At 40.7% G+C, this 72089-nt stretch overlaps 2 protein-coding genes and 1 non-coding gene across 7 annotated transcripts; 1 reads left to right on the top strand and 2 right to left on the bottom strand.

The window, feature by feature from the left end:
* Positions 1–1706: 1706 nt before the first annotated feature.
* LOC103696861 (protein DJ-1 homolog C) lies at positions 1707–60060 on the bottom strand. 5 transcript variants are annotated; one of them, XR_005509821.1, is made up of 9 exons: positions 59859–60060; positions 59572–59772; positions 52223–52372; positions 51972–52151; positions 37955–38032; positions 32278–32478; positions 23730–23867; positions 23219–23546; positions 1707–1943 (listed from the first exon to the last, which is right to left on the bottom strand). XR_005509821.1 is itself a non-coding variant. In XM_026801040.2 (8 exons), exons 1-8 carry the CDS (start codon positions 60012–60014, stop codon positions 23451–23453), a joined length of 1200 nt encoding a protein of 399 aa, XP_026656841.1. In that variant the 5' UTR covers positions 60015–60060; the 3' UTR covers positions 23078–23450. The 5 variants fall into 5 exon arrangements, 2 of the variants coding, with proteins under 2 accessions (XP_026656841.1, XP_008776805.1); XR_005509820.1 differs by having other exon boundaries at positions 23219–23647; XR_005509822.1 differs by lacking the exon at positions 51972–52151 and having other exon boundaries at positions 23219–23647.
* Positions 6008–6113, bottom strand: LOC120108487. The gene has a single exon (XR_005509823.1). It is a non-coding gene; the product is annotated as a small nucleolar RNA R71 (small nucleolar RNA).
* Positions 44811–47243, top strand: LOC120108486. Its single transcript, XM_039122084.1, has 2 exons — positions 44811–46970; positions 47049–47243. The coding sequence occupies exon 1, from the start codon at positions 45251–45253 to the stop codon at positions 46133–46135; it is 885 nt and encodes a 294-aa protein (XP_038978012.1). The 5' UTR covers positions 44811–45250; the 3' UTR covers positions 46136–46970; positions 47049–47243.
* Positions 60061–72089: the final 12029 nt, after the last annotated feature.

Below are 72089 nucleotides of genomic sequence, written 5' to 3' on the forward strand. Positions count from 1 at the left end.
CAAAACCGATTCTCCAAATCTTCATCAACTTGGCAAGAAAAATCATGCAAATCCTCTATAATTACGTGACTGCTATAACAACTCCACTCTTCCTTTTATATTGACGAGATTCTTTATATTGAAGAGATTCTTTCCGTTATTTCTAATTTAAGATTTGAACATAGTATTCTCTGTAATTTTAAATGATATACAAATTATGTACTCTTATTATAAATACAATAACATAAATGCTCAATTCTCATGTTGAAATTAAGCCACCAAAAGACTATTATCTTCCGCTTTCATGTGTGAAATGCAGGAGAGGAACTAGGCAAAAGAGCAACTCTGAATAAGAGAGTTGGCTGACTTCGGATCAGAGAGGACAGATCGAGCATAAGCATAATGAGAGAGAGAGAGAGAGAGAGAGAGAGAGAGAGAGAGAGACCAAAAATGGTAAAAAAACTATCCTCAACATATGCACCCACCAATTCTCCCATGGCATGAAGCAAGTTCATACGGATGTCTAAATGTTATCTGCTTACCTCATATTTACCTCATACATGGGGAAAAAAGTGTCTTGAAAAATATCTAAAAAAATGTATGGATGTTGAAAAAAATTCAACCTTTTTTTACAAAATTGTATAATGATTTTTTATGCAAAATTATCTAAAAAGAATGAAAGTACGCTTAAAGTACATTATAAAGATTGGTAGAAGAATTAATAAGACACTATCTTGCACGATTACCCTAACACCTGATAAAGTGTGTGTATATATATATATATATATATATATATATATATATATATATATATATATATATATATATATATATATATATATATATATATATATATATATATATATATCCTCAAATGTCGAAAATGATAATTTATATAAATTTAGGAATAGGAACATGGAACACATGCATATGGATATAGATACCATATTACACTTGATCTATATGGGTATGCGTCTAAGGCAAAAGGTGTAATCATATTACTCTTGATCTATTTGTGTATGCTTCAAAAACAAAAGGTGTAAAATACTATCTTTACACCCACTAATATCTCCACACAAAAAAATAAATAAAAAATAGAACATGACATCCACTATAAAAGTCAAAGATTAGAGTGGTTAAGTGAAAATATAAACAATTAAATGTGAATTAGAAAATCTAAAATGCCTCTAGCAAATTATACGTTTTGGATCTCTTGCCTATGCATCAAAATATCCTAAATTAGTAATTATGACAGTGCCATATAACGTATTAATTTTTGAACAACCTGATGCATAAACAAGAATCTTGATAACACTTAAACTTGTCTCCAAACATTTTATATCATGTAGATCACATCATTAGTTTGAATCCTCATTTTGCAATCATGATCATTGAATTTCATGTAGTATATGACACCATCTTTACAACTTGCATGCATTATAACCTTGTGCACGCAACTACATATAGGCCATTGCTATGATACTTGTCTGAAAAAAGAGAACCTAAAAAGGGGAGGGGAAGAGAGAGAAACATGTGCAAAGATAATGCAAGTTGTTCCTTGAGCACATCTAAGGTCACTGAAAATTTGTTAAGGTATTTAAATTGATAAATGTCGGTGATAGCTTAATATTAAAAATGTATATAATGATATTCGTCAAGCAATTAAAACTAGAAGTCCCTTCATGACAGATGAGAGAGAGAGAGAGAGAGAGAGAGAGAGAGCCAAGTATCAACAAATTTTGCAGACATCAATAGGGAACCTCAAAGTGGAGTGCCCATTTACATTGTGGCTTGCAATGTCCAATTATACAAAAGTGCTGACCCTTCTAGAACTCCTAAAAATGAAACGTCCGGGTAAAATAGCTATCTTGTTGCTGTTTTTTTATACCTAAATATGATGATCCAAAGTTGGTCAAACCTGTTGATTTCCAAATAGATGGACAAAAAGGTCATGGTTTGAACACCTGCAGACACACACAGAAGAAAAAAATATATATCAGAAGATCAGCAAGACAGTATCATTTTTGGTACACATGAGTTCAGCCTTGAGATGGTAAACGTAACAAGCGCATTCTGTGGCTACAACATGATAGTCTCTTCTGCTAAAAAGCATTCAAAAAGATGTCTGCCAAGAAATGATCTTATGTATTAAAACTCTTCCCATAGGTTAGAAAACAGGATGCAAATCAAACAAGCACATCATCATATTAATTATATAAGTTCTTTTTCTACTATTGGATAGACAAGTTAAATTCTTGTTTATCAAAATTGATAACAAGCAAGAAAATTGTGAGAACCCAGAAGAAAAAAAAAAAAAAAAAAAAAGAGAGTTGACGGGCCGGCCCGAAAAGACCGGGCCCATCCACCTATTACAATCGTGCCCTAGGCACGATCGTGGAAGAGGGGAGTTGAGGGGGGGCGGCGGCGTTAGAGGGGATCGATCGCCAGAGGAGACCGAGCGCCGGGGAGGGAGCGGTTCCGAGAACCGGCCGGCCGTGGAGAGGCCCCCCACAAATCGGGTGAAGAACCTTGGATCCGTGGGCTTTGATCCGAGCTTACTCAAGGATTCCTGATAAGTGCTTAATAATTTATAATTTAGTTATCTTTCCATAGCACTTATCAATGTTTTTAAACTGATAAATACATATTTTACCATGAAATTGAATAAACATTGAATTAAATTTAAATTATGGTAAGAGGTAAATAATTCTTTTCTTAAACCAGATTCTGAACTTGTCTCTCTCTTGATTGCAATCTTTAATGAAAACTATAGAAAAACATATAAGGAGATTGTGTTGACCCGGCTAAGGTTATAATTAAATGGGCTTTGGTCCTGATTAGATTGAAAAGTTATAATTGTATGGAAAAATATTTGATTAACCCTTTTATTAAGTTACGGTCCTGCTTTTAGCCTTGTTGAGTCCGGTCTGAAGAAGTTTAGCAAGAATTAAATTTAAACGACATTGGGCTCGAGAGTAAGTTCAAGCAAATCAACGATCATGACCCACCTCAAACCCAAAGTCAATTCCCAACCAAATTCATTACCTGCCTTCATATAAAATTTATAAATTTAAAACAAAAAAAAAATAATGAATATAATAAAATAAATAAAAATAATTTCGGAAAGAATCACTGGATTCACTGTTCATATGAACAGTGTCCCGTGAAAATACTGTTCATATGAACAGTGTTACAAAAAATATATATATATAACTAATCCTACTATTCATCTTCTTCCTCCCCGTAAGCATCCCGACCGTCCACGGCTTCCTCCCGTCGAGCCCGCCAGCCAGATCCGCAACCCGATCCTCCCTCAGCCGCGTGCCAAACCCAAGAGGGAAATCAGCCGGGCGTCTTCCGCATCCAACTGTGGCATCGTCTTCATCCCCGGATGTTCCGCCAGCGACCACTCCTCCGCTGCAATCAACGAGCCGCTCCAACCGCCAGCGACCACTCCTCCACTGCAATCAACGAGCCGCTCCAACCGCCAGCGACCACTCCTCCGATCAGCCCGTTCCAGCCTGAGAGATCTTCCACAAGATCTTCCACACGGTGCAGCCTCTCTTCCCAATTCCTCCGCCTCTTCATCCGCAGCTGAGATCCCGCTCTTCCGCATCAGTCCTTTCCAGCTGCAGTCGTTCCCATGGATTAGCTCCGTTCCCGTCTTCTCCGAGATCCCAGACTCCCATGATTCAGCCACCCAGCCAGCTTTTTCCGGATTAGCGCCTCCATCCCACGGTCAGCTCCAGCCGATCCCATGGATTCCGTCCCAACGATCACGCACGCGTTCTTCCTCCTCTCCACGCGAAATCATGGATCCACCGTTGGCTGATTCTTGGTGGGGATCTATAAAAGGAAGAGGGGAGAAGAAATGAGGAGGGAGCTCGGTTGAGGAAAAACAGGGGAGACCCTATTTCGGTGAAGAGAAGAAGAGAGCCGAACCAGAGAAAAGAAATAAAAAAAAAGAGAGGAGGGAGGGAAAGAGAATATTTTGTGATATTTTGGGAATGATGGAAGGTGAAGGTTTTCTTTTGAAGATGAGAGGTCGTCCGGAAGCCATGCTCGGCTAAACGTCTAGTCTAGGGCTGGATGAAGCCCTAGCAATGTATCAGGGCATTGTAGTTCTTATTTTCTTTATTATTTTGGAGCTTGTTTAAATTCTTATCTTCAATGAAATATTTCTTTTATGATGTTTAAACCTTGAGCATGCCACTTACTAATCATGTTTGCTAAAGTAGTCTAAGATGATTCATGCCTGGAAGATGAAGTGTGCTGCATCCTAGATTAGCATACTTAGGTAGACACTTCATGCTACACCGAAGATGGATCTTCCTAACACTCTTTATGCTTTTATTTTAAAAGGCTTGTAGCCAATTTGCATGCCTCTCCAAAAGATAAAAATTAAGAACACAGTCCCTAATGCAATGCTACGCGGTGGATTCCAAACCCTAGATCTATTTACGTTGATAAATTTCAATTCGTACTCATAGATTAATTTAGTTAAATCAAGTTAGCACATCCTTCTTCTTGATTTATTTTTAAAAGAAAAATAACTTATTCTTCAATCCCTGTGGACCGACACCCGTAATTACTATCCTACAGGATACGTGCTATTGCGTGGTTTATTTTCAAAATTGAAAGAACCGATCAATTTTTGGCGCCGTTGCCGGAGATTGCTAGCATAGTTATTTTTCCTATCATTAAAAAAAATAATTAATTAAAAAAAACAAACTTTCAAAATATATATATATATATATCTAAAATAAAATAAGAAAAATATTTTCTATTATTATAATTTTTTTATCTCCTTTTTCTCTTCTACTAATTTTTTTATTATTATTATTATTTTTCTTTTGGTCTTATTTGATCAGGAATCGAAGAGGAGATCTGGCTATCAAAAAGGAATGCTTTAGAGGTTTACTTAAAAAAATTTTAAATTGCTGGGGAAATTTTCTTTGGTAACCTCTAAACCTTTCTTATTTAAATTAATTATTAGCTTGAAATTTTGTGGTGATTGTTTGATTTTAATTTCAGCAAAAGTGTGAATACATGCTTGATACACATACACAAATTAATCCGCACATAGTAAGGGCAATCACCCCAACAAGATAAGAGCCGGATTTCATCACCGGATTCTTGCCCAACTTAGGTGAACTCAATCTCACATAGTGTCACTTTAATTAAAATCAATTAGACGTTGGCTCCTAGGGACATTCGAGCTCAATAGGACGAAGATCACCAAAAGTTGCACCAATTTCGCTCTGTGGCTTAGTTGATGTCTAGGCAAGCTTTGTCCCTATAAGGGAGACAGTTCATCTGTTCGAGGCAAGTGGGTTTTAAGTGGGACCTTTGCGAACGCATCGTGACCCCTCCACTTACCTGGGAGCTTACCTGGTCAACTCGGTTCATTAGACCGGATTGGAGGCTTAGGTGCCCTCTTCAAACCAGTTAGGAGCTGTCTAGTGATTTTAGGACAAATACAAGAATTTATGTGTTTTTCTTTTATTGCATGCTTGATGGATCAAGTACTAGTGTATGCAAGGGAGTCATTCTAGAGTACGTGACCTATTACCTTTTGACCCTGAAATAGAACGGACCCTTAAAAATATTCGAGCTGAGATCAGAACCTTAGAATCATTCCCACCCCCTGAGATGGCTGAAGAACAACCCAAACTCCTGAGGGAGTACTTTACTCCCACCATTTACACTTCCCCATCTTGCATTCGATTACCTGAAGTAGCAGTTGTACAATATGAAATAAAGTCTAGTGTGATCCAAATGCTCCCATCTTTTTATGGGCTCACCAACGAAGAACCATATAAACACCTAGATGAATTTCTTGAGATTTGCACCACTGTCAAGATTCAGAACTTCACTGATGATGCTCTAAAACTTAGATTATTCCCTTTCTCCCTTAAAGATAGAGCCAAACAATGGCTGAATTCTTTAGAAGCTAACTCGATTCGTTCTTGGGATCAAATGCAACAAGAATTTCTTAAAAAATACTTTCCCATAGGAAGAACGAACCAGTTTAGACGTGCCATTACAAGCTTCTCCCAAACTGAGGGGGAAGAATTTCATGAAACTTGGGAGAGATTTCGGGACCTAATCCGTAAATGCCCTCATCATCAAATACCTAAGTGGCAGCTAGTGCAATGTTTTTATGACGGATTGACTGAACAAAACCGTCAGATGATCGATGCTGCATGCGGGGGGACTTTCATGCTTCAAAATGAGCATGAAGCATGGCAATTATTTGAAAATCTTAATGAAAACTCCCTCCACTATGCTTCCTGTTCTCATCAAGTACCTCCGAGTTCTCAAAGAAAAGGGACCATTTGTGAAATAAGTCATTCTATGGACCTGTCTAGCAAGGTAGATGCATTGTCCCATAAGATTGACCAACTAATGATAGGAGGACATGTCATTAGCTCTTCCCAAGCACAAGTATGCGCTATCTGTTCTAGCCCATCGCATCCTATTCATGAGTGCCCCTCAGCACCCCAATTCTCCGAACTCGTGCAAGAACACATCAATGCTGCTCAAACACAACCCAGACCGGGTAATGATCCATTTTCCAATACATATAATTCGGGATGGCGGAATCATCCAAATTTTTCTTGGAGGCAGCAAGCTTCGAATACTACCCAACCCTACTCACAAAATTTTCAAAACCCTCAGAATTTTCATCTCTACCGTCCCTCAACTCAATTTCAACACCTTCCTCCTCCAACCCAAAGAAATACAGCCTTTGAGGAGAAAGTGTTGACTACCCTTCAAGGTTTGGAGGCAAACACACAACTATTACACTCTCACACGCAATCAATTGCTGAGCTAGAATCCCAAATGGGTCAACTAGCCAATGCATTAAACAAACGAGAGGAAGGTAAGCTTCCAAGTCAACACCAATGAGTAATCCTAGGGGACAATACGTGGCTCAAGAAACTCGACTAAATCATGAGCAAGCCAATGCTTTGACTACCCTAAGGAGTGGATGTATAATAGATAATAAGGTTGGGGAGGGTAACAATAAGGAAGGTGAAGAAGAGGAGAAGAATGTATCACATGAAAACCCAAAACCTTCTTCAGCTAGTCCACCATCTGCCACAACCCACATTCCAAAGGCTCCATTCCCTGAAGCACTTAATGCACCCTCTCCCTTTGGCAAGAAGGGAACTTCATTAGAAGAGATGATGGAGGTCTTCAAACAAGTTAAAATCAACCTCCCACTCCTTGATGCCATCAAACAAGTTCCCTCCTATGCCAAATTTCTCAAAGACCTTTGCACCCAAAAGCGGAAATCTAGAACACATGTGCCTAAAAAGGTCCTCCTAACTGAGCAGGTAAGTTTCATTCTCCAACACAACACCCCTCCAAAGTTTAAAGATCCTGGTGCTCCCACTATTTCCTGTGTCATAGGAAATAACTCCATCGACCGAGCACTCTTAGATCTAGGGACAAGTGTGAATCTTCTACCCTATTCAGTCTATGAAAAATTTGGGTTGGGTGAATTGAAACCTACCTCGGTATCTTTACAATTGGCTGATCGATCGGTGAAGATGCCAAGGGGGATGATTGAAGATGTTCTTGTCAAGGTAGACAAATTCTATTTTTCAGTAGATTTTATCGTCCTTGACATGGAACATGTGCCCAACCTTAAAAAACAAATCCCTGTGATTCTTGGTCGTCCCTTTTTAGCGACAGCCAATGCATGTATTAACTGTAGAACTGGGGCAATGGATATATCATTTGGGAACATGAAAATTAAGTTGAATTTGTTTCATGCCGCTGACCAACATGTGAGGGAAGACGAGTGTTGCCTAATTGACGAAATGGATGATCTTGTAGAGAACGCCCTTCCCTATATCTTAGCAAATGATCCCTTAGAGGCATGTTTGGCCCATTTTGATATTGACAACTTTGATATAGACAAGGCCGTAGAAGAAGTTAACATCTTACTCAACAATCAATCTCCCATGAGTTTCCTTCCTTGGAAGATCCGACCTGAACCTCTTCCCCCTATTGCTAGCGCACCACTTTGTCCTTCCATTGATTCTCCACCTAAACTTGAGTTTAAGCCACTTCCGACAACTCTTAAGTATGCCTTTCTAGGACCAGAAGATACCCTCCCTGTAATCATCGCGGCCAACTTATCTACTGAACAGAAGGCTAAACTTTTAAGGGTGCTAGAAGAGAATAAACATGCCATAGGATGGTCTGTAGCCGATTTGAAAGTGGTTGACCCCTCTGTTTGTATGCATCGAATTCATCTAGAAGATGATGCAAAGCCCACCCGAGAAATGCAAAGAAGACTCAATCCTAACATGAAGGAGGTAGTCAAGAAAGAAGTGGTGAAGTTATTAGATGCCAGAATTATTTACCCAATTTCTGATAGTAAGTGGGTGAGTCCGACACAAGTGGTACCCAAGAAATCAGGTACAACCACGGGTTGGCGCGTGTGCATTGATACAAACACGCACAACCACTGTGGTTGTGCGTGTGCATTGACTACAGGTTACCACTGTGGTTGAAAATACGGAAGGAGAATTGATACAAACACGCACAACCACGGGTTGGCGCGTGTGCATTGACTACAGGAAACTTAATTCAATGACTAGGAAGGACCATTTCTCTCTGCCTTTCATAGATCAAATTTTGGAACGGTTGGCTGGTCAAGGTTTCTACTGCTTCTTAGATGGTTATTCTGGATATAATCAAGTACCTGTTTACCCGGACGATCAAGAGAAAACCACCTTTACTTGCCCATTTGGGACATTTGCATATAGGAGGATGCCTTTTGGATTATGCAATGCACCCGCAACTTTTCAACGATGCATGATGGCCATTTTTTCAGATATGGTGGAAAACTTTCTAGAAGTGTTCATTGATGATTTCTCAGTTTTTGGCCTCTTTTGATGATTGTCTGAACAATTTGACCTTAGTTTTGAAAAGATGTAAGGAGACCAACCTAGTATTAAGTTGGGAAAAGAGCCATTTCATGGTTCAAGAAGGCATAGTTTTAGGACACGTCGTGTCCAAGAGGGGCATTGAAGTAGATAAAGCCAAAGTCGATCTTATTTCCAATCTCCCTCCACCCAAAACTGTGAAACAAATCCGATCATTCCTTGGCCATGCTGGCTTCTACCGTCGCTTCATTCAGGATTTCAGTAAAATTTCCAAACCCTTGTGCAATCTTCTTGCCAAGGACACTCCCTTTGCTTTCAATAAAGCATGCAAAGAGGCATTTGAAAATCTTCGCTCGAAATTGACCACTGCACCTATCATACGGCCTCCTAATTGGACCCTTCCATTTGAATTGATGTGTGACGCATCTGACTATGCCATTGGGGCAGTTTTAGGGCAACGGCTAGATAAAGTACCTCATGTCATCTACTATGCTAGTAAAGCACTCTCAGATGCACAATTGAACTACACCACCATTGAGAAAGAATTGCTAGCTGTAGTATTTGCGCTAGACAAGTTTTGATCTTACCTATTAGGATCCAAGGTTACCGTATTCACTGATCATGCTGCCCTTCGACATCTTCTTGTAAAGAAGGACACCAAACCCCGTCTGATTCGATGGATTCTTTTACTACAAGAATTTGACCTAGAAATTCGGGACAAGAAAGGAACTGCAAATGTCGTAGCAGACCACTTATCTAGGATTCTTCTTGAGCCCTCTAAAAATACCTCACCCTTACATGATGCTTTCCCAGATGAACAATTATTTGGGGTACAAGGAATGAAAACGCCATGGTTTGCAAACATAGTAAATTACCTTGCCATAGGACGAATTCCTGATGATTGGTCAACTCAAGACAAGAACCGATTCTTTTCACAAGTAAAGTTCTATTATTGGGATGATCCCGATCTATTCAAGTATTGTCCCGATCAAGTAATCCGTCGATGTGTCCCCGAATGCGAATTTCAAAGTATTCTTTCATTCTGCCATTCACAAGCTTGTGGGGGGCATTTTGGGGGTAGAAAAACTGCAGCAAAAGTTTTACAGAGTGGATTTTATTGGCCCACACTTTTCAAAGATGCCCATAACTTTTTCCAAACTTGTGAACGGTGCCAATGGATGGGTACCATCTCCCGTAGAGATATAATGCCTCTCAATCCTATTTTAATTATAGAAATCTTTGATGTATGGGGTATTGACTTTATGGGCCCTTTTCCACCATCCTTTGGTTTCGAATACATTCTGGTAGGGGTTGATTATGTTTCAAAATGGGTAGAAGCTGTCGCCACCAAAACTAATAACCACAAGGTTGTGATTAAATTTTTACATGGAAACATCTTTTATCGTTTTGGCACACCCCGAGCCATCATCAGTGATGGGGGATCTCATTTTTGCAACCGGTCTTTCGAGGCTTTGGCTCGCAAATATAACATCACCCACAAAGTTGCTACCTCATACCATCTCCAAACGAGTGGACAAGTCGAGGTATCCAATAGGGAGTTAAAACACATCTTAGAAAAAACGGTACGTTCCGATAGGAAAGATTGGTCTCAAAGGATAAATGATGCTCTCTGGGCATACCGTACTGCCTACAAAACTCCTATTGGCATGTCCCCCTACCGATTAATTTTTGGAAAAGCTTGTCACTTACCGGTAGAACTTGAACATAGAGCTTTCTGGGCTATCAAAAAGTTTAACTTAGACATGGCAGCAGCTGGTCCTAACCGAAAACTCCAACTAAGTGAACTTGAAGAGTTGCGCAATGAGGCCTATGAAAATGCTAAAATTTATAAAGCGAGGACTAAGGCTTTTCAGGATAAAAACATTAACCGTAAGTCCTTCGAACCTGAACAAAAAGTTTGGCTATTCAATTCCAAGTTGCGACTCTTCCCGGATAAACTTCGCTCTAGGTGGGATGGACCATTCGTAGTGAAAAATGTTTCTCCTTATGGTGTAGTAGAGATCCAACACCTCAATGGTGGACCTGTTTTAAAAGTCAATGGCCAAAGGTTAAAACCTTATGTGGACTGTGTTACCGATGGGCAATTGATCGAATCCCTTAATTTGACGAACCCTGTTTATCAAAATAATTAAGGATGCACTGTGTCTGGCTGAAGACAATAAACTTAGCGCTTGTTGGGAGGCAACCCAATTCTCTTAAATTTCTTTAACATTGAGGGCAATGTTAGGTTTAGGTTTTGGGGGTATTTTTAAGTATTTTTAAGCATTTTTTGTTTAATTTGCATCTCTTGCATTCGTTTTCACTTCACAATGTCAGGTTTATGTTTGGGGGTATTCATCTTGATTTTCATCCAAAAAAAAAATTAAAAAAATATAAAAATAATAAAAAAAATGTGTTCATTTTTTGAAATAATAATAAAAAAATTAAATTAAAAAAAAAGTTTTTGCTTTTAAAAACCTAATTTCTATACATTTATGCGAGAATGATAAACACACAAGTTATATAAAATCTAAACAGCCCAATGACTAGTCGGAAGTAATATAAATTTAAGTTCTTTTTATTAAGTCTCTCTTAGGGAGTTGTAAGCTAATTAATACTTTGGAATTTCACTACACACTGGCCGACCCTTCTAAGGTCTAAGCTCGACATTATGTTGATAGTATAGTAGCAACCTTGGACCCTGATGAATCATATTTATCGAATCCAAAAAAAAAAAATCATCAATAATAATGGATTTAGTCAGAAACATCGAAAAGGGCTACCTATTGTCAAGGATCAAATAGGCTTGTGATGAGAACTCCGAGCATAAATCCGTAGGGGAGTCTTGATGCCTGACACCTTGTGCCAACTGGTGTGAGAGTTGTCGACTGATTGCTCGTTACACGGAGAAATCACCACAAGAGTAAAAGTGCACAATATATATATAAAAAGGAACAAAAAAAAAACTCTGTATTGACCTTGAAAAAGACAATAGTGTGAAAACCGTCGTTGTAAAAATTCGAGTAAACTGGAATATTACCGATAAAGCCCGTAAGGTACTAAAGTAAATATCCACAACTCTCGAAATTCTGCAGATAAGATGATTTTGAATCAGTGAACAGGTCCTTTCGACCAATTCTTGGAAACTACTAGTCTTTGCAATATTTTGTGGATCCGAACCCTTAGCTTGTGTACGGTCCAGATTTCACCCAGCACTCCAGTATAAATAAGTCTTATAACTCCCTAAACGGAAACTTAACAACTTTAACTTAGACTGCATATTAACCTAGAATTTGGGCTGATTTAGTAAATAAAACCGTGTGTGCTTTGAAATTCTTATCATTTATGTATCTTAAATTAGATTTAAAAAAAAAAAGAAGTTTTTGAAATTCTTAGCTAGTATGCATTTGAAATTTGATTTTTACTTCATAGATCAATCGAATTTAAAAAAAAGGAATTAAAATAATAATAATAATATATATATATAATAAAAAAAATATAAAACAAACAACAGCAACAAATTAATCATAACAATGAATGATTTATTGAAGTTTGTGGGTATCTTCGCTGGAAACCCTCACGAGACTATAACTCGTCCACTAGGGTAACCTAGGGGTTTAAAGCCTTGTTGCATATGGTAAATGCAATCACGATGCCTGCGAAAGTGAGTTAGAGTTTTTTCTAATTTTATTTTGCTCGAGGACTAGCAAAACATAGGTTTGGAGGTGTGATAAGTGCTTAATAATTTATAATTTAGTTATCTTTCCATAGCACTTATCAATGTTTTTAAACTGATAAATACATATTTTACCATGAAATTGTATAAACATTGAATTAAATTTAAATTATGGTAAGAGGTAAATAATTCTTTTCTTAAACTAGATTCTGAACTTGTCTCTCTCTTGATTGCAATCTCTAATGAAAACTATAGAAAAACATATAAGGAGATTGTGTTGACCCGGCTAAGGTTATAATTAAATGGGCTTTGGTCCTGATTAGATTGAAAGTTATAATTGTATGGAAAAATATTTGATTAACCCTTTTATTAAGTTACGGTCCTGCTTTTAGCCTTGTTGAGTCCGGTCTGAAGAAGTTTAGCAAGAATTAAATTTAAACGACATTGGGCTCGAGAGTAAGTTCAAGCAAATCAACGATCATGACCCACCTCAAACCCAAAGTCAATTCCCAACCAAATTCATTACCTGCCTTCATATAAAATTTATAAATTTAAAACAAGAAAAAAAAATAATAAATATAATAAAATAAATAAAAATAATTTCGAGAAGAATCACTGGATTCACTGTTCATATGAACAGTGTCCCGTGAAAACACTGTTCATATGAACAGTATTACAAAAAAAATATATATATAACTAATCCTATTGTTCATCTTCTTCCTTCCCGTAAGCATCCCGACCGTCCACGGCTTCCTCCCATCGAGCCCGCCAGCCAGATCCGCAACCCGATCCTCCCTCAGCTGCGTGCCAAACCCAAGAGGGAAATCAGCCGGGCGTCTTCCGCATCCAACTGTAGCATCGTCTTCATCCCCGGATGTTCCGCCAGCGACCACTCCTCCGCTGCAATCAACGAGCCGCTCAAACCACCAGCGACCACTCCTCCACTGCAATCAACGAGCCGCTCCAACTGCCAGCGACCACTCCTCCGATCAGCCCATTCCAGCCTGAGAGATCTTCCACAAGATCTTCCACGCGGTGCAGCCTCTCTTCCCAGTTCCTCCGCCTCTTCATCCGCAGCTGAGATCCCGCTCTTCCGCATCAGTCCTTTCGAGCTACAGTCGATCCCATGGATTAGCTCCGTTCCCGTCTTCTCCGAGATCCCAGACTCCCATGATTCAGCCACCCAGCCAGCTTTTTCCGGATTAGCGCCTCCATCCCACGGTCAGCTCCAGCCGATCCCATGGATTCCGTCCCAACGATCACGCACGCGTTCTTCCTCCACGCGAAATCATGGATCCACCGTTGGCTGATTCTTGGTGGGGATCTATAAAAGGAAGAGGGGAGAAGAAATGAGGGAGCTCGGTTGAGGAAAAACAGGGGAGACCCTGTTTCGGTGAAGAGAAGAAGAGAGCCGAACCAGAGAAAAGAAATAAAAAAAAAAGAGAGGAGGGAGGGAAAGAGAATATTTTGTGATATTTTGGGAATGATGGGAGGTGAAGGCTTTCTTTTGAAGATGGGAGGTCGTCCGGAAGCCATGCTCGGCTAAACGTCTAGTCTAGGGCTGGATGAAGCCCTAGCAATGTATCAGGGCATTGTAGTTCTTATTTTCTTTATTATTTTGGAGCTTGTTTAAATTCTTATCTTCAATGAAATATTTCTTTTATGATGTTTAAACCTTGAGCATGCCACTTACTAATCATGTTTGCTAAAGTAGTCTAAGATGATTCATGCCTAGGAAGATGAAGTGTGCTGCATCCTAGATTAGCATACTTAGGTAAACACTTCATGCTACACCGAAGATGGATCTTCCTAACACTCTTTATGCTTTTATTTTAAAAGGCTTGTAGCCAATTTGCATGCCTCTCCAAAAGATAAAAATTAAGAACACAGTCCTTAATGCAATGCTACGCGGTGGATTCCAAACCCTAGATCTATTTACGTTGATAAATTTCAATTCGTACTCATAGATTAATTTAGTTAAATCAAGTTAGCACATCCTTCTTCTTGATTTATTTTTAAAAGAAAAATAACTTATTCTTCAATCCCTGTGGACCGACACCCGTAATCACTATCCTACAGGATACGTGCTATTGCGTGGTTTATTTTCAAAATTGAAAGAACCGATCAATTCCTCCTCCGATTTCTCGCCGGAAAGGTCGCCAGAACACCCAACGGACGGAGGTAAGCGGGGCACATTCCCTTTGCGCTGCATTTGCTAGATTATAGGGCTGCTTTGGTTGGGGTTTGGCTGGTGAGATCCTCGGAGAAAAGTCCAAAACAGGGTACCTCTGTTTCGGCTTTTCTCTTCCGGATCTTGCCGCCGCCGGCCGCCGGGATTGGCCAGGATCCATGGCATTTGGGCGTTGATCGGGTTTGTGTGGAGATTGGTGAAGGATTTCTAGGGTTTTGTTGGAGATGGGGATTGGTGGACCGAGGTCTTCTCCTCGTGGTTCCATCTTCTTCTCCTCTTCCTCTCATCGGTTGGCCACCGGCGGTGACGACGGCGGTCGTGGGCCACCGTGGCTGCCGTCGGGTGGGGGGGGCGAACCACCATTATGATGGTCTTCGGTTGATGTTGGAGGAGGGGAAGGGTGAGCATGTCGGTTCTTGGGGAAGAAGAAGAAGAAATCTCTTCTTCCCTTCCTCGAGGTTCTGCCGGTTCTTGGGAGAAGAAGAGGAAGAGACCACTTCTTCTCTCCCCCCTTGGCCGGCCACCATCGCCGGCGACTGCAACAGTGGCGGCCGGCGATGGTTCGGCCAGTGGTGGCCGAGGTGTGTCAGGTTGGGGAAGGTAAAGGCACAGCCACCACTAAGAGGTGGAGGATGGGAGACATTCCCATTCGTGAAGAGAGAAGGGTCTTCTCCCCTTCTCTCTCATCCACCCCTTCTTTTGGTCTCTTCACCAGGACCGACCATCGTCGCCGGCATGGCGGCGGCTATGGCTGGCGACGACATAGGCCGGTGGTACAAGGTGGGAGTCGGGCCACCCCGACTGCCCTAGATCTGGAGGGATAGAGATGTTTGGGGACCTGGTGATGGACCCCATAGTAGATGTGAATTATGGTTTAGAATATTTAAATATTAAATAATTTAGTTTGTGATTTATAATTGATGTTGTAGGGGAAGAGTCAGCGGTGCCAGAAGATTTTGATCAGGGGACTCAGCACCCCAGCGCGTAGGTTGTGATTCGGATCCGTATTTGAGTCAGTCTACAATTTCGGTAAGAATCCCTACATCTGAGCACCTCTATGCATATGTTTGATTTATCGTTGAGATTATTTTATAATTATGTTGTTATTTGTTTTATGAGCTGATATGACATATATGAGGTGTGCATCTTGATTGCTATGGAAATATTAAAATAATTCAATTGGGAAGAATTATCATGTTTTTGAAAATACATGGAATATGTAATGTGATTGGAATTGGATTAAACATGTATGATTAGACATGTAAAGAAAAATGGGTTGGACTAGCCTCGTCATGAGATAGCCTCTACGAGCTTATGCGTAGGATAGCTGCCACGAGCTGATGCGTGGGATAGCCTCCACGAGCTTATGCGTAGGATAGCCTCCACGAGCTTATGCGTGGGATAGCCTCCACGGGCTTACGCGTGGGATAGCTGCCACGAGCTTATGCGTGGGATTTGTGCAGTCTTGGACTGGGTTATGATCTTGGTTAATCCAAAGCCAGAATGAAAAGTCTTAAAACTTGGGGATCAGAGTAATACGAAAGTGGATCACATAATGTGTAAAAAGGATTTATGTATATGTACTGATTATATATACTTGTTGTTTGTTGAGCTTTTGAAATGATGAAATGACATTTATTTGTTACTTTGATTATTTTATTATTATTACTGTGTATGGCTGTTAGGATTCTTACTGGGCTGGAAAAGCTCATACTACACTTACTTTCTTTTTCAGAGGCACTGAATTTGTAGAGACTATTAGGTGGGACAAAAAATAAGATCAGCATGGAGTCTGACTGCTAGATAGATAGAAGTTAATTTATCTTTTGCTTGTGGACATTTGAAATTATGTAATTAATCAGTACATTTTAGTTGGATTTGGTTTAATTACATTAATCATTAATTTTGACATCTATGTGAATATTGTACCTTTTAGGCCTTACATGATCTCTAGGGTTCTACTTTAGGGATTATGTGGCCGTGTCACGTGGTCGACCCGAGTGATGGGTCTGGGGCGTGACAGATTTGGTATCAAAGCTTAAAGTTTAGGAATCCTAGGGTTTAGGCTCGAGTAAGCCTGAGTGGGGAAAAGCACTAAACACGTAAGATATTATAATGGTGTGATTAGCATATTAAGGATGCAAAATTGTCTCAATCTGATAATCTTGATGCTGGAAAAATTGTATAGGTTGATATGGCGCGAGGGCGTGGTCGAGGGCGTGCCAGAAGGCCGACCCGATTTGCGGACGGCTCCACGGCTTGGGCACCCTCTGGACAGCAGGAGGGTACCTCATCCACGCCGACTCGGGGTGTGCCACAACAGGAGCACACTATTGACCCTACTGGCAGTACTCCAGAGATGGGAGCTCCAGAGATTGGGACATCCGAAGGACCAAGTATTCAGCTTGAGGATACGATAAGTGCTTCACAGTTGATGCAAATGATGGTACAACAGCAAGCTGCTGCCAGGGCAGACATGATGAGCATGGTGGAGGTACAGCAACAATTCTTGCAACAACAGTTGCAGCAGCAGCAAGCAATGTATCAACAATAGCAGCAGCAGCAGCAACAGCAACAGTTTCAAGGCACTACAGCTCAGTCGGAGCATCGAGTCAGTCTGTTGAATTTCCAGAGATATGCACCCCCAGCATTTAAAGGTACGGCTGACCCGATAGAGGCTGAGAGCTGGCTGAAATAGATAAAGTCTTTCAAGCTCTGAGGTGCCCTGATGAGGAGAAAGTCCTTTTTGCCACCTTCATGTTACAGGATGAGGCAGCTGACTGGTGGGAGATGGAGAAAGGGAAGCTTGGTCCGGATGATGCCCCCTTCATTTGGGAAGAATTTAAAAAGATTTTCTATGAGAAGTATTTTTTCCAGGGTATCCGATTCCAGAAATATAGAGAGTTTGACCGACTAAAGCAGGGTGATATGATAGTTGCCCAATATGCAGCAAAGTTTGAAGAGATGTCCTGATATGCTCCGACCTTGATATCAGAGAATAGTGACCGAGCAAGAAAATTTGAAAATAGACTCAGGAGACGGATTCAACAAGAAATCGTTGCTTTTGAACTGTCTAGTTATAAAGATGTAGTTAACAAAACCCTGGTGATAGAAAAAGGGCTTGACAATGCCCAAGCTGCTAGAGAAAAGAATTTGAAGAAAAGGTTTTGACCCACTGATTCTCCGAGCCAAAACAGTAGACCTTTCAAGTCGAAGGATTAGAGACCGAATCAAGTTGTGATATGGAAGGAACAACTACAGGAGTTACTGGATAAGGATTTTATCAGGCCTAGTGTTTCTCCTTGGGGCGCTCCTGTATTATTTGTGAAAAAGAAGGACGGTAGCCTCCGACTTTGTATAGATTACCGGGAATTAAACAGGGTGACGGTACGGAATAAACACCCACTACCAAGAATTGATGACTTGTTTGATCAACTGCAAGGGGCTCAGGTTTTCTCGAAAATTGATCTTCGTTCAGGCTATCACCAATTGAAAATAAAGGCAGAGGATGTGCCCAAGACAGCTTTCAGGACCAGATACGGGCACTATGAATTTTTGGTCATGCCTTTTGGTTTGACAAATGCACCGGCTGCCTTCATGGATCTTATGAATCGGATATTTAAACCTTATCTGGATCAGTTTGTAGTAGTGTTCATTGATGATATTTTGGTGTATTCAAAGAGCTCACAGGAACATGAAGAACATCTAAGGGTAGTATTGCAAATTCTTAGAGAAAAGAAGCTGTATGCTAAGCTATCAAAGTGTGAGTTCTGGTTGGATAGTATTTCTTTTCTTGGACATGTAATCTCCAAAAAAGGTGTCTCTGTTGATCCAATGAAAGTGGAGGTAGTAGTTGGGTGGTGTAGACCTACCAATGTAACTGAAGTGCGCAGCTTCTTAGGATTGGCTGGATATTATAGAAGATTTGTTGAAGGATTCTCCCGTATTGCCATGCCTCTAAGTCGCTTGACTCAGAAGCAAGTAAAGTTTGAATGGACAGATGACTGTGAACAGAGGTTTCAAGAGCTGAAAAAGCGTCTGGTGATAGTCCCAGTGCTAACTATTCCATCTGGAACAGAAGGCTTCACCATCTACAGTGATGCATCTCGTAAAGGACTTGGGTGTATTCTGATGCAGAATGGGAAGGTGATAGCTTATGCCTCTAGACAGTTAAAGTCATATGAACAGAACTACCCTACACATGATTTGGAGTTGGCAGCGGTAGTTTTTGCTCTAAAGATATGGAGGCATTACTTGTATGGAGAACACTGTGAGGTTTTCACAGACCATAAGAGTTTGAAGTATATCTTCACACAGAAGGAGCTAAATTTGAGGCAAAGAAGATGGCTAGAACTACTGAAGAATTATGACCTGACTATCAGTTACCATCCAGGGAAAGCGAATGTAGTGGCTGATGCTTTGAGCAAAAAATCCTCAAGTGGGCCGGCAGCATTGATCACTACGCAGAGGCATATTTTATTAGATTTGGAGAGATCAGGGATTGAGTTACGACTACATGATCCTAAGGTACAATTGGCTACCCTCACAGTGTAACCTACTTTGATTGAAAAGATCAAGATGTCTCAGAGAGACGATCCAGAGTTACAGAAGATCAGAGAAACAGTAGAGTCAGGTGTGCAGTCAGAATTCCGAGTGCATGAAGATGGCTCTTTAAGATTCGGAAACAGGGTATGTGTGCCGAAAATACCAGAAATGAAGAAAGAGATTCTTGATGAGGCCCATAACTCAGCTTATATAGTGCATCCAGGAGGTACTAAAATGTACAGGAACTTGAAGGAAAATTTTTGGTGGAGTGGCATGAAGCGAGATATAGCTCAGTATGTTGCACAGTGCTTAGTGTGTCAGCAAGTGAAAGCTGAGCATCAGAGGCCTGCTGGACCATTACAGTCTCTTCTCATACCTCAGTGGAAGTAGGAGCACGTCACCATAGATTTTGTGACTGCCTTGCCTAAGACCCCTCGGGGTAATGATGCAGTGTGGGTAATTGTTGACCGACTGACCAAGTCAGCACATTTCTTGCCTTTTAGAGTTGGCTTTTCTTTGGAAAAATTGACAAGTTTGTACATAGAGCAAATTGTGAGGCTGCACGGGGTTCCAGTTTCAATTGTGTCTGACAGAGATACTAGATTTGTGTCACAGTTTTGGAAGAGCCTTCATAAAGCCCTTGGTACAAGACTGGACTTCAGTACAGCTTTTCATCCACAAACTGGTGGACAGTCGGAGCGCACTATTCAGATCTTGGAGGATATGTTAAGGGCTTGTGTCATGGATTTGGGTAGTGCATGGGATAGTCATTTGTCGCTGGTTGAGTTTGCCTACAACAATAGTTATCAGGCCAGCATTCAGATGGCTCCTTTTGAGGTATTGTATGGCAGAAAATGCCGATCTCCAATTTGTTGGGATGATGTGGGAGAAAGAAAAGTATTGGGTCCAGAGATAGTACATCAAACTGTGGATAAGATACAGGTGATCAGAGAACGGCTCCTTATAGCTCAGAGTAGACAAAAGAGTTATGCTGACAATATAAGAAGAGAACTGGAGTTTCAGGTTGGTGATCATGTTTTCTTGAAAGTATCTCCTACTAAAGATGTGATGAGGTTTGGGGTTCGTGGCAAATTGAGCCCTAGGTATGTTGGTCCGTTCGAGATCTTGGACAGAGTTGGAGAAGTGGCATATCGTTTGGCTCTACCACCAGCTTTATCAGGTGTACATAATGTATTCCATGTTTCAATGTTGAGAAAATATATTCCGAACCCGAACCATGTGGTAGATTTTGAGCCTATACATCTGCATGAGGACCTGACTTATGAGAGTACTCGGTACGGATTGTGGATAGAAAGGATCAAGTGTTGCGGCGTCAGACCATTCCTTATGTAAAGGTGCAATGGAGCAATCACTCAGAAAGAGAGGCTACTTGGGAGCTCGAGGAAGAAATAAAAGCCAAACACCCCCAACTCTTTGGTATTCCAGGTACGTTAATTTCGCGGACGAAATTTTTTTTTAGGAAGGGAGAATGTGAGAACCCAGAAAAAAAAGAGGGTTGATGAGCCGGCCCGAAAAGACCGGGCCCATCTACCTATTACGATCGTGCCCTAGGCACGATCATGGAAGAGGGGAGTTGCAGGGGGGCGGCGGCGTTAGAGGGGATCGATCGCCGGAGGAGACCAAGCGCCGAGGAGGGAGCGGTTCCGAGAACCGGCCGGCCGTGGAGAGACCCCCCACAAATCGGGTGAAGAACCTTGGATCTGTGGGCTTTGATCCGAGCTTACTCAAGGATTCCCCCTCCGATTTCTCACCGGAAAGGTCGCTGGAACACCCAACGGACGGAGGTAAGCGGGGCACATTCCCTTTGCGCTGCATTTGCTAGATTATAGGGTTGCTTTGGTTGGGGTTTGGCTAGTGACATCCTCGGAGAAGAGTCCGAAACAGGGTACCCCTGTTTCGGCTTTGTTGGAGATGGGGATTGGTGGACCGAGGTCTTCTCGTGGTTCCATCTTCTTCCCTCTTCCTCTCGTCGGTTGGCCACCGGCGGCGATGACGGCGGTCGTGGGCCACCGTGGCTGCCGTCGGGTGGGGGGGGCGAACCACCGTTATGATGGTCTTCGGTTGATGTTGGAGGAGGGGAAGGGTGAGCATGTCGGTTCTTGGGGAAGAAGAAGAAATCTCTTCCCTTCCTCGGGGTTCTGTCGGTTCTTGGGAGAAGAAGAGGAAGAGACCACTTCTTCTCTCCCCCCTTGGCCGGCCACCATCGTCGACGACTGCAACAGTGGCGGCTGGCGATGGTTCGACCAGTGGTGGCCGAGGTGTGTCGGGTTGGGGAAGGTAAAGGCACAGCCACCATGACTGCTGCCTTGGACTAAGAGGTGGAGGATGGGAGACATTCCCATCCGTGAAGAAAGAAGGGTCTTCTCCCCTTCTCTCTCGTCCACTACTTTTGGTCTCTTCACCAGAACCGACCATCATCGTCGGCATGGCGGCGGCCATGGCTGGCGACGACATAGGCCGGTGGTACAAGGTGGGAGTCGGGCCACCCCGACTGCCTTAGATCTGGAGGGATAGAGATGTTTCGGGACCTGGTGATGGACCCCATAGTAGATGTGAATTATGGTTTAGAATATTTAAATATTAGATAATTTAGTTTGTGATTTATAATTGATGTTGTAGGAAAAGAGTCAGCGGTGCCAGAAGATTTTGATCATGGGACTCAGCACCCCAGCGCGTAGGTTGTGATTTGGATCCGTATTTGAGTCAGTCTACAATTTCGGTAAGAATCCCTACATCTGAGCACCTCTATGCATATGCTTGATTTATCGTTGGGTTTATTTTATAATTATGTTGTTATTTGTTTTATGAGCTGATATGACATATATGAGGTGTGCATCTTGATTGCTATGGAAATATTAAAATAATTCAATTGGGAAGAATTATCATATTTTTGAAAATACATGGAATATGTAATGTGATTGGAATTGGATTAAACATGTATTATTAGACATGTAAAGAAAAATGGGTTGGACTAGCCTCATCATGAGTAGCCTCTACGAGCTTATGCGTAGGATAGCTGCCACGAGCTGATGCGTGGGATAGCCTCTACGAGCTTATGCGTAGGATAGCCTCCACGAGCTTATGCGTGGGATAGCCTCCACCGGCTTACGCGTGGGATAGCTGCCACAAGCTTATGCGTGGGATTTATGCAGTCTTGGACTGGGTTATGATCTTGGTTAGTCCAAAGCCAGAAGTGAAAAGTCTTAAAACTTGGGGATCAGAGTAATACGAAAGTGGATCACATAATGTGTAAAGAGGATTTATGTATATGTACTGGTTATATATACTTGTTGTTTGTTGAGCTTTTGAAATGATGAAATGATATTTATTTGTTACTTTGATTATTTTATTATTATTACTGTGTGTGGCTGTTAGGATTCTTACTGGACTGGAAAAGCTCATACTACACTTACTTTTTTTTTCAAAGGTACTGGATTTGTAGAGACCATTGGGTGGGACTAGAAATGAGATCAGCATGGAGTCTGACTGCTAGATAGATAGAAGTTAATTTATCTTTTGCTTATGGACATTTGAAATTATGTAATTAATCAGTACATTTTAGTTGGATTTGATTTAATTACATTAATCATTAATTTTGGCATCTTATGAATATTGTACCTTTTAGGCCTTACATGATCTCTAGGGTTCTACTTTAAGGATTATGTGGCCGTGTCACGTGGTCGACCCGAGTGATGGGTTTGGGGCGTGACAAAAATTCTTGATGTTTTCACATGTTCCTGAAAGTTCATTTCCAAGGAGTCATTACAGAACTTTTGACGATACGCTTTGTTGAGACATAAGTGTTAAATGCCAATAGGTAAATTAACAATGAGACAGAAATAGTGGTTGATGCAGATAAAATAAGAAAATAAACAAATTGTGAAAATATTTACTAGATACCTGCTCATGAATGCACAGCATCAAGAATCCGCATGAACAGTGCATCGAATCTTGAATCCACACCATCACAGGTAAGTGATGCAGTGACCGACTTTGATTATATTGGTGCAGTACAAATATATATTCTTCATCACAAAGATTGTCAACAGTTCATTGGTTCCAAATAGATCACTTCTAGTTCTGCTATATCTTTTATCCTATCCATATTCTTTAAACCTGAGCTTTGGGGTACTCAAAAACAATCCCTTCTGCCACGCTTCTTGCTCTTGCATGACCAAAGAACTTGCTCACGATAGCAAGTGAAAAATCCATTACAGTACCAAGGCCCCTGCAAGTAATGAGTTTTCCATCAATTACAACCCCGGCTCCATCAGCAACTTGGCCAGTGAGGTTGTCAATAACAGCAGGATGAGCAGTTACAATTTTATCCTGTTTGGCATCATGTCAATTCAAATTCCTGTTCTAAGATTTATATACAAAATATTAACATTCTAAACTCGTTATATTTTACCTTGAGTAAGCCTTGCTTCTGCAACAAAGATGGAGACGAGCAGATCCCACCATATATCCTTCCTGCTTTTTTTTGTTCTTTAAGTAATTTCTTGAGCATTCTAGACTTGTGCAACCGCTCTACTCCAGCAATTCCCCCCTGCAATTTTAAGCCAATATGTTCAAAACTGAAAGAAAATTTATGAAACGTAAATAAGCAATGAAGAAGCTTTAACTTTTCTTTTGTAAGTGAAACTCCCAGATATGAAATAAGCAAAGGCAAAATCTTCTGCAACATTAGGAGAAACAGTTCACACAGGCCACATTAGACATGTAATGATACAAAGCAAGTGCTGCATGCTGCTTGATTTCTTGAATTTCTGGACTATTGTAGCTTGACTCTATTTAGGAATTCTTTGGTACAAGCAGATGAAAGGCAATATGTTTACTTTGGATATAGAACTGCTTTTCTGTACATAGAGAAAAAGATTATAACTGGTAACAGGTATGATATGGAAGCTCATTTTTGAACTATGATGTTTTCAGGTTAGCTTGACTGTATGACCTGGAAATAACATTTTACAACAGTCCATGATAGATTTTGTAGGTCTTCCATATTTGTAATATCAATAATATTTGCTTTTTTTGCTTTGACTGTTTCTGTTTAATATCATTACTGTGAGCTGAGTTTTAACGTTCTTTTAGAGTGTTCTAAACTTACAAGCACTTTTGTGCATCAGAATTCAGTAAACATGACCATCAAACCTTGTCACTACCATTTATTTTCAGACATGCATCAAATTTTACCAATGAATTAGAAAAATTGCCCTTTCTTTTAAAGAAACCTGTCAATTTGAGTCCAAACTTTCCCAATTATGCTAGTTATTCCCTCAAGTCCTTGCTCAAGAATCTCTATGACCTTTACCTTTTTGTCTGTGGTAACATGCATCTAGTTATTCTTATATTTCTTTGTTCAAGTATTTGTCATAGCTTTTATTAATCCTTAGCTAATCATCAGATATTGCTCCAACTTCCAACTATTCGTTTGGTCTATTTGCAGGTTAACTTGATTGCATCACCTGGAGTGGGCAACATCCACAATGAAATTTGAAGATCTTGCATAATTATATCATATTAATTTGATATTTTTGGCTTATTTAGATAATGATGATATGGTTAATATGAATTGAGGGATTAGGGTGTTTTCAGTGTAAGCAGACATGACCCTACAAGAATTTTTATGCATTAAATTTCTAAACACAACTATCAAGCCCTATCCTTATCATTTTGGGGTCAGCTATGCATTAGAAACTACAAAGAACAAAACTAAATGTTTCCTACAAGAAAATCCTAAATATGAAGCATGCTTCCTTTATCACACCATCTTGAGTCCTCGTTAGAAAAAAATATTGTATGACTAGTACTTTTGAAGATAACAAATGCTAAGATGCCTCCTGTTGTTTTCTACTCTAGACTAGGTATATTAATCAGTAGACTTTAATCATGAAGCCTCGTTCCAATTAATCAAGGTTGATACCTCTGATGTTACTGCAAGCTTTCCTAATCATTTCATAAAACTTCCATCCATGCAAGCTTAGGCTATCCCTCCCTTTTAGCAGGCCCTTTCAACATGGACTCAAACATCCTTCTTAACAAGGATCCCTTGACTCTATGTAGCATGTTTCTGTACCATCTCATTAGGTTCTCCACCCAAAATTATCCTTACTCCCTCAGCAACACCTTACAATGGTCCATCCATATCATCTGAAATTGTTTTAGTCATTCTTTATACTAATTCTTCCCATGGTGTATAAGCACTTCATATATTATTTGTCTCTTGATCTAGAAACTAACTTAATAGCTAATTTGTTATTAGTTATCCTTAAACATTCACATTTTATCCTCCGTTTTCTATACACCAATATTCTACTCCATTTAAATTTTTATCTTCCCATGCAATTAAAAAGATTCTACGCATCATTAATTTTAATCTTTTTCAGTTGTTTGTAAGCCTGCAGCATTGTTTCTTCTTCCCACCATTTTCTGCTCCTCTCTATCTATCTATCTATCTCACTTTCCCCATTTCATTTGGGGATCTTCTCACTAATCTTGAGACACAATTACCACCTTACTTTTAGACGATAACCTATCCTAGCGAACCTCTGTTGATTTTTCACCACAATCAAGTTAGTGGCATATTGCTCACCCATGAAAACCCAGTTAAACTTTGTCCATTTCTTACCACAACCTGGTTATCTGATGATACATTACCTATGAGCAATGAACTACTAATTTCTTACCACAATTGATTCACACTGTTGCTTGCTGCATCATTTTTCATGCAAGTATCATGACAAAGTTGAACAATTGAAAAGAGTAGGTATAAGCAATGATGTACAAGATTGGAGTTTTTAGTTGTGCAATGTATATTTTGAAATTTCAAGCAAAACTACAACACTTAAGATAATGCTACTTAAGCAAGCTATCATAAATGTAACAGATTTGCCAGCTTTTACCCTTAAAGATTGATATTTCTGAAAAATATTGCAAATTGAGGCTGAACAACAAGTTACAATAAGAGATTTCCTTTCAAGTCTTGCCGCACCACCTCCCCACCACCCCACCCCACCACTAACCCCAACCAAAACAAAAAAAACAAGCATGCTACATCATATATGGAGAATGCAATATCTAAGATCCTCAGCAAGATTTGCTTATTTACTTAATTGAGATGAACTCAAAGAGGAGCCAAAGGCTAAACAAAAGCTACAGATCAAAAAACAAAATATTGATGAGAAATGAGTATATATTGAAGTTGCCCATTATTTTTCTCCATTATATCATTACTATATTGATGAGGAAGTTCCTAGTTTTTTTCAGAAGGGAAAAAAAATGATCCCCACACAAAGATCAAAATATCAAAACCTTATAATCTTCAGGAGTTTGTTATGAAGCCTGAGGGATATGAGTTGTCTTGATGAATGATCAAGAATAGAGGGATAAGAGAGAGATTGATGAAAGAGACAATAATGCTGAGGTGATCCAAGTTGTTGATGCTTTTGAAGGAAAGAACTCTGGTCACTTGACTGAGGCGGTTTCCATGCCAGTGATATATTTGTTTTAAAAGATGTCGATCTTGTTATTCAAATATCTTGAGTCTTGACAGATTTCTAATCAAGTATTTGGAGATATCTAGCTCCTTCATATAAAAATCATTATCAATCCTTGGATCATCACCTAGGGTGAGAGGGGAAGTTAACAACTTGCACCAGTGAATGATGAAGAATAGCATGCCAACGAGGTAGATTCAGGACCATAATTAAGATATTAAAAGGAAAGAAGTGGCAGTAGTAAACTGCATGGTTTTGAAAAAGGAACAAGTTTATCCTTAAAGTAAGCTAATGATGCAATACTCAACCATAAAACTATGGAAACCTTAAATTTTAGGGAAAAATACCTTTTGACCTGCTCAAGTTTACCAGATCTGCACATGGACCCCCTCAACTATAAAAGTTTACAACTAAATCCCTTATCTTAGATATTTGATGCAATGTGATACAGACATCCGTCAGCCTCTTAACGCCGTTAACATAGTGCTTCAAAAGTCCAAAATGCCCCTTAATACTAAAAAAACTCCAAAAAAATTAATAAATCAGAAAAAGAAACAAGAAAGCACAACTTGAACGGATAGAGGAGGCCATAAATGCCCACCATGACACCTTCCCACGGATGAAGAGAGAGAGAGAGAGAGAAACTGGAAGAATTGCACTACAATGCACTGAGTAACTACAAATTATTGGATGTCGAAGTTTCCTTATACTCTTCTTCCAGTGTCACATATGCTCCTCCCTCTGGTCTCCAGCAAGCAAGCACCCACAACCACCTATCACCAACCCAAACAACACAAAAGATAAGGAACACTTCTTTCAACCAACTTTCCAAAATAAACCATCTTATCATTCCACAACATGATTGTCACGCCCCGAACCCGTCATCTGCATTCGGCCATGTGACACGGCCACATGAATTCTAGAGCTCATGCAAGGCCTAAGATGAACCAATTCCAAATAATTCCAGAAAGTTAATCAACAATTAATAGCAAATTAATCCAACTAAATAAATCCACTATGATCAAATAACTAACTTGCTCAATTACAAAATTTTCAATTGTTCGTTAGTACCAAAAAATAAACTAACTAACTAAAGATTCCATCGCTTGAACTCCATGCCCAAACCTATCCAAAACTAGACATCCTGCGACTTTGGAAAAAAAAATACAATAGATGGATATGAGCTTTTCAGCCCAATAAGAATCCTCCATGCACACACACCAGCATGAATGTGATCTTTTAGCAAATATAAAGCTATTAGAAAAATAATCAGATTTGTACATCAACAATCTAATAATTAATATTGCTTAATAGATCCCGTGTATATATTTATAAACACCCATATAAGCCATGCAAATATACACATCAAGTTTTGACCACAGCAACACAATCCCATATATATCATCATAGATGGAAGTCTCGAGATAGATGCCATATATCACCATAGTTCTGTGTAAACACATCACATATCACCCAAATCAGCAATTTTATTCAACAGTAAGTCAGTGAGGTTACTTATCATTAACCAATTAATATAGTTTAGATCCTGACAACGTTATTGTTCCGACACCGGACTAGTCCCACCCATGCTCCAGCCCGTGGCAAGCCAAAACACACACCACGTTTCAGCCCGAGGCCAGCAACCACAATATTGAACACCACGTTTCACACATGTCGGCTAGCCCAATTGCCTCTCTTTTCCCCAGTCTCATTGTTATGCAAAATTCAATTAAACACAATTTATTTTCTTGATTTGCTTTCAGCATTGGACTAGTCACAACCATGCTCCATCCAGTGGCAGCCCAAACGCATACCATGCTTCCGTCCATTGCCAACAACCATAGTATCACAACTCAGTCCACAGTTGAACACCATATTTTACACATGTACGGCTAATCCAGATGCCCCCTATTTTTCCCACGCTTACTAAAAATTCAGTTTAATTATATCACAATTATGATTAAATTGCAGTTAGTTACCTGGAATAGACTTTCGGGTGAACTAGTTACAGCTACGCTCCAGCCTGTGGTAGGCCAAACATAATGCAGCACCCCAGCCCAAGACTGACCCAATACATATACCACGTTTCTTGCACGGCCAACCAATCCAAATGCTGCCCATACCCCATCTTATAATTGTAGCAAAGTCTTGATTTATTTATAGTCACATGATTTCTATAATAATTCACTAATTAATAAGTTTCATACGGAGCTAGACTAATATCATAATCCAAGTAACATCACATTTACACATAATACACAACAATATGTATAAAATACCCACAATCATGCAAGATACATTTAGATATAAAACTTCCATAATAATGTAGATGATTGTGTTGAGGAATTTTTACCTCTACTGGTCTCAAACTCAAGTACAAAAACACCAATCAACTTTTGGGTCTACAAACATGGGGCATCAAATAAATCTACCCAACACCTTCTTGTCTAGACGATTGCTCACCTACAGAGACAAATCCCATCATTAGAATAATCATAACCGTCCATGGATTACGGCAGATGATCATAATAAGGTCAACCTAAATCCTCTCCTAGAGCCGCATAACGCCAATTCGGAACCCTCCTAATGTCGCATAACGCAAATCCGAAAGACTCGGGACCCCTCTTAGGGTCAAGGGTCATCCAGGCCCATCAAGACATCTTGACCTATATAGGTCCACAAGATTTCTAGAGAGAGGAAGAGTGTGAAGAGAGAGAGAAGAGGAGAGTGAAAAAAGAAAACTCCCTCTCAAAACCTAAAATCCCGGCAAGCGCTCAACTAAAATATCCGATGAGCACTGTGAGCCAAGGCCATTGGACACTAAGAGGAGAAGAAAGGAACCGACGACAGTTTAGCAGTGACGATTGGCAAAACCTATCGGCAGTGAGGCAAAAGAGGATGTGGGGATCTTTAAATAGTCGTTGGAGGCTAGGTTTTCTAGCTCTTGTAAAAATTGGGATGGAGGAGTCCTCCTACTTCAAGTCAAATAGGTCTCTATCCTTTTTTTTTCCATATGCTCCAAGTCGAACAAGGCTCTATACTTTTTTTTTCGTCTCCTACTCTAACTCGTACATCTGGGCTGGACTAGGCCTACTTCCTTATTAGCTGAGCTAAGTGTTACAATAATAAAACTATTTTATCTTCCATCCATAGAATTCTTTTTTTCTCCTATATAGAAGTTCAAAACTCCAATAAACTGAACAAAATACTCTTTAATTTTTCTACCTAAAATGTCAACAGCTACTCATTAATAATATATTGTTCTTGCTACTTAATGATCAGAAATCAGATTCAAATGCCCTATACATCATCCAGTTACAGGGTAAATACATGTTTCAGATAATTAATCTAAAACGAATGAGATAGATATAACAATTTGTGAGGGGAGCGATGAACAAACAGCAATCCCACTGTGGAAATATGTTACAAAAACAACTGAAGAAAACAATGATAAGGGTAGCAGACAAAGCTCAAAATCCATTTGCAAATTTGGTTGTGGTGAGGAATCTTTCACTGGTTCATATTCTTGTATTAGAGCCCACCTAATCGGGTATCTTTCCCGGCAGGCAGCAGAAGGAACCTCATTGTGCTCTAAGAGTACTAAGATGGAGAAAGAACTTTTGGGAAAAAAAGAGGAAGAGGCCAAAAAAAGGCATCTGACAGAAAGCCAAGGTATAGCAATCTGTTTCTTCATGCTTTTCCTGTTCAAAACCTCAATTTCAAACTTTTTCTAATCAGAGGCCAGGGAAAAACTGTGGAATTGATCAATACAATAACTAGATAATATGTGAATTCAGAATTGCACATTTCTTGATTATGAACGGCATTCTATTCAATCTTGCACGATCACCTTCCAATGCTAAAATGTTGGTACCATTCATAATGCATCAAGGGGGTAAATTGCTCTTAGTTATGAAACACTAAGAACAACCTTGTTAGACGTGGACCAGACCCAAGTAGAAAATGAACTTGTTCCTATAACAGCAAAATGGTCAACTATGGGATCTCCATTGTTTCAGATGAGTGGAGAAACATAAAAATTTGGACCTTATAAACATCTTGCAGACTCTAGTAGCAAGGCAGTCTGCATTAATGGGATTGATTGTTCATTGCCGAACCATTGGTTATCTTTGGGATACTATCTTATTTTGATGTCAAGTGGTCTATCTTCCAATAATTACTTAACAAAATGTGTTTCTTGGTGATTTGTTTTCTCCTGGAGGACCAACCAAAAAGAAAAAGGAAGATAATCTCTCATTTCACGCTAAAGTGCAGGCCCATGGCAGGCACCACCGTTAAGTTCAGCTTTGGTATCTTTCGGCACCATAGGATCTATCAATTTGGCTGTTACTGATGTTGCAGACATCTGTTCCTCAATGTGCAAACAAAGTATATTGCAATCAATGATGACCAAGCTCGCCATTTCATATGGCAAAGAAAGTCTCCTTACTATATGTTTCTCTTTGGGCTACATACTATGAACCTGTTGATGTGGGCAAGCACTATATTGGTGTTTGTTATTACCCATCAAAGTGTCAGTGCATTATGCACCGTGACTTTCAAGCAGTGTTACAATTAACACACACACCCCCCCCAAGTGTCGGGGTTTTCATACTTTTCAACTTTCACCATGCTCACCACTATTTTACAGCATGGAAAGTCTCCTTACTATACCTTTTCTCTTTGGGCTACACCCTGTGAAACTGTTGATGGGGAGCAAGCACTATATTGGTGTTAAGTGTCAGTGCATTATGCACCATGAGTTTCAAGTAGTGTTACAATTACCCTCAGTGTCAGGGTTTTCATACTTTTCAACTTTCACTATGCTCACCATTATTTTACGGCGTGGAAAGTCTCCTTACAATACCATTCTCTTTGGACTACACACTGTGAACCTGTTGATGGGGGGCAAGCACTATATCGGTGTTTGTTATTACCCATTAAAGTGTCAGTGCATTATCCTCCATAAGTTTCAAGCAGTGTCACAATTACCCCCAGTGTCACAGTTTGCATGCTTTTTAACTTTCAGAATCTGATAAAGCAACAATATATGAACCATAAACAAGGAGATCTTTAGGTAAATAAGGGCAAAATAAGACAACATGATTGCTTGAATCCAAAGGTTTATGCATATAAAGTATTACAAGAAAATTTTTATTTTATGTCTATGCACATAAGCATGTGCAAACTTCTTAAACAGCTAATAGTTTCTCACATGCATACTAAATTCACTCCTAAGTCTTAAAAGAATAAAAATATTCCATGTCTGTTGCCTAAAGATTGTGTATACATGTCTCTACGTTTGTAAAATTGGAACTATGATTATCCTGTCTATGAGTAATTACGACAAAAGTTAAGACAATTTCAACCTCAATGGGAATATATGAGCTACACAGACTAGATCCTTATGCCTCAACTTAAACAAGGAAAAAATACTGTAACAAGGCTTAATTAACTTACAGGAAGAATTATCAAATCATATGTTGACTCTGAAGCATCAGCTAGAGTCTTGTCTGCAACAATCTTCGTACTCTGTGATCCAACAATCGGCATGGATTTTTCAATTGATGCAACCACAACATCCATTTTGGCACGCCTTAGAATATCTACTAATATTACCACTTCCATTTCTTCAGAACCATTTGCAATTGGAACAAGAACCTGTTTCATTAGAAAACAAAACTATAAATGATACAACCAATCTAATTCATCCATTATTTTTCACAAAACAAGATACCTGTTTTAGCAATGACACTGAAACATATTGTCCCATATATTTAACATGCATGGTGGGCATGATTTTCCAGTTTCAATGAGATAAATTTAACTACTTTACATTTTCATACTTATTTGTATATATTTATGTAATGAATCACCAAAAGAAGCTTGCAGTGTGATTCACGAGCACTATTTGGGTTAATATCCAGTCTACACTGCAATACTCAGATGCAATTTGGAAGCCTGAGCATCAAGAGAAATCCACTAGGTTGAGTGCTTTTGATGTTTGATCAATTCATAATTATGTAGAAAGTTTTATTTTGAAGTTCATGGCAAAAAGCTTTTCTTCTTTTATTCTTTTAGGAGTTCAGGTACTAATAACTTGTTCAGGGAATATAGTTTGCATCATGGTATGTCGAACCGGTCCGGCCAGCTACCGGTACATGCCGGTTCCGGTACGGAGACGAAGAAGACGAAGAGAAAAAGAGAGCGCGGAGAAGAGAGAGAGGGAGACTACCTGTGGCCGCCATCGGAGAGCCGCGGAGGGGCAGCGGAGGCCGGGGGGGCGGCAGAGCCCGGCAGAGGGCGGGGGAACCCGAGGGGACAAATCAATTGCCGACTTCACTTAAAACCCCCAAATTAAAAAGCCGCGGCCGCCCCCGCCCCCCGCCAGGCTCCGCCGTCCCCTCTGACCTCCGCCGCCCCTCCGCGGCTCTCCGATGGCGGCCACAGATGGTCTCCCTCCCTCTCTTCCCTGCGCTCTCTCTCGTTCTCTTCTTCTTCCCCGGCTCCGACAGAGAAGAGCTTCTCGGTTCGTACCATCCGATTTTGGTACGAACCGAAACCGTACCAGTCTGATAGGCAACCGGTACGCCTACCGGATCCGGTACGGCGGACCTTGGTTCGCATAATACATTTCTGGATCTTAGTTGAAGAAGTCACATAAGTGGAAAAGTAATGAAGTGGTTGCTGGTATTTTTAGGAGATACTTTCCCATTTAACGTGTCCTACTTTACTAATAAGAGAAATCATAAAATTTCGGAAAAAGCCTATTAGACATGGATGAATGATCAAAACACGTGGTTTAATTTTAAGAATAAGAAGAAAACACTTCAAACCAGGTCAGCTCCTCCTCTCCACTAACTTTGGCTTGCTTACTCTTCGTCTATTATTTATTGAACCTGTGATCTTTTCTTCATTTCCACTTTAATACTTCCAAATACTGCTGTGCAGAACTTATTACTGCATTTAATCTACTAACTGAATTAATTTGATTCCTTGGATCGAGGTTTTAAATCCTGTGGGATGGGGCATCTCGATTTTCCCACATAACAGGACACCCCGTATCCCACCCCATCGTAGTGGCCATCTCGATCGAGCATCCTGATATGTGCCTAGAGAGAAATAAAAATAAAAATAAAAAAAGCAAAAGGCATTAAGGAGCCATGGGGGAGGGGAGGGGAATGAGAGAGAGAGAGGAGCATATGCACCACCAAATCATCAACTGCTCGTTTAGAGAGTTGTGCGGATAGATAAAGAGGGAGTATTGAATGCTTTGATATATGTGGTATTGGTGATCGAATGGCAAGAAGGAAGAGAATGCTTCTTTCATGTGAATCTGTGTGAGCATGACCGGTCCACTCCGCGTTTGCATCGAGAAGGGAAAAAGAAAAAAAAGGCATCAAGCACTCTATTGAGCGCCCATGACTCCATCTTCCCTGCTCCCTCCTGCCACTTGAGCAGTCCGAGGCTTTGGGTCCGTGTTGCCCCCTCCCTCCGTCTTCCCTGCATCAGAAAAACAAGAAAGCTTCCTCCCTCCATCTTTTCAAGCGATCTGAGTCATGCTCTACTTATCATGGGAAAAACATGGAAGGAGCCCACAAATCGAGCTTCCTCCCTCCTCCTTCCTAGCGACGATGACGATGCATCAGCGGAAAAAAAAGGTAGAGCTCCTTCCGACGATGAGCCGAAGGCCAAAGCATCGTCGCAAAAAAAAAGAGGCACATCCTGATCAGGATGACTGTATCGGCATGTGACCCAACCAAGATGAAGGTGAGATGGCCGGGATGGGGGCGAAAGGGAGTTTCCAAGACCCACACCTATCCCACGTGTCATGATCTCACTAGAATGGGACAAGTGGCCAGGACGGCCCCCGTCCCACCAGTTCTTCAATCCTTGCTTTTGATATACTTTAATGGTTATAAATTGATTTCAATTTTTGGATCTAAGCGTATTGTTTTCTCCCAACTCCTTTTATCATGGATCTAAACCTTAATCATCTTTCTTCACAAATTTGCAAGCAAAGCAATCTGAATTTAAGTTCAAGGTAACCACTGAACTGATTCTTCAACACCTAAAAATCCAGAAAATTTTCGCTAGCATCTTTCCTCATTATCTAAACACGAGGACATGCTTATTTGTTTTTTTCTCTGATCATAGTTGTTGTAAGTTCCCACCTATCCTATTTGGACAGTTAACTAGATCTTTGATCTTAAAGTTAGATTTCTTTATCGGTGAAATCTTAAAGCTAAATTAAACCTATTCTTGGGACCTCCCATGCATCATCTTGGTAACAAAGCAAAGGATTTCTGCATCCTTTGCTTTAAGTCCATTTCTCTCTTTCTATTTTTTTTCCTTTGTTTCACAACCTTTTCATCAACATCGGCTAATTTCTCGTCAAAGACACCAAATATCCAAAGATGTCTTTTGCGAAGATACATGATGAATTAATGTCAATCATGAAATTTATTGGTAATGATTGCAGTTAATAAAAGCTATGCTATATGCATCAGAGCAGCATTAAGGTTGAAAAACGTTTTTAGCCAAACTACATATTATGATATCCAAAATTTAAGGCCATAAAAAAATAGTGCAAGAAGAGCCCCCAATTGAAGCTTCATCACATGGAGAGCCTATGACTAAAGGTCCATCACACAAATAAACTAATATTGAAGACCTGTTAATAAAGAATCCTGCAATTGAGGATCCATCTAACATCTTGGCAGAATAGGACCCAGAAAAAAAACAAAGAACAAAGAACTCGTGACCATAAATCACAACTGATCATTGTTAGTGTGAGGACCCGTGCGGGCATGTATTTAGTTCCACATTGATTATTCGCCAGGAAGATCTTTAGCACTTATATAGGACCAAAGAACCCAAATAATACCTTCCGGCTAATCTTTTTAGATGAGTTCCTGGATTGTGACAAATGGTATCAAAGCAGACCTAGCTTATAACCTATGTGGACTAGGAGACACTACAGCACAGGTATTTTTGAGCTAACTACAAGCTAATCGTAGTGTTTATGATTGAATTTGAATGGATTTGAACCCTTAGCCTGACAAGAATATCAGGACTTGAACCGGGGAGAGTATGTAAGAACCCGCGTAGGCATTTGTTTAGTCCCACATTGGTTATTCGCTGGAAAGATCTTGGGTACTTATATAGGATCAAAAAACCCAAATAATACCTTTCGGCTACCATTTTTGGATGAGTTCCTGGGTTGTGACAGTTAGTTAACAGTTCAGGTTAAGCATATATTTCAAGATTTCGCTTGATTCTCATTCGAAGAATCCAGCAGTTAGCTGTGCTTGATGATCAATCATGTGGACATGATATGTTGATCAAGAGACTACATCAACCATCTAATTTTTAAGTTGCCAAGAACTCTTATATTAGTTCTAAAAACAAATATTGAAAATCCAACAGCAGATATTGATATTGTCATTAAGATCTTGATGGTGAGAATCATGCAGCAAAAATGGATCATGCAGAATCATTCTTTGGGCCCACACCTAGATGCAGTTAACATGATTGGACACAATTTTAAAGCTAGATCGTCATGAGAAATCCAATGTTTTGAGTCATTTTTATGTTTTATAACACTTTGCTAAGTTCTATTTTGAATTTAAAAGTCTTCTTTTAGGGGATTATTTACCATTACACTGCCCGTGCTGCAGTCGCCTTAAACAATGACCAAGTGCCAAAAGCTTGCTATATTGGTTTTTTTAGGAATCGAAGTTGGACAAATAAGTTGGTCAATGGGAGATAGTTTATATAAAGAAATACACTTTTTAATTTAGCTATCCTAGTTTACTACTTGGAGAAATGAAAAGTTTATAAAAAGCCTTCTAAGATTTGGACAAAAAGATTAATATGGGAGGTTTACTTTTCTAAGAATAAAAGAAAAAACTTCAGGCAAGGTCAGAGAAACCGATATCGGGCACCATACCGGTTTTCCGGCGAAACGAGCCGATACGGGCCCGGCCCGGTAATGAAGGGGAAACCTGCCGAAGATGGAGAAGGAGAAGAGAAAAAGAGAGTGAGCGGGGGAGAGAGGAGCGGCGGTGGACGCCGACAGAGGGCCGCGAGGGACCGGCGTCCGCCGCCGCTCCTCCCTCCCTTCCCCGCTCCCTCTCTCTTCTGTTCTTCTTCTCCAGCTCCGGCAGTGAGCCATTTTAAAAGCCGGAATTATACCGGTGAGCACCGGTATGGCTCAGTTTTGGATAAGCTGAAAATAAGCATATTTATGTATTTAGGACATCAGAAAATGCAGTAGTGAAATTAAAAAGGATAAAGAAAAAGACATCTTTGCAATATTTTTCACAATGCCTATAAGACAATATAAATTGCCCTCTAGCAGCTGCATGTAGCCTTTTGGCTTTGCTATAGACATATGTATAGGATATCTCAATAATAGATTATTTAAGAACCCAAGGGTTCATTTGGATCGTTGTTTATAGGGTCTGTGGATAAGTGCATGAAGGGGAGAAAGAGACTGGGAGAAAACAAAGACAAAGGAGATCATTTTGAGGGATCAGTATAATGGATTCAAATGAAAGGTGAATTATTTATCCCTCATTTAGAGATAATGGATTCCATAGGGTTCTCTAGAACTGTAACTTCTTCATGAACTCCTCCAAAACGTTCCCACCAGTGCATACTTTATCACCAGATAACCAAAGCCAACATCCAACCAGGGTCCAAAAGGATTGTTTATGCACCGTGCAGATATTACATTTCTTATTATAGTCTATGTTAGAACTTATATTATCATGTCTACAGAGTGACTTATATCCAGTCCCTTGACAAGAAGGTTATCCCTTTGACACCATGAAGTTTGTGAAAGGAGCGAAGGAGCACTGTCACAAAATTTCATCAAAACAAATTACTATAATCATGATTATCATAATCTTTACTACCAAATGAAGATACAGCATATGATATCATATCAAGGTTTTGTTAGAATGTTTATTGTGCCTTGGCTGACGTCTAAATGACTTTGTAGTATTTCAATATTTTTCTGACTTGGTCATTTATTATCACACATAAGCTAGAAAAAGTTACAACGCAAAAAAAAAAGAGCTGTGTTAACAATATATAGTCTCAAAATCATCACAAAGGAGAAAATACTTACTCGAGGTTCTCGATTAAATGACCACTCGACCTTATTAAATTCTTCCTTTCTTTGATGACCACCATCAGCTTGCATTAACTATGTAAACAAGATTAAGAAGATTAAGAATCCAAGAACTATTAGCAATAGAAGATTTAACCTTTCAACAACCAAGTGCTACTTCATAAACAAAAGCATGTTTACAAATTCATGAAGCAGAAGCGCCACATAAAGTATGACAGCTTTGATAAATTCACAGAAACCCAAAAACATCTCATAAAGGTGATAGTAATTGCATGCAACGTATGCATCATAAGTATTTATTCACATGAAGAAACTAAAAGCATGCATATAGCGTGAAAATAAATAGAACAAACTTTACAACAAGCACAAGACAATCAACGTAAAAGCATACAAGAACCTTCTCACCTGAAAAAAATAAATACAGTAAAATAAAGACCAGCAAATGACTTCTTATCTAAACATCTCATCTTTCTTCAGTAAAATTTATTCTATATTAATCACAAAACATTGAACAAACTTATTGAGTCTATTTATAATATCCTTATGCACAATGTAAAACATTGTTTACATACTTGGGGCATCAAATGCCTTAAACCAATTACTTTTAGATGAAAAAACTAAGGTTTCTAAGGAACTGAAATATGGAAATGAGTATCCTCAGCTTCACTTTTTTCACACTTTTTACGGTCACCAAAGAGGAAGACCAAACTCAGAGAGCTAGATTTAAAACATAAATATTGCTGATATTTCAATTTGAACCCAACATAGAATTTGTTTAAGTTATTATATTATCAATCTCATTTATACAATCACAAGCAACCCGGCCGGTTTGGGGTGGACTGAACCAGACTGGTCAATTACTGACAAGGTTCAGCCCAAGGTACGCGGTACCGAGCGTACCGACGTACTGGTCGGCTCCGGTAATGGTACGGTACCGATGCCGAACCGATACCGTACCGATGGGGCTGGTTCGGCCTGGTTTCCACCCCATCGCCTTTTTTTTTTTTTAGAGTTCTCTCACTTTTGGATACTTTTTTGATGTTTCTATGTTCAGATTTAAGGTTAAAACTAGATGATGCAACTTATTACTTCCAATGATTCAAATAATGAGATGAAGAACATAAAATATCTTCAAATTAAGATACAATCAATTACATATATTTAAAGCACTCTCGGATATCTAAAATCGAGTCGAGTGGCGATGCTTCTCGTCAATATTTGGATCATCAGCATAATATGGAGGCAAATCAACCCATCCCTCTAACCAAGCAGCGTTGTAGTCTTGTATGCTCAATCCCCGAGGAATGCGCGTCGGATCATAAGAACTCTCGGATCTTTCACTAAAGCTCTGGCTTTGAGAGGTGTCCTAATAATATGACTATGAAGGGGCCTATCCGAATATGCCGGCACCAAAATTCGACCCGTAAGACCCTCCGGGCTGCGCAGGATAGTAGCCACCGGAAGATGACTCCGATGTACCATATCCATAGGCTAGCTGAGGCCGCGGATAATAAGAAGACTCGGAACTTGATACATCAATGGATTCGACTCCACATGGAAGGTCATCTACAGCTGCATCCTAGCCTCCTGAACGACCTCGAGGAGCCCTTCTTCGATATGCAATGGTATCCAACCAGTCTATATCAGACGACCTACCGTGGTCCTTATCTTGTGTAGCATGCGTAAACTGAGACTCACCAGTGTATCGAAAATCTTTCTCCAACTGTCTCATAAGTAGTACCATACTGTCCTCCACTCCCTCCATGGCTAGTAGATCCATCACCACCAGAAGCTTCATCGCTGCTGGTCCAAGTCTCCTCAACACTCTCCATTGGGATTCTTTCCTTTTCTTTTCTCGTTTGCTGGGATTGACACCCTCCTGATCGAGTCGACTGGGTACTAGAGCGTCCTCGTCCTCGCATGAGAGGATCATCTCTCTGAATGGCAGCATCGTACCAGTCATGCGATGACTGGCTTCCCTCTAGCCACGTCCTATCAGCTGTAGAAGTGCGTGGAATGTTGCACTCAGCCCATTGCCGTGGATCGACCATAGCCTCGGTGGCTATGATGCTGGTTGGTCGTCGAGGCGATCCTGGCTCATCAAACTCGGGCTCCTGTTGCTGGACCACAAACCAGTCTAGCATTAGATTATCATCATCATCTGTAAAAGTCCTATAGATGGGATCTGCATACTTGAGCTCTACTTTCTTCTAAATGCATTTTAGCCTCAACCGCAGATTGTAGTGTACATAAACTAGATCGTTGAGGCGCTTTTGTGTCAAACGGCTCCTCTGTTTGCTGTGGATGAGGGCGAAGGTGGACTAGTTGCGCTCACAGCCACTTAAGGAGACCGTTTGAGAGAGGATCCGGATAGCTATCTGCTTAAGATTTTTTGCGGATCCGCTAAAATGAATCCACCATTCAGCTGCAAAAATATTAAAGATAATTACATTTTACATATATGATGGCCTCATAGTTGAAGATAATTCAGCTGCAAAAATATCCTGCAGATTTGTATTGTACCTGGATTCATAGTTGTCTTGCTCACGACAGCTGGTCGCTGTCCAAAGCTGTGGCTGCCCTCTCTAAATAATTTGGCCTGTGAAAAGAAGCTTATTGTAGTATGTTAATAATATAATCTGATATATTTACATATGCTACTAAATCATAGTTACCTCTTCTATACATAACGCGGCGACTTCTGGATCAGGCTCCATCTTATAAATAACATTACATAGAACATCAAGAAATTCATCATCCATACCAATTCCACTTTCGTATTGAAACCGGGGATTCAGGTAGTATGCTGCACATAGATGACACCATCTTAGTATAATTATGCAAATATATCAATCAATATAATTATCAATATTATCGCTTACCTGCTAGATGTAATTTTCTACCCATTTGGGCTCCCCACCGCCACTCAATGATGTCGATGTACTCGTGGGCATGGGCTACATCTGCCTCCATGATCTAAGCCTTTGCCTTCTCCATCATGTGATACAAAAAGCCCATCTAAGGATACCTCTCGCTATCCACGGCCCGCAACACTTCATATAATGGTTTGATAGCCTTGACTATCGCATTGGCCCGCTGCCAGAATGACTGCCTGCTTACCAAGTCTTCCATCCTGCTTCCTTCAGTGCCGGCCTGGGCATATCTACTTTCCTACCACTCGGGACTGACAAACATCAAACGTAGGGCTCCTTTCTTCTCGATAAGGCTATCAAGTGCAATGTAGTTTGTAGCAAACCATGTGACTCCTGGTCTAAGAATCTCTCCCTCTGTATACTTTCTCATTAATAAAAGAACCCAAGTATGGCTATAAATATACCTGGTGATGCGTTGAGCTATCTCCACCATATATTGCACTCTACGGATCTTTCCAATGTCCATCAGGATGAGGCCGATGCAAAGTGCAGCACATGGGATCCAGAAAATTTGTGGTCGCGCTCCATCAAGACCTCCCGGGCCAACTTATATTGCGGCCCATTATCAGTGACGACCTGCACGACATTCTCCTCTCCAATCTGATCAATCACCTCCTTCATAAGTCTGAGGATGTATGAGGCATTGTGCACCTTATCCGAAGCATCAAGTGACTTGTGAAAGAAGGTCTTCGTATCACAGTATGTCAGAAAGTTGATGGCCCGCTTTGTCGGACCGGTCCAACCATCACATATCAGAGTGAGCCCATATGTGGGCCACTTGTTCTTATATGAGCCAATCTAATTCTGTAGCTCCTCATTGTTGTCAAAAAGCTCACCGTAGATGTTCTTCGATTCTGAAGGATCGACACCGGAACCGACAGACTGTATGGCGGAAATGGCAGACTTATAGTATGTATTGTCTGCAGCATTCGTTGGGATGTGGCTGAAGTGGAACCAAGATCCAATAGCTCGCCACATATCCTTCTTCTCCTTCTTCCACATTGTGTCTACCCTTTGCTGCTTCGAATCTCTCCTGAGGAAGGCATGCGAATCTACATCATAGATTGACGCTCCTGATGAAATCCCTCCGGAAGACTTCTTTCGGCTACCAAAACTACCCAGGATAGATGCAATCCGGCCACGTCCTCTACCCTCGCCCTTCCTGATTGAGATTGTCCTTTGAAACTCTGGATCTTGTCTGTTTCCACCAGAACCGGCACTCAACTCGAAAAATGAGGGCCCAAATCGAGCCCGATGCCTCGCCACCTCCTCCTGCTGCCACCGATCATCCAGACTCGCCCGCATGGCAGCCTGGATCTGTGCCTCCTCCTCATCTGGACCCTCGACCTCCTGTGACTCCATGAAGTAATAGAAAGGTGCTTCTGCAGCTTGGCGTTCCACCTCCGCTTTCTGTTTTGCAGCCCTCTTCTTGGTTGCTTTGATCTCAGCGAGTTTTTCCTCATCAACTGACGGATGCTCGGTGGGCACTCCGAGCATGCAGATATCTCACGATAATTTCCGGCTAAGTGCTGCTTTAATCTGGTTATCCCTCCTTCCTTGAAGCACTTATGACAATAATTGCACTGAAACTGATGTCGTTCACTAAGCATCTTCCCATGCTCCCAGTCAATATTACGCTCTTGGGGTTGCCCTCTCAATTGCTCCATTCCTACGACCACATTAATATTTTTAAATTTCAAATTATTTTTAATTAAAAATTAATTTTTAAAATTTTTAATTAAATTATAAATTATATAAATTCTGTAAAAACAAAAGTTAATGTCACCATTAACATCATCCATATATCGACAACATATAAAAAATTCAAGACGAAATGGAATCATTTAATCATTTCCTATTTTTTGGCAATTTTTGACTTAATTTTTTTAAACAATTTATATGAAATATTAGAAAAACAATGTAGGGGAAAGAAATTTTACCTTATTTAATTTTTGCTGGATTTTTCTTGAAGAAAAACGACGCTCTCTGGCCCTTCTAAATTTTTTTCACGCCTTTGTTTGTCTTTCTCTTCTTTTCCTCCTTTGTCTCTGCCTTTCCTTTCACATTATTTCTGGCTTTGGCTGATGAATCGCTCGGCTTTTATAGCCAAACAAATGCTAAGACAACTATGCTACGAGTGAAGTAAATGGCCAGTGTTGTGGCACTTTATGCCGCCATTTACTCTTTGCTGTGGCACTTTTGATGGCGCCACAGCGTGTGGTAGGGTGGAAATCATCTGAAAAAATCATCCGTTGTCGTGGCACTTTCAAAAGTGCCATATTTTGGCACTGTGGCACTTTAAGGGGCACTTTTGAAAGTGGCTCTGGTCAAAGTGCCACAGCGCTGGCACTTAGCGCATGTACCGGTGCGAACCGGGTGGTTCGCACCAGTATTAGGCAAAAACCGACCGGTTCCGACCCAAATTGGGTCCGAACCGATTTTCACCCCCGTACTGGACCGGTCCGGTACGGGCTGAGCCGACCGGTACAGGTCGGTTCAGCAGACACTGGTTCAGCCAGTCGAATCAAGACTATTAAACCCTCGAAGCACTCCAACTCTCCCAATGACCTTGAAGGCCAAAGCCCTCGCCTCCCCTCTCCCGCGCCTGCCTCCTCCTCCAACCTCTGTCCTCCGACGACACTATTCCATGGCATCTCGTCCATATTCGATGACGCAACAACGTTCTGGTTAGGTAAATCCCTGCTGCTGATTATGAAGACATTGGACGGCTCACAGCCCTCATCTTCCCTCTCTCCCTCTTCCACCTCCTCCTCTGGCCTATCCTCCAACGATGCATCCAACAGCATCCTATCTATGTGCGATGGTGATGTTGACATTCCAGCCAAATAAGTCCTCTCTCTCCACATCCATTCTTTCTCTCTCAAGTGAGTCTGGAGGCCTTGGCCTCTCTCTCTCCCACCCTTACTCCCTCTCCTCCTCTCCCACTAGCTCCAATATGCCACTAGTACGTACCATACCAAACAAGTGACAGGCCAACATGACTCCCAATACCGGTTTGATGTGTGCGTGTAGACACGCGCATGCACAGAGCATAAACACATATGTATATACATACACAAATATATACAAGGTTTGCCGTCTCGATATCGGATTCCGTACCAGTATCATCCTATTACAGTATCAATACATTGTACAGTACGGTAAGCAGTGTCTGCTGAACCGACCTGTACCGGTCAGTTTAGCCCGTACCAGACCGGTACCGACTGGCTCCGGTCCGGTAGGGAGTGGAAATCGGCTCCGACCCAATTTGGGTTGGAACCGGTCGGTTTTTGCCTCGTACCGGTGCGAACCGGTACATACTCGAACCGATGCGAACTGCTAGGTTCGCACCGATTCGAGGTAATGGAGGGCAGCGCGTGGCTACGGCCACGCGCTAAGTACCAGTGCCACAAAGTGCCACAGCGCTGGCCAGAGGCACTTTCAAAAGTGCCACAGTAAAGTGCCACAATGCCAAAATGTGGCACTTTTGAAAGTGCCACGGCGTGTGGCACTTTCAAAAGTGCCACAATGCCTCAACGGATGGTTTTTTCGGATGATTTCCACCCTGCCATGCGCTGTAGCACCATCAAAAGTGCCACAACGAAGAGTAAATGGCGGCATTTGAAAGTGTCATACGCTGTGGCACTTTCAAAAGTGCCACAGCGCTGGCCATTTACTTCACCCGTAACGTGGTTATCTTAGCATTTGTTCGGCTGTAAAAGCCAAGCAATTCATCAGCCAAAGCCAGAAATAAGGTGAAAGGAAAGGCAGAGATAAAGGAGGAGAAAAAGAAAAGAAAAGCAAAGACAAAGGCATGAAAAAAATTTAGAAGGGTCAGAGAGCGTCGTTTTTCTTCAAGAAAAATCAAGCAAAAGCTAAATAAGGTAAAATTTCTTTCCCCTATATTGTTTTTTTTAATATTTCATTTAAATTGCTTAAAAAATTAAGTCAAAAATTGCCAAAAAATAGGAAATGATTAAATGATTCCATTTCGTCTTGAATTTTTTATATGTTGTCGATATATGGATGATGTTAATGGTAACATTAACTTTTGTTTTTACAAAATTTATATAATTTATAATTTAATTAAAAATTTTAAAAATTAATTTTTAATTAAAAATAATTTGAAATTTAAAAAAATTAATGTGGTCGTAGGAATAGAGCCATCAAGGAGAGGGCATCCCCAAGAGCGTAATATTGGCTAGGAGCATGGGAAGATGCTCAGTGAACGACACTAATTTCAATGCAATTATTGCCACAAGTGCTTCAAGGGAGGAGTACCAGATTAAAGCAGCACTAAGCCGGTAATTCTCGTAAGATATCTGCGTGCTCAGAGTGCCCACCGAACATCCGTCAGCTGATGAGGAAAAAAATCGCTGAGATCAAAACAACCAAGGAGAGGACCGCGAAGCAGAAAGCAGAGGTGGAACGCCAAGCTGCAGAAGCACCTTCCTATCACTTCATAGAGTCACAGGAGGTTGAGGGTCCAGATGAGGAGACACAGATCCAAGCTGCCATACAGACGAATCTGAATAATCGGTGGCAGCAGGAGGTGGCGAGGCATCGGGCTCGATTTGGGCCCTCGTTTTTCGAGTCGAACGCCGGTTCTGATGGAAGCAGACAAGATTCAGAGTTTCAAAGGACAACCTCAGTCAGGAAGGGCGAGGGCAGAGGACGTGGCCGGATTGCATTTATCCTGATTGGTTTTGGTAGCCGAAAGAAGTCTTCCGGAGGGATTCCACCAGGAGCATCAATCCATGATGTAGATCTGCATGCCTTCTCCAGGAAAGATTCGAAGCAACAAAGGATAGACACAATATGGAAGAAGGAGAAGAAGGATATGTGGCGAGCTATTGGATCCTGGTTCCACTTCAGCCACATCCCAGCGAATGCTGCAGACAATACATACTACAAGTCTGCCATTTCCGCCATACAGTCTGCCGATTCCGGTGTCGATCCTCCAGATCCGAAGAACATTTACGGTGAGCTTCTTGACAATAATAAGGAGCTACAGAATTGGATTGGCTCATATAAGAGCAAATGGCCCACATATGGGCTCACTCTGATGTGTGATGGTTGGACCGATCCGACAAAGCGGGCCATCATCAACTTTCTGACATACTGTGATACGAAGACCTTCTTCCACAAGTCAGTTGATGCTTCGGATAAGGTGCACAACGCCTCATACATCCTCAGACTTATGGAGGAGGTGATTGATCAGATTGGACAGGAGAATGTCGTGTAGGTCGTCATTGATAATGAGCCGCAATATAAGTTGGCTGGGGAGGTCTTGATGGAGCGGCGACCACAAATTCTCTGGACCCCACATGCTGCACATTGCATCGACCTCATTCTGATGGACATTGGAAAGATCCGTAGGGTGCAACATACGATGGAGATAGACCAACGCATCACCAGGTATATTTATAGCCATACTTAGGTTCTTTCATTAATGAGAAAGTATACAGGATAAAAGATTCTTAGACCAGGAGTCACACGGTTTGCTACGAACTACATTGCACTTGATAGCCTTATCGAGAAGAAAGGAGCACTACGTCAGATGTTTGTCAGTCCCGAGTGGCAGAAAAGTAGATATGCCCAGGCCGGCACTGAAGGAAGCAAGATGGAAGACTTGGGAAGCAGGCAGTCATTCTGGTAGCGAGCCAATGCGATAGTCAAGACTATCAAACCATTATATGAAGTGTTGCGGGCCGTGGATAGCGAAAGGTACCTCCAGATGGGCTTTTTGTATCACATGATGGAGAAGACAAAGACTCAGATCATGAAGGCAAATGTAGCCCATGCCCACGAGTACATCGACATCATTGAGTGGCGGTGGGGAGCCCAAATAGGTAGAAAATTACATCTAGCAGGTAAGCGATAATATTGATAATTATATTGATTGATATATTTGCATAATTATACTAAGATGGTGTCATCTATGTGCAGCATACTACATGAATCCTCGGTTCCAGTATGAGAGTGGAATTGGTATGGATGATGAACTTCTTGATGCTCTGCGTAATGTTATTTATAAGATGGAGCCTGATCCAGAAGTCGCCGCGTCATGTATAGAAGAGGTAACTATGATTTAATAGCATGTGTAAATATATCGGATCTTATATTATTAACATACTACAAAAAGCTTCTTTTCACAGACCAAATTATTTAGAGAGGGCAGCCATAGCTTTGGACAGCGACCAACTATCATGAGCAAGACAACTATGAATCCAGGTACAATACAAATCTGCAAGACATTTTTACAACTGAATTATCTTGAACTATGAGGCCATCATATATGTAAAATGTAATTATCTTCAATATTTTTGCAGCTGAATAGTGGATTCATTTTGGCAGATCTGCAAAAAATCTTAAGCGGATAGCTATCCAGATCCTCTCCCGAACGGTCTCCTCGAGTGGCTGTGAGCACAACTGGTCCACCTTCGCCCTCGTCCACAACAAACAGAGGAACCGTTTGACACAAAAGCGTCTCAACGACTTAGTTTATGTGCACTATAATCTGCGGTTGAGGCTAAAATGCATTCAGGAGGAAGTGGAGCTCAAGTATGCAGATCCCATCTATAGGACTTTTACAGATGATGATGATAATCCTATGCTCGACTAGCTTGCGGCCCAGCAGCAGGAGCCCGAGCTTGATGAGCCAGGATCGCCTCGTCGACCAGCCAGCATCATAGCCACCGAGGCTATGGTCGATCCACGACAATGGGCTGAGCGCAACATTCCACGCACTCCTACAGCTGATAGGATGTGGCTAGAGGGGAGCCAGTCACCGCATGACTGGTACGACGCTCCCGTTCAGAGAGATGATCCTATCATGCGAGGACGAGGACGCTCTAGTACCTAGTCGACTCGATCAGGAGGGCGTCAATCCCAGCAAACGAGAAAAGAAAAGAAAAGAGCCCCAGTGGAGAGTGTCGAGGAGACTTGGACCAGCACGATGAAGGTTCTGGTGGTGATGGATCTACCAACCATGGAGGGAGTGGAGGACAGTATGGTACTACTTATGAGACAGCCGGAGGAAGATTTTCGATACACCGATGAGTCTCAGTTTACGCATGCTACACAAGATACGGACCACGGTAGGTCGTCTGATATAGGCCGGTCGGATACCATTGAATATCGAAGAAGGGCTTTCCGAGGTCGTTCAGGAGGTCAAGATGCAGCTGCAGATGACCTCCCATGTGGAGTCGGATCCATTGATGTATCAAGTTCCGAGTCTTCCTATTATTCGCGGCCTCAGCCAGCCTATGGATATGGTGCATCGGAGTCATCTTCCGGTGGCTACTACCCTGCGCAGCCCGGAGGGTCTTACGGGTCGGATTTTGGTGCCGGCATATTCGGATGGGCTCCTTCACAACCATATTATCAAGACACCTCTCAGAGCCAGAGCTTTAGCGAGAGATCCGAGAGTTCTTATGACTCGACGCGCATTCCTCGGAGATTGAGCATATAAGACTACAACGTCGTTTGGTTAGAGAGATGGATTGATCTGCCTCCATATTATGTTGATGATCCAGATATCGACGAGAAGCATCGCCACTCGACCCGATTTTAGATATCCGATAGTGCTTTAAATGTATGTAATTGATTGTATCTTAATTTAAAGATATTTTATGTTCTTCATCTCATTATTTGAATCATTTGGAAGTAATAAGTTGCATCATCTAGTTTTAACCTTAAACCTAAATATGGAAACATCAAAAAAATCCAAAGGTGAGAGAACTCCACACAAAAAAAAACGACGACGGGGTCGAAACCAGGCCGAACCAGCCACATCTGTACAATATCGGTTCGGCTCGGTTCGGCATCAGTACCGTACCGTTACCGAAGCCGACCGATACGTCGGTACGCTCGGTACCGCGTACCTTGATGGTAAGGTTCAATGTATCGAGTATCAGTACGATACATGGTGTGTGTATATATATATGTGCATGCTTATGATTGGGTAATTTAGCTAACTGAAGCCTTGTAGCTATAAATGAAATGCAAAACCATTGATCAAATATTTAAATTAAATATCCACATTTTCAAGTTTTACCTACAATATCTAAATGCTTCCAATTTCCAATGGTCCAAAAATGAACTATCTTAATGTCAAGAGGAAATTTTTTTATCAAGTTTGGATCTTAATTATGTTTTATCGACTCTTTCTTTTAGATCAAGTCTTAGGCCCTGCTTGGAATTGTTGTTGGCAGCAGAGCTTTTGGAAGTAGAGTTTTCATAAAAAGCTATTTGTTATTTGGCTATTACATTTCTAAAGTGTTTTAGAATTTTGGAAGTACAGCTTTTAACTTGCTATTTTGAAATGATAAAATTACAATAAAAGATATTGCATATTATTGTATAGTAGAGTATAATACAATATAATATTATACTATATATTAAAATATTATTATATTATGTAATATTATTATAATATAGTGTAATATAACATTGAGTACTATAGCCTAATAATATAGCATAATATGATATGGTATGATATGATATGATATAGTAATATATTATTAATAGTACAATATTATAACAATATAATATAATATTATTATCACTATAATTTAATATATAATTAATATAATAATATTTTAATATAATATAACAATATCATACAGTGGATTATAATCTAATCTAATAATAGATTATATTATATTATTATTATTATATAATAATAAGATATTGTTATTAAATATTATTATATTAGATTGTATTATTAATTATTTTATCATAATATTACTATTATATTATAATATAATATTATGATTGTAATAATAGGTTATAATAAGCTTATAGTATAATATAAGAAAATAATGTATTACAATTATGTATTATTACAACAATATAATACATTATTATATTATATTATCATGATATAACCGTTATTATTATAATATAATATTATGATTGTAATATATGTTATATTATGCTTATAGTATAATATAAGAAAATATTATATTATAATTATGTATTATTACAATGACATCATACATTATTAGATTATATTATATTATGATATAGTATAAGATATAATTATGAGATTTGTTGGTTGGCATTTGGCCATAAAAAAAAATCATTAGAACCAAAACAACTTTCCAACATTGGCCAGAAAGCACTTTTGGGGAGAAGCACCAACATGGAGCTTTTCCCAAGTAGACTTTTTCAGCTTTTTGGCAAAGCCAAAACAATTTCGGATCTTTTACTAAACACCACTGTACCATCCATCCAAAAGTATTTTTAAAGAGCCAAAAAGTTCTTTCTGGCCCTCCAAAAGCTTTGCCAAATAAGGCCTTAATATGTTCAAGGTGAGAAACGATCTATGGAAACCCTAAACATATCATTATCTTTAGATTAAAATCTACTATTAACCAAGAGCATATACAACCGGTACATGAAAATTTTTCTCACTACCAGCTGATTCTTACTTCGATATATGCTACATCAATTTAAGGTTGGATGATGATGTATATAACCCTTGACATTCAGTTTGAGGAGTGGAATATTCATGTATGAATACTCTCTCTCTAGAGAATCATGATTGTAGGTTACTCTTGAATACAAACAGAAATATTCTTTACCAGCCATATGGTCTGCTGTAGTCCTATATTCGAGCTTCTTTCCTTTGTTATTCCCTATTTGTGATAATGCAATGACAGTTCATATTAGCCTTTCCATTGGTCTCTTTTAGGTAGCATTCCATTGATGGTTAGAACCTAAAATTCAGAAACCAATATGTCTTTAATATAGTGTAAGGTTCAAGATTCATTTAGAAGAATCAAAGTTGTGCTTCATTGTCCAAAACATGTTATTGCTGAGTAGAAAAAAAATCAGAAAGCAGCTAAGCTGGGAGAAAAAAGTCTTACTCGTACTGGATTTGAAAATTTAGGCAATCATGATACACCCTTATAATAGCATGCGCAAAATACAAGGTACTTCAATAGTTCAATCCTTGAACCTATAATGAATTGCCCACTTCTGTTTCTTCATGAAGGACTCCCCATAACTGCTAGCCATGCAGGACATAAGAAATAGGTTCTCACTTTACTATCAAGGTCAAATAGCATGTAACGCTCACAACATGACAATCTACTACACTATGCTTCCTATACTTGTTCATTATACTCTCTAGCCCCACACTTAATCATGGTGTCTTAAATGAACAATATGGTGTTCCATGTGGGGATTGAAGCATATAAAGATTGAGTTCTCTACTATGTACCTCACTTTCACCAACTCAAAATTTGTTTCTTAAAATTGAGTCAATTAAGTAATGCACAGACCATACAATTCTGTTAACTAAGCTGACCAGCCAACTTAGACTTCAGCATGAAGACTCATACTATCATGTCCCGATGTATATGATAATGGCTTGAATTTGGGAAGTTGAGGCAAAGATGTTGATTTGATGCATCATGTGTAAATTCACCCACACATGCATTATAATGGTTCATAGTCTACTGAAAATGTATACACACAAGTTATCATTACCCACATCCCATACGGATTATTACATTCAATTACTGGACATACATAATCATTTGCTCTAATAATCATTGACTCCTCAATCTGTTAATTGTGGTATCATAGAGAGAATAAAAACTATGTTGATAACAGCATATAAATGATTAACTTTGGAAGCAAACTGAAGAATAACTCAAAAGCAATACTTGCCATTTAAGGGCATGTTTGGATGATTGGGATGAAAATCCTATTGGATTCGTAGATTGGGCCAGTACGACCAGCAAGATCATAGGATTACTGGCTCGGCTGGGCCTATATTCATAAGTACCCAGGAATAGCTTTGGAGTGGACTGGCCCGAATCCCTTAGGTTGAAAAAAAAGACCTAGGTCCAATTCACAAATATAGGCCCAATGCAAAGCTATTCCTAAGTAATTATGAAAATAGGCCTAGCCCAGCCTATAATCTTATGATCTTGTTGATTGTACTAGCCCAATCCACAAATCCAATAGGATTTTCAGCCCAATCATCCAAACAGGCCCTAAATCTTATATAAAGAAATTGCAATTCAAAAAGAAAAGGGATAAAGTGTAATATTTTAAGGGCAAACCAGCTTTTCCCCAATATCTTCTGACACAGTGCTGCCAAACAGTTGGTCAACTAATGATTGCACAAATTCAAAGGTTGTCGCAGGACCACGACTTGTGGTGAGCTCACCCGAAACTTGAATGTTTGATGTAACTGCCCGGAAAGTAGGAAGCTTGTCTATGAAGGCTGGATGGCAAGTAATCTAGCAATCAAGCTATACACTATCACAAAACGTTCTCATGACTTTATGATACAAAATGAACGAAAACTTACCTGTTTTCTCCTATGCAGACCCCAAGGCATAAGAACAACCGCAGGAGCTGCACATATAGCACCATATAACCTTTTCTCCTCTGCTTGCTTGATTGTCATCTTTCTGAGGATTTCACAATCTCTCAACCGCACAGCACCTGGCATTCCCCCCTAAAATAAAACCAAATTGTTTACTCAGGATGATAGCATGAACCTGTGAATAAGTGAGATGGAGTTCCAAATGAAAAATGTCATAAGATTAAATAAGTGAACAAAGGTTGTAACTAACAGTGAAAGGTGTTTAAGGCTCTAACACAAGGAGAATATTTCAAAGCTAAGTTGGGAAAGTTGAAGGAAATGGAGAAACTAAAACAAAATCATTTGTTGCCGAGAATAGGATACAAATAACAGAACCATTCAGTAAGAAAATAAAAGAATATGTTCCTGTTCTAGCAATTTTCTGTTGAGATATAAAATACCATATGGAAACTTCAAGCCAAAATCCTCATTACACAAAGTTCAGAAGCTCAAAACAATAAAATTCTGCTTCAAATCATAGAACTGCTGCTCGAATCTAAACAAAGCTACTTTGGAATCAGGATACTGGAAAGTTATCTATTTAAGCTTATCACTTTCTTGCAAAATCAACAAACCAGAATCCGGTCATAATAGGGTGTGAAAAGAAGCTTTTCACAGAAAACATAGGTGCTTCTCTCCCCCTGTCTGCTTTTCACTGAATTAAAACCATTTGAGCTTGGGGTGTCAATGACCTGGTTGGGCCTAGGCCTGAAACCAGCCTGAAGCTTAAGCCTCAAGCCGGAGCCCAAACTGGCCCAAATGCAACCCGGCGGTACACAGCCCAAGCATGGTCTGACTTGGAGAATATTTTCGGGCTGGCTCACATTTAGGATGGGCCGCAAGTCATTTTTACTCGCTTTCTAGCTTTCGCCCGGCCTAGAAGCCGGTCGGGCCTCAATTTCCAAGCCCAAGCGCAGTTCTTTTTTTTGGGGGGGGGGAGGGGGGGTTGTATTAGGTCTTTGGGCTGGCTCGGACCATTGACAATCCTATTAAGCCACCTTTCCTAAGTTACAAGTTACAAGAAACAATGGATTTCAGAAAGCAGATCATGATTGGGTTTAAATCAATGATTGAAGTGTTGGATCGTGCAAGGTTGTACTCGAACCAAGCTTGATCAAGCTCGGGTCAGATCAAGCTTGGTTTGAAATTAATTTCGAGCTTGAACTCCAAGATCAAGCTTGATCTGTTTGCCATTATCTCAAGCTTAATTTCAAACCAAGCTGGACAAGAGCCTATTTGATCAGCTTGACTATCCTAGGTGAAATCAACTCGGGACTAAATGAAGCTTAGTTCAAACTTGAATGAAAGCTCAATTCTTGATTTCAAGCTTGTTTCAAGTTTTGTTTCAGACATGTTAGTTGATCCAAAGAATAAAAAAATTGCAACAATTAAAACCTTATCCGATCAATCACATATAAAATTTATTTTTATATATTCAAATATATTCAAGCCTTATCCAATCAAGCTTGATCAAGCTGGCCGATATTTGGCTTGGTTTGAAATAAAAATTTTGAGCCTATATTGTTGGTTCAAGCTTGGTATGTTTAGCTTCAAACCAAGCTTGATTCAAACTCTTCCCCTGCCAAGCCCAGGTAGAGCTTGAGCTGCTTAGTTCATTTGACACTCCTGGTCTTTAGAGGCCTGAGCTAGCATTTGGCAGGGGCCATTATTGCAATTTGACTAATCTATTCCATATTGACTCATGCTAACTCAACATTGATCAATACTGCTTGTTAACATTCTTATCAAGCCTTAGGTGGCCCCAAAGCTTCTTTGTTTGCATCTCCAATCATTTGAAGTAGCAAGAAATGTTTTCGATGTGGTTGCAGCCTGAGGGGAACAAGAATTTCAGCTTCAACCAAAAAGTGAAGAAAAAACAATGGGTTGAAGCCCAAATCGTTACTTTTTCTTTGAAATTCCTTATAAAAAAGGACTAAAAAAACCTATTTTTTTGAAACTCATTGCTAGCAACAACTTATTATGAGATTTGCGTCTGATAACAACAGTTTCATGATATGAATTTGGGAAAAAAAAATAGGTGTTTTTTTGGGAGAAATGAGTTCCACCCAAAATCCTCCCCATGATACATTTAAAATTTGAAAATAACTGAATAAAATGCAGTGAATCTAGGTTGATTTTCATATATGCAGTCGAAAAGAACCAAAGTTCGTCGTTTTGATACCGAACCCCATACTGATGCCACGCTAGCATAGTGTCGGTACAGTACGGTACGTGGTTTTTATGGTGTATCGAGTATCGGTACGCCACCAGTACCGATACCGGTACCGAACCAATATGGTACGGTACGCCCGGTACCATTCGGTTCGGTATGGTATAGCATACCATGAGAAGAACCCAATCTATAAACCTAACAAAAACATTTTTAATTCAAGCAATTATGGTTTCCTAAAATCAATTTTTTAGAAAAATATTTGAGAATCACAAGAAAACTCTGTTTTAACGAAAAATATGGTAGCATATTTGCGCTAGACACCTCTCAATTGTAGCTTAATTTGATTAATTTTGCATGATGGAGGTCATGCAGACAAGGTCATAGAGGCCTCTAAGCCTATTCACTTACCAAGTGTAATAATTTCAAGCAAAATCTTGGTCAGAGTACCATAAATAATGACCCACTCCCATATATGAATATCAGGAGGACCCCGGACAAGTAATAGAGAGCTATTGACAACAATGAAAGACAACATCGATCTAGATGGAGGCATCATAAGGTCATGGATGCTATCATGGATGGATTTGGATCAATAGGGGATGACTAGTTCTGAGAATAAGAGTTCACCAATGGAGTGGATCATCCAAATTTCTGCTTCATACCGACATGAATTTCATGACACCTTTATCTCTTGGTCGGTTGATTGAGGGGATCCTTCATTCCCTCCAGCAAACATAGTCAGTCATGTTCATGACTTGATGTAAACAAGTCTCATATGGCCTATGTGGCTATAGCCAGACAAGGCATCTCTGGTCAGAGGCAAGTAGAACAAAGTCATACTAAATTGTTGAGAGAGAGAGAGAGAATGCAGAGTTTTTAAATGGGAATCGTATGGGAGGGCTGCACCTTGGCTATGCAAGGGTACTACTTCTAGAAGATATTGCTCCTTGTGCTGCACTCACATGTGAGCAAAATTGATCATCATTGCAGAATAATCTTGGTGTCAGCTCAGGCAATCTATTAAAGATTTCAAAAAAGTAAATAAAAAAATTTTCATGGTTATACAAAATAAACTCTCTCTTTTAAAGATTTTGCCTCAGGCCAATAAGTAAACAAGTCCACAATGATGTGTGCACCAGCAATTGCAGATTTTGGACTCAGAACATTTAGCAAAATAACAAAGAGCTACAAAGGATAGATGTTGTGCTCTAGAACAACAAACTTGACCTCACTTCTAACTTGTGGTTGAAAATGGTCACAAACTATTCTATTTCTAACCCATTAGCTTGACATTTTCATAATTCTCAACTGGAATTTTGTACATACATAATATTTGGACTTAGTCGCCATGTTAAAATCTAAACAATAACATGCACATGCATGAAAGTAACTTAGAAGTTAGAACCATAGTAAGTCGTACAACCCTGAACTGTCCGGTTCAGGGTATACCAAACTGTACAACCACCAAACCAAGACATACGCCTCCTCGGCATGGTTCAAGCCCAAACCAAGCAGTTCGGACCTGAATTGAGCAAAACCAGTCTAAAACACCTAGTTCGGCTCTTTTTAGGGCAACTTAGGACATGTTCCTCTTAAATAATTGAAAGGGATGCATAGAAGGCCTCTCGTACCATATCTACCTCTCTCTTTCTATTTTTTTCACTCAAAAAAGAGTAAAAAAAGAGAAAATTTTCATGGAATTCCACTCAAATCAAACCCAAAATCACATAAAAAGCCCCCTCCCCTTCCCCATCCTCTTTTTCTTCTTTTTCATGCCGAAAATCAACCAAAAATGGGAAAAATGAGGAAAGATCATGCCAAAATTTTGAATTTTAGCATAATTTCATGATATGTTGTAGATTTATGGATAAAAATCAAAAATTTTCATTAAGGATGTAAAGTTTCAAAATAATGCCCCAAGGATAGACACAGACGAGGAACTTCTAACTGTCCTATGCAATGTGGTCTATAAGATGGATCCTGATCCCGTGATGCATGGAAAAGATAAAAATTAATTTTAATAGTATACAGGATCATTACTTTATCAACTTAACAAAACATTGACATCACATAATATGTGAATGTTTCACAAACTAAAGCATTTAGGAAAGGCTCCCACAGCTTCAACGATAAGCCAACTATGGCAAGAAAAGAAAGCATGAATCCAAGTATTTTTAAACATCGACTATAACTAGTTTGATATTCTATGATAAGTAGTGTCAGATATGCAATTTGCTTGATTGCATTTGCAGTTGAATGATGGTTCAATTTCGGGCAGCCATCTAAAAACCTAAGGTTAGTTATCTGGATCCTGTCATAGACGATCTCTTCTAATAGCTGCAAGTGCAACTGGTCTACCTTCGCCCTAATTCACAGCAAATAGATGAATAATCTCACATAGAAGCAATTGAATGACTTGGTATATATTCATTATAATCTGAGACTCAAATTAAAGTGTATTGAAGAGGAATTGGAGATGAAGTATGATTATCTACTTTACAATGATTTCGTATACAATAAGGTGGATTTGACGATTGGTTGGGTTGAGGGTCAATAAAAGCAGCTAGAGCTTGATAAGATAGAATCGCCTCCTCAACCGACCAATTTATAGAAAAAGAGGCTAAGGTGAATGCAAAATAATGGACAGAATGATACATGGTGATGCTCACATCCAACCGAGCAGCCACAAAGGTCGGAGAGAGTCAATCATCATCACAATGCTCCTTGACCGAGACATCCTCCTATAGATTTGACAGAGACATGCTAAGAAGAGGCTACCAAAATTCTCGATCTAGTCGAGGTGGTGGGCACAGTCAAACCACCCAATAAACAAGAACGCTAGGAAATTCAAGGGAAGAAGGTAGTTCCTCAAGTTAGCAAAATAAAGAAAGAAAAGGGAACTGCAGTTTCATTGAAGAGAGCTAATAAAGAGTTGGTCAATCTGATATGAAGACCACAGTCCTCGACAGACTAGTTGCTAGATCATCTCGTGATATTAGGGATGATAACGATGACAGTTCGAATGATGATGCATCTAGTGACCAAAGAGGTAGCAATAGGCATGATACGGCTATATGACTCATAACTCCAATGTTTTTGATTCACCAGTGAGTCTCAATTCAGTGGATATAGCACTACTGCTGCAGATGACCTCGTACGTGGAGTAAGATCTCTGGACATATCTGGATCCGAGCTATACACCGGATTCTGTTTCATACAACCAAACTATGACTTGCATAGATATCCTTCAACCATGACCTCATATTCAAGCGGGTGCTACCCTCCATAGTATCAGGGAGATTAGTATCAGAGTGGCTATCCAACAAGTGCAAGTTATAGGATACAAGAATATAGGGTACATTATCTGGAAACTTTGTAATATCTCAGTCCCAGACGATGACCATGATCTTGATGTCTTCGAGGGACATAGGCGCTCCACAAAATTTTAGATATTGGTACATATTTTGTACTTTAAGCCTATTATATTATATGTATATTCAATTATATGTACTTTAATTGTACTTCAAGTCCAGTTGATAATAAAAAAAAGAATCAAAACAACATCAAAATCCTAAATCAAACAACCATAATGATTAAGACAATAACTAAAATTAGAAAAGATTGAAAAAAAATAAAGATACTGAAGAAACAAAAAAAACAAAGAAAATGGCTTATTGATCAGATGACCGATACATAATGTACCATATGTCAGTACAGTATCGAACCGGTACCGTACTAATATTGGAATATCACCACTTATGATCATAGCATCCGATGAGTCAAGGTTCGAGGAAAAGAGCCTTATATACTTTGGTTCAATCTATCTTTCGGTAACAGCCTCTAGTAGCAAGAGTCGAGCAGAGATCGCCCTCAATCACTTAGTAAATTAGCTAGCAAGATGCTCATCTTCAAGAATTTTCCAACCAAACTAAACAATGAGATACGGCACCTAGTACCGGTTCAATGGACCTTGGTTAGAACAATATCTTGCACATGGCACACAACAGTAACCTGCAAATGCATAACAGCTACCTTTATAGTTATAAGTCAAAATGGTAGTTTGGATATAAACATAATCGTAACCTGCATATCTACAAAAATGTTTAAGGACTCTATAGATTTAGAGTCATAGTCCACATTTTGCACAAATAGCATAGATAGTTAGACATGTACATTGACTATTTGCACAAGAAAGAACCTATAGTATTACTCGAGGAAGGCGGAACTGTCCCAAACCGTCCGATTCGGAGCGTATAGAGCCATCCGACGGCGAATTGGGACGATTCCAGTAATGAAATTGATGAATTGGCGAGCTAGGGGGAGAGGGAGAAGGAACGAGAGGAAAAGAGAGAGAGAAAGGGGAGAGGAAAAGGAGGGGAGAGGAAGGGAGGGAAAGAAAGGGAGAAGGTGGCGGTGAGCAACGGCAGTCGGAACAGGGACGAGGGAGGGGGGAGGGAGAAGAAGGAGAGGAAGAGAGAGGGGGAGGGAAGAGAAAGAGAGGGAGCAAGGGAGGGAGAGAGGGGGAGAGGGCCGCAGTGAGCGACGGCCAATGGAAAATGGCCGAGGGAGGGGGGATAGAGGGCTTTCAAAGCCCTCTCTCCTCCGTGCGTAGGAACTGGGGTGAAGCCCTTGTTTCGAAAGAAAACAGGGGCTTCGGTCCCTTTTTTATATATATTTTTTAGATTTTTTAAGTGAAGTTGGCAAGGACTTCCCTGATTATTTTCTTCTCTACTCCCCAAGTCAGAAAGGTGATTTTACATTTTCTTCTCTTTTTTCTCTTCTCTTCTCTCCAATTTTCTCAATCCAGACAGTGCCTACAGGAGAAACAACTTAAACAAAGCCCATGAGACAAGGGTGCAGAATACCAAGCCATCGCCAACAAGTTTCATGACATCATTAACAATGAAAATAACCTATGAAATTACAACCTTCAAGAGAAAGCAATAATTATCTCGTTTCATATAACCTCCTATGAAAATTAAAACATAAGAAAATTATAATCTTATAAAAGGTTGTTCTTTTGCTTAAATTTTGATATGAAAAGTTCACATAGTATTATAAATTTGGAGTCCGTCCACAGGAGGCACCATCAAAATAACTAGCGGCGGAAATTACTAACCGGTAGCGCCACAAGATCAAATATCTCGTTGGCACAGGCTGCAATGCAAGTGTCAGCCACAAGCTTTGTGCCCGAAGAGGCTTCCACCTCAAGCCCCGGCTCTACGGAGGCCATGAGAACGTCAGCACCAGCTCGGCGGAGGACATCCACGAGAATGACGGCTTCCATCTCTTCCGTGCCCAGGCCTACGGGAACTAGAACCTTCACGCCCAAGAAGAGGATCTTATTAGGGCCCAGGACCAAATGAAAGCATGGTCAGAGAGAAGCAGGGAATGAGAGATGTGGACCTTCTTTTTGGTGGGAGGGGGAGGAGAGAGAGAGGAGGCAGAGGTGAGGGGAACCGTTCTTCTCGCTCTGCGCGTGGTTGCAGCCTCCGCTGCCGTCCTTTGGGATCCGCCGGCGAGCGTGGTGCAGTTCAGCGGCCGGAGCGCCATAGCCGCCATCTGGGGAGGGTGGGGGGAGAGCGGAGATTTCGCCCGTGTGGAGTAAGCAAGGTGAGTGGAGGAAGAAGGGATGAAATTATAGAACAGGAGCGGAAGGATGGCGGGTAACTCCGAATACGATCCGCATCCGACCCGATTTGTTGTCTGATGGTAAATTCCGGCGCACCGAGGCGCTTCAACAACCGGTGCTACCGTAGTGCCTCTCCCGCACCTTGCGTCCCATCAATTACCCATTTACGCCAAAAAAACTAACCAGAAATTGTATTGGAAGATGTTAACTAAATATAATTTATCTGTTGTAATTATGCAAGTACCCTTAGAAATCTGAAATATACAACAAAAGAAGTAAAGCCAAGAAAGGGCTACATTAAGTGAAAATTTACTCTTCTTTTGTTATACTGGACCCCCACCAAAATTGTTGTTGACCCGTTATAACGGCTATTATTCATTCTGTAATGTTATAAATCTGCAGTGCACCTTAAATCCAGGGCGTAACAGATGCTGCTGTTGGGGGGAAAAATATAAGTCGTCACGCTTGCATGAACATCCGAGCAGACCTCCTCCGATCTGGAGGCGCCCGAGTGGCCTCTCTGACCTGGAAGCGTCCGAGCAGGCCTCCTCCGACCTGGAGGCGACCGAGTAGATCCTTCGACCAGGAGACCCGGAGGCACCCGAGTGGCCTCCCCGATCCGGAAGCGCCCGAGTGGCCTCTCCGACCTGGAAGCATCCGAGCGGATCCTCCGACCTGGAGGTGCCCGAATGGCTCCTCCGACCTGGAGGCGACCGAGCAGATCCTTCGACCAGGAGACCCGGAGGCGCCCGAATGGCCTCTCCGACCTGGAAGCATTCGAGCAGCTCTACCGACCCAAATACGCCCAACTCGCGCACTGTGATCACATCTCCCCGTAGCGCGACCGAAAAACTACACCTTGCCTTCGTCGACAATCAATGCGTATGGCTCCAACAGGCATTAAGTTTACTCAACAATCAAAGCGTATGGCTCCTACATGCATTCAGTTTACTCAACAATCAAAGCGTATGGCCCCTACAAGCACTCAGCTCCCTCAACAATTAAGGCGTATGACATCTGCTGTCTACGGACATCAAGCCTCTTACGGCAAATCCGCGTGGCTACGAATGATGGCATGACTCCACGATGATTTGGGAGCTTCGACCTAATCTTCTGCAGCAACAGCATTGATTCACACGATCGAGCATTAATTTCTTAGCTACATGCTCAATCGTACGACAGACCGTTTGCCCAGTCACATCACAAGTATCCCAGCCTCCTCTATAAAAGGAAAATTTCTCCATTTTAGAGGGGATCGGAAGATTGAAACTCGGAATATTCACCACTCTTCCCGTTCATACACTTGCCCCCCTCTGACTTAAGCATCGGAGGGCCGGCGCCGGAAATCCCGGCCACCGGCTTCTTGCAGGTCTCCCGGAGGACGTCACGCGCCGCCAGACCGCCGCTCGCCGATTCTTGCCGGACCACCACCACCTGCTGATCCAGCACCGGAGCTCCACCTTCCTAACCCAGTGGTCGCCCCCGGGTCCAAATTCCAGCAACAGCTGCATACCTATAAAGTGAACCATACGAGCATGCAAGACTAGAGATCAATTAATAACAATCTCAAAGCGATAATAATAATTCTTCAATCATCAAAAACTAATTTAATCAAAATCTAAACAAAATCATTCCCATAATCAATTATTACAGAGTGCCATAAGTCAACAATTGCTAACTACTAACATCAATCAAATAAAATATTCTAACTAGACTGACTTGAGCTTATCAAAACCTAGGTCGGGTCGAGCTTGGGTCGAGCTCTACAGCAGAAATGAGGCCCGATGGCTATACCCAGGCCCGGCCTGGTCTGACTGTCGGGCTTAAATTTTTGTCCAGGCCCGATTCGACTTTATAAATCCGGTTCCAGGCCCGACCCAACAAGCCCGATCCGACAGACCCACCCCGACAGGCCCAATTTTTTCTTTGTTTGGAATCTGAAAATGGGCCAGAATGGCTTAACAGCTTAATGGGCTCTTTAAAACTGGATGTATTTTTCTACCTTTATATATAAAACACGGGTCGGGCCAGGCTGGGCTATTTTTAAAAGTTTCCAGGCGTGGCTCGTTTTTTTGGTCGGGCCGCTTTTCCTACCCAGCCTCGACCCATGGGCCTTTTTTTTAATGCCCAAGCCCAAAAAATTTCGAGCCGGGCTGGGCGGGCCAGAAGGCCCGTGATCAGCTCTAGACTGACTAAAACTCCAATGATTAGAAGTATCTTCAAAAGAACTAGCGCATTCCCCAAGTTTCGAGCAATCATGCATCTGAATCTGAAAAATATATAAAAAATAATAATAATGAGCTACAGTAGCCCAATAAGCAACATAATATCCCAAAGTAGGATCAAAGCATACCAAATAATTAGTTAAAAGCACGAAATATTGGCTGAAAAATAAATTATTTCTCAAATAATGCATATCTCTTTTTGAAGTATACTATAGTTTTTACAAGAAATATTAGAAACCAGATATCAGGATATGGCCACATAATTCAATGGTATGGGTCAGAATGCATAGTGCCAAAAACCACTATTATTAACCACCAGTGGCACAGTGTCTAAATACTACTATTCTAATCACCAATGGTGCAGTGTCAAAACTAGTTCTTATAGATTATAGGTCGATAAGGCCAACGAATATCTCTATTGATGGGGTTAGATCATATCATAGCCGTACTGAGAATGCATACTTATAAAACAGACTTTTCATGATTGACCTAGTCCCATTTTCTTTAGATTTCATAACATAGCACAAAATATATTTTAAAATAATCATAACATTAACTTGTCTGACCCGTTTAACTAAGTACAAAATAGATATTATAATTATATTTAATCAACTAATTATTATTTTACCAAAAATTCAGAAAATATACTTTGAAACATTAAGTTACTTACCTCTTATCACTTCAAAATCTCGCTCCATTTAGATGGGTCAAGCGCACCTATTTTAATATCATTAAAATATTATTAATTTCATTATCATCCTAGAAGCCAAGCGAAGTTCAAAAAATTAAGATACTATTGGGGATATGACCTCATGCCTAGTAAAGATAGAAAGTCCTGTGGAGACAGAAAGTCTAGTAGAGAGAAAGCTCATTAAAGAGAGAAATAAGAGAGAGAAGGGATGGAAAAGAGTGAGAAGAGAGAGGATGGGAAAGAGTGAGAAGAAAGATAGAGAAAATAAGAGAGAGAAATAAGAGAGGGATGGCTCTCTCTCTCCTCTACTTTTCTCTTCTTTTTTGGCAGAATAGAGGATGGAGGAGGCTTTGACTGGTAGCTGACCATGGTGGTCCAGCAAGGTAGTGATAGTGGTGGAGACATGAGGCAGAGGGCAGCCAGCCGGCCAAAATCGAATCAAAAAAAAGAAAGGCCAAGCAGGGATGATTTCGTTCCTCAGTGTATTCGGATCCCAACCTGCTTGCCGGCGGCTGGGGTCAGGCTCCGACCATGGACCAACATGGGGAAGCGGCCGATGGCTTTGGAAATGAACATTGCCAATGAACATTGCCGAAAAAAGAGAAAAAGAGGCAAAACAGGGGATCCTTATCCGGTCCACTTTTGGCCGATTTTGCAGCTGGCAACCATTACATCGGGTCATAGGAAGAAAAACAAGGAATCGTGAAGAGGGTCAGAGCATTACCTTGACTCAGTCGGCGTCGCCAGCTTTAATTTTTGGTAAGCACAATGACTAGGAATTGGCGACGCATAAGAAGAAGAAAGAGGGGAAAAGAGGTGACGGTGGTCGGCAATCGTTGGTGGTGCTTGAAGAGGAGTTGTGATGTCACGCTCCGTACCCATCACCCGGGTCCGGCACGTGACCGGCCGCGTGAGCCCTAGAGCAGTGCCCTAAAGATCATGCAAGGCCTAAGATAAACAACAATTCAATAAATCCACAACTAATTAATTAATTTAAATCGACAAATCCAACATGTCCAAATAAACAATCGGTTCAATTACAAGATTTTCAAATGTTCATCAATAAAAGATAAGCTGCTTCTAACTATCTAGCAGTCAGACTCCATGCTGATCTCACTTCTTGTCCCATCCGACAGATTCTACGAATCCAGTGCCACTAAAAAAAATGTAAGTATAGTATGAGCTTTTCCAGCCCAGTAAGAATCCCAACAGCCACACACAGTAATAATCATAAAATAATCAAAGCATCAAAATAAATGTCATTTCATCATTTCAAAGGCTCAACAAACAACAAATATATATAACCATTTCAAAATAAATGTCATTTTCACATTATGTAATCCATTCCTGTATTACTCTGATTTCCAAGTTTTCAGACTTTTCACTTCTGGCTTTGGACTAACTAAGTTCATGACCCAGTCCAATACTGCACAAATCCCACACATAAGCTCGTGGCAGCTATCCCACGCGTAAGCCCGTAGAGGCTATCCTACGCATAAGCTCATAGAGGCTATCCCACGCGTAACCCCATGGAGGCTATCCCACGCATCAGCATGTGGCAGCTATCCTATGCATAAGCTCGTAGAGGCTATCTCATGATAAGGTTAGTCCAACCCATTCTACATGTCTAGTTTTACATGTTTAATCAAATTCCAATCACATCACATATTTTCTTAAATTCTCAAAAATATGTTAATTCTTCCCAATTTAATTATTTCAATATTTTCATAATAAAATGCACATCTCATATGTGTCATACAAGCTCATAAAATTAATATCAACATACTGATAAAAATATATCCAAAGATAAATTCCATACATGCATAAATAGAGGTTCTCAGTTGTAGAGATTCTTACAGAAATTGTAGACTGACACAAACACGGATCCGAATCACAATCTACGCGCTGGGGTGCTGAGTCCCCTGATCAAAATCTCCTGGCACTGCCGACTCTTCCTCTACAACATCAATTATAAATCACAACTAAATTATTTAATATTTAAATATTCTAAACCATAATTCATATCTACTATAGGGTCCATCACCAAGTCCCCAAACATCTCAATTCCTCCAAATCTAGGGCAGTCGGGGTGGCCCGACTCCAACCCTTGTACCACCGGCCTATGTCGTCGCCAGCCATGGCCGCCGCCATGCCGGCGACGGTGGCCGATCCCGGTGAAGAGACCAAAAGAAAAGGATGATTCCTCTCTCTTCATGGTTGGGAATACATCTCCCTCCCTCAAATCTTTTTGATCCAAGGGCAACAACCATGGTGGTTGTGCCTTTTCCTTCCCCAACCCGACAACTCGGCCACCACTGGCCGAACCATCGCCGGCCGCCACTTTTGCGGTCGCCGGCGATGGTGGCCGGCCAAGAGAAAGGGAGAAGAAGAGATCTCCTCTTCTTCTTCTTCCTCTCTAGAACCGGCAAAGGGGTTCCCCCCTCTCCTCCATTATCAGCTGAAGACCACTCTTCGCCTGCTCCAATCATCCACCGAAAGCCCTCCTAACAGTGGCTCGGCCCCCACCAGACAGCAACCCGAGTAGCTTCCCCCCCTCCCCCCGCTGTCGTCGCCGCCGGTGGCCAACCGACGCGAGAGGGAGAGAAGAAGAAGGTGGAACCATGCAGAAAGCCCTCGGTCCACCAATCCCCATCCCCTACAAAACCCTAGGAACTCATCTCCAACCCTCACACAGATCCGATCAACCCCCTTCCCGCCATGGATCTCGGCCAACCGGCGGCCGGCGGCGGCAAAAATTCGGAGGAGAGAGGCCGAAATAGGGGTACCCTATTTCGGGCTCTTCTCCGACGATTCACCGGCCAAAAATCCCTCCAACGCCACCCAAAATCCAGAACATGAAGCATAAGGAAGGGAGCCCCACTTGCCTCGGTCCGACGGCATGCTCCGGCGACCTTTCCGGTGAGCAATCGGAGGAGGAAATCTGTGAGCACATGCACAGGTCCATGATCTCTTCACCAATTTTTTTTTGTGGGGATCTTCTTGAAGGGAGGAGAAGCTTTCCGACTTCCTCCACGGCCGGCCGGTTCTTGGCTCCGGCGCTCGGTCTCCTCCGGTGATCAACCTCATGCCGCCGCCCCCCATGCAACCTCCTCCTCTTCCACGATCGTGCCTAGGGCACGATCGTAAAAGGGAGACGGGCCCGGTCTTTTCGGGCCGGCCCGTTATCCCTTTTTTTTCCTGGGTTTTCACATTGTTGCCCAAGGTGACAAGCCAAGAGGGGGGGGGGGTGAATTGATTTCTCTTAATTTTTACTATATTACTTATGTCAATTGATGAGTTAGTGGAATTTAACAAAGCACAATACAAACACACAAGAAGTATAGTGGTTCGGTGCTCTCCTAAGCACCTACGTCCACTCCCCAAACGACCCCTTGGGAATTCACTATAATCCCGCGGATTACAGTTGGATTGTTTTTCGGGCTCACAATCCAAAAATCTTTACACTTTGGTTTTCCGGGTTCACCAAAAATCTATGTTGGTTTTACGGGCTCACCAACGAACCTATGTTGGTTTTCCAGGCTCACCAACGAACCTTTACAATTGGTTTTACGGGTTCACCAATCAACCTACACCGTTGGTTTTGCGGGCTTACTAACAAACCTTTACAAAGTGATTAATAAAAGAAGTAAGAAGATTTAAGCTCCTAGATGAGCAAATATAACAATATAATCTACAAAGAAGAGTTTAGAGAATAGTTATCGCTTGATGAGACTTCTCTCTTCTTTGTCAAGGATGCTTCACTCTTCAAGGGTGGATGGAGCTCTTAATGACTCTTGGAATCTGCTCAACCACTTTCTTTTTACTCTTGAATGAAGCACTTGGATGAAGAAGATTAGGGTACTTATCTTTCTTGTGTACTCTTTGATATTTTGCAAAAGGATATTTTCTCTGATGAATAGTGCCACTTTAAATAGTTTCCTTCATCCATTGGACAAGCCCCAATGGTTAGAATTCAAAAACTAGCCGTTACTCACTGTTGGAAGGACAAAAAGTACTTCTGCAGAACTAGCCGTTATGCTTCTGCCCGTGCTTGGGTCGACTCAACTTTTACTGGGGTCGACCCAACTTTCACTTGGGTCGACTCAACCTTTCCTTGGGTCGACCCTCTCAGAACCACAGAATCTTGCAATTCAGCCTTCCTTCACTTGGGTCGACTCAATATCTTTTTGGGTCGACTCAAGGTTCAGTTGAGTCGACTCAACTTTCACTTGGGTCGACCCTCTCAGGGTTTCCAGAGAACCTATTTTGAATGTCATTGCCTTTGGGTCGACCCTCTCAGTGTTTGGGTCGACTCAAGTTTGGGTCGACTCAACTTTCTCTTGGGTCGACCCTCTCAGTGTTTCCAGAGAACTGCTTTCTTGAGGCTTGAGAGGCTTGAGGTTTGGGTCGACTCATACTTTCCTTGGGTCAACCCAACTACTGTTCATCCGTGCATTTTTGCAAAAGTGTGCTAGATGCTTTCTTCATGTGCCGGGGTCGACCCAATCAACCTTGGGGTCGACTCAATCCACACTTTGCTGCAACTCAAGGTTAGATTTATCCATATAAACAATAAAATGCATCTTTATCTTATTATACGAATATACTGAGAGTAACAGACTTATAAATGAAGTATCGAATTAATTTGTAACATACTCTTGATTATTGTATTAATCATCAAAATACCACTATCATCCTCAATCTCCCCCTTTTTGATGATTACAAAATATAGAGTATGAGCCTATTGATACTTATCTTAAAATTAGTTTTAAAAGGGCTCAAGTTGCTGAATTTCAGCTTTTCAAATTTGAGAGTGAAGTCTCCCCTTATTTCATCCAAATGTTTTCAATTTGACCTTTTGAATTACTCCCCCTTTCTTTTATATTTCATTAAAGATGAAACTTCAAAAATTTGAGATAAAGCATGAGTTTCAGATTATGTATCGAGGTGTGAAAGGTATGTACCAAATTCTGAAATTCTATGTGCCAAATTCTGAAATTCAATATAAATTTTAGATTTGATAATTTTCATTGTTACAAATTGCTCCCCCTTAAATGTATATGCTTTCCTATTATAATTTTCAACTTGTTTGACAACTTATTTCTCTTTCCTTGCTCAACTTATTTCTCTTTCCTTACTTCTCTCCATTTTTGTTATCATCAAATAGGTGCATGGGAATAGACACAATAATTAACAAACATTTAAACTTTATTGATCAAAAAGAAACATTTTAGTACAATAATGCCAAAACAAAAATAAATACAATGTTCCTCAATCAAAGTTCAAAGTACATGATCAACACAAAATACATATGAGAACTAGATACATATCCTAGGCTCTAATTATAATGCTAATATCAGCCTAGGGGGTATCTAATGGCTGTGATCTAGTCCTCATCCTCCTAGCGTAAGTGGCGAGGAGAGGTCGAGCCTGATGGGACTGAGTCTGGCATGGAGCTCGGTGAGCTGGATGACTTGTTAGATGTATGCCCTAGAAGCCAATTTGGCTGACACATTGTTGATTCTAGGGACATAATTTTGTACTTGACTGTTTATTATTGAATAAATAAAAGGCATCTTTTCATTCATATTATTTATGTGTCTATGAATCGTCCAAGGAATTAATAAGATGATGATACATATTCTCAAGAGTTGAGAATTTGAGCCATGTATCATTGGTGATTAATTTCTAAATGCTCCTGATCAATGGATCATCACGAGGACGGTGATCGATCCGATCAGTGCACAGATCACTTTCCTTCTGGATGGACGAGACTTGAGTCCACAGTGTAGGGACACTGAAGTGATAGTGCAGGTGCTTGTTAGAGAACAAGGGTACTGAGCGTGACCAAGACAAGAAGTCACTTGGATGTCTATCCACTCGTCAGTGACTTACTTGATGTTGCAGTAGTGTGACTGGTCCTTTGACCTGCGGTGCTTCGGCTACTCACAGTGAGGTTATTGTAGTTTGACTGCACACATACATGGTCTCTAGCCATATGGGTCCATGCAGTGTAGATTGGCTGCAGTAGGTTCACTGTAAGAGTAGGGTATGCACCTATAAGGAATCTATCAACCTTGATAGAAGAGGAGTGATCCTATGTGATTTGTTAGACTGAGTTCTAAGACCTTGGCCAGGGTAGTAATATAAAGTGGAAAAAGAGTTTTCCACTATCGAACTCGAGTCGAATAAATCTTGACATATGACAGACGATGGGGTTTGACGAGTTGTCCATGACCTCCGTCCTGTAGGGATCCACGATAGTAGGACTGTATCACATGTTAACTGCACCTAGAGGTTCATCATTCTATTCTGCTGGGTAGCCACTACATGCTGCTAGGTGTCACTGGTGGATGGTGGGACTCATAGGGATTATCTTGATGATCGATAAACCCTAATGAGTTGAGTTGGAATCGTTCCAACCCATTGAAAGGAGTTTTCAATGATATAGTGATAGAGATCACAATATATCTCACTACCAGTCAGAATAGAACCTATGGGGTCACACACACTAGAAGTATTGACCGATCCGATGGTTGAAATCGTGATTAGGAATCACAAGAAATCAATTTGATTGATAAGAAGTTGAAGAAGGAACAAAGGAAATTAATTAATTGGACTTAAACACAAATCCTACTTCGGGTAGGATTCCTAGAGTCCTAATTGGATTAGGACTAGGAATCCTAGTTGGAGTAGGACTGGGATTCCTATTTGGAATAGGATTCCTACAATCCTAATGAGATTAGGAATTTTGAATTGGATTCCTACTTGGAGTAGGATTCCTAGAAATCCTAATTGGATTAGGACTTCGGATTCAAATGGAGTCCTAATTGGATTAGGACTAAAATTAAACAAATCCTAATTGGATTAGGATTCCTTAAGTCTAAATTAATTAATAATCTAATGAATCAACATGACTCCTAATTGGATTAGGATTGAAGAGTTCAATTGAGTCATGGTTCATTCAAGTCCTAATTGGATTAGGACTAGCGTAGATTGAACCCAATATGGTCAATCCTAATTAGATTAGGACTTAACCATAAGAGAGGCACCCAATCCTCTTTGGAAGAGGATTGGGGCAACACAAGAAGGAGGGATCACGCCCCTCCTCCTCTCCTTGTGTGCGGCATGAAGAGAGGGGCCGGCGCCCCCCTTCCCTCTTTGGAAGATTGTCTTGGAGCTCCTAATTATTAGGAGCTCCACTCCTTATAAAAGGAGGACTAGGGCCGGCCCCAAGGAAGAAGAGCCCTCTTCCTCCAAGCCGTGGCCACCCTCTCCCTCTCCACCCTTGGTTCAGCCGCCATCAGCAAAGGAAAAGAAGAGGAGGCGTCTCCCTCCTCTTGGTCTTCTTCCTTGGCTTCAGCGCGTGTGAAGAGAAGAAGGCTGCGAAGGGATTTGATCTTCTTCTTCTTCTTCAAGATCCTTCTTCTTCCTCCTCTCTAGTGCAATCAAGAGTTGATTGAAAGAGAGGACATCAGCCATCAAAGCTATCTTTGCAAGGGAGCTAGCACCCCGGTGAGATAGAGAGCTTGGATCGGATCCTGCTTCGTGTGGATACCCGTAGAGGCCGGACGTTTGAACGGCTTCAAGCGAACCCTCTTCCAAAACCACGAATTCAGATTTGCGGTGATCATCTACCCGCGCAAGGTGAAGATTTGATCTTCCCAATAGTTTTAAAAGTTTTAATTCTTACCTAATTACGAAAGGTCTCGAAACAACGTTCATGCGATGAACGTCGAACCCGTGCATGCCGATTCCGCTGCCATCTGAAAAATTTTGAAATATCAGCGGCATGGGCGGGTTCCCAACAGTGGTATCAGAGCCTAGGCTTCGTAGATTAAGGTAAGAATTAAATATCTAAAGGCATAATAGATCTGAAAATTGAATGATCATGCATGCTGAAAAATTCTGCATGCAGATTTTTCAGGGGTGCTGATTTTTTGCATGCTGATTTTTATGTGATAAAAAGATGATTCTAAATGCATTGTTAATGGGATTACAAAGTTTAGAATCATGATTAGCATGATCAGCGACCTATGTCATGATACAATCAGTTAGTTTTCAGATCTGAAAATTATAATTGTTGCATACGGTGATGATCATAGGATTCAAACCCTTTTGGTATCAAATGTAATGACCTGCGATGTGATCTGCGATGTCATGTAATTTTTCAGATGCTTGCATGCATCTTGTTTGATGTTTTGAGAGGCCTGCATGCCTCCTAAAAGGAGATATAATTTATTTTTATTTTTATTTTACATCTGGTTGTATTTCTGTGATGTGATGTACATCAACGATCAAGTTGAAGCAAAGGCATGAGATGAAAGGTGATCTTAGCGGTTGATGGCGATGGGATCAAGAGTTGATCAAGGATCGAATCAAGGAGGCTTAGAACCAATTCAAGAGTTGAAGACCACTTGATCGATTGATGTGCATGTGCTTGTAATACGACCTAATTAGAATCCATGATCATCACCTATTTAAAGTTTAACTTTATTTGATGCTGCGATTATAACTGCCTGTGATGTACCATTTGCATGAGATGTGAATGCGAGTCGGGTAGATAGGTTTACATGTGATGTAGCAAACCCAATTGAGACCTAAATCAAAACCTCCTCAATCAAGTCGAGAGTGAACCGACATGAGCAAGTCATATTAGATTAATTGATCTAATTGGTGTCTAGGAAAGCATGAAAGGTGGTTACTTAATTAGGACCTTACTCTCTGAGTAAGGGGAGCCTCCCACCTGCTTACCTGGCCAATTGTTCGATTACCTCTTATGAAGGGCTCAAGTTGCAAACACTAAGACCTGATTAACCAATATTAAGTCAATAGGTCTTCCACTGTAGTAGAGCTGCTAAGGCCTTTCTGATGTTGATTTGTCTGGGCTGGACACAGTGGTCAAGTTGCATCGGGGGGCTGGACCTCTCTATAGACATGAGATGTTGTAGGGTAAAGGTGGGGTTGGGCACCAATAACTGTTAGGTGAGGACCCAATGACGACTTTATTCCTACGGTTATACGGTGGGTCTGACTTAACTAAGAAATGGGACCAATAACTGTTAGGTGAGGTCTTCATGGCTTAGAGA

This window comes from Phoenix dactylifera, unplaced genomic scaffold, assembly GCF_009389715.1.
Source record: "Phoenix dactylifera cultivar Barhee BC4 unplaced genomic scaffold, palm_55x_up_171113_PBpolish2nd_filt_p 001355F, whole genome shotgun sequence".
Classification (NCBI taxonomy): domain Eukaryota; kingdom Viridiplantae; phylum Streptophyta; class Magnoliopsida; order Arecales; family Arecaceae; genus Phoenix; species Phoenix dactylifera.

Bases quoted from the DNA above. Each gene is read 5' to 3' on its own strand.
- LOC120108486 (XM_039122084.1), top strand. From the start codon at position 45,251: ATGAGGAAAAAAATCGCTGAGATCAAAACAACCAAGGAGAGGACCGCG.
- LOC103696861 (XM_008778583.3), bottom strand. From the start codon at position 60,014: ATGGCGGCTATGGCGCTCCGGCCGCTGAACTGCACCACGCTCGCCGGC. The intron at 59,773-59,858 runs GTCCACATCTCT...TTGGGCGTGAAG, and splicing joins CCCCTCCCACCAAAAAGAAG to GTTCTAGTTCCCGTAGGCCT. The intron at 38,033-51,971 runs GTTTGCCCTTAA...TTGTTTACATAG, and splicing joins AAGATATTGGGGAAAAGCTG to TTAATGCAAGCTGATGGTGG.